At 31.0% G+C, this 69442-nt stretch overlaps 11 protein-coding genes and 1 non-coding gene across 21 annotated transcripts; 9 read left to right on the forward strand and 3 right to left on the reverse strand.

Annotated features, from left to right (window-relative positions):
• The first annotated feature begins 3683 nt into the window (after positions 1-3683).
• Positions 3684-3754, forward strand: TRNAG-CCC (transfer RNA glycine (anticodon CCC)). Its single transcript has one exon. It is a non-coding gene; the product is annotated as a tRNA-Gly (tRNA).
• A 2360-nt stretch (positions 3755-6114) lies between these two features.
• On the reverse strand, positions 6115-7409 carry LOC108321079 (protein SRC2). The gene has a single exon (XM_017552724.2). The coding sequence runs from the start codon at positions 7220-7222 to the stop codon at positions 6299-6301; it is 924 nt and encodes a 307-aa protein (XP_017408213.1). The 5' UTR covers positions 7223-7409; the 3' UTR covers positions 6115-6298.
• A 3599-nt stretch (positions 7410-11008) lies between these two features.
• LOC108321146 (mitochondrial thiamine diphosphate carrier 2) lies at positions 11009-15659 on the forward strand. Of its 3 annotated transcripts, XM_017552808.2 has the most exons (8): positions 11009-11282; positions 11397-11547; positions 12858-12974; positions 13205-13316; positions 13553-13680; positions 14413-14565; positions 15020-15157; positions 15236-15659. In XM_017552808.2, the coding sequence occupies exons 2-8, from the start codon at positions 11428-11430 to the stop codon at positions 15452-15454; spliced, it is 987 nt and encodes a 328-aa protein (XP_017408297.1). In that variant the 5' UTR covers positions 11009-11282; positions 11397-11427; the 3' UTR covers positions 15455-15659. The 3 variants fall into 3 exon arrangements, with proteins under 3 accessions (XP_017408297.1, XP_052732721.1, XP_017408298.1); XM_052876761.1 differs by lacking the exon at positions 11009-11282 and having other exon boundaries at positions 11409-11547; positions 12819-12974; positions 13515-13680; XM_017552809.2 differs by lacking the exon at positions 11009-11282 and having other exon boundaries at positions 11409-11547; positions 13515-13680.
• A 282-nt stretch (positions 15660-15941) lies between these two features.
• Positions 15942-18649, reverse strand: LOC108321147 (uncharacterized). Of its 2 annotated transcripts, XM_017552812.2 has the most exons (4): positions 18367-18649; positions 17248-17372; positions 16469-16610; positions 15942-16394 (listed from the first exon to the last, which is right to left on the reverse strand). In XM_017552812.2, exons 1-4 carry the CDS (start codon positions 18536-18538, stop codon positions 16351-16353), a joined length of 483 nt encoding a protein of 160 aa, XP_017408301.1. In that variant the 5' UTR covers positions 18539-18649; the 3' UTR covers positions 15942-16350. The 2 variants fall into 2 exon arrangements, with proteins under 2 accessions (XP_017408301.1, XP_017408300.1); XM_017552811.2 differs by having other exon boundaries at positions 15942-16610.
• A 1044-nt stretch (positions 18650-19693) lies between these two features.
• On the forward strand, positions 19694-20824 carry LOC108321090 (uncharacterized). Its single transcript, XM_017552734.2, has one exon. The coding sequence runs from the start codon at positions 19694-19696 to the stop codon at positions 20822-20824; it is 1131 nt and encodes a 376-aa protein (XP_017408223.1).
• A 2064-nt stretch (positions 20825-22888) lies between these two features.
• LOC108321078 (uncharacterized) lies at positions 22889-25165 on the forward strand. Of its 3 annotated transcripts, none has more exons than XM_052876762.1 (2): positions 22889-24352; positions 24636-25165. In XM_052876762.1, the coding sequence occupies exon 1, from the start codon at positions 23127-23129 to the stop codon at positions 24303-24305; it is 1179 nt and encodes a 392-aa protein (XP_052732722.1). In that variant the 5' UTR covers positions 22889-23126; the 3' UTR covers positions 24306-24352; positions 24636-25165. The 3 variants fall into 3 exon arrangements, with proteins under 3 accessions (XP_052732722.1, XP_052732723.1, XP_052732724.1); XM_052876763.1 differs by having other exon boundaries at positions 24781-25164; XM_052876764.1 differs by lacking the exon at positions 24636-25165 and having other exon boundaries at positions 22898-23036; positions 23170-24559.
• A 2326-nt stretch (positions 25166-27491) lies between these two features.
• LOC108321049 (uncharacterized) lies at positions 27492-30262 on the forward strand. Of its 3 annotated transcripts, XM_052876766.1 has the most exons (3): positions 27492-27671; positions 27803-28896; positions 29849-30262. In XM_052876766.1, the coding sequence occupies exons 2-3, from the start codon at positions 28045-28047 to the stop codon at positions 29903-29905; spliced, it is 909 nt and encodes a 302-aa protein (XP_052732726.1). In that variant the 5' UTR covers positions 27492-27671; positions 27803-28044; the 3' UTR covers positions 29906-30262. The 3 variants fall into 3 exon arrangements, with proteins under 3 accessions (XP_052732726.1, XP_017408182.1, XP_052732725.1); XM_017552693.2 differs by having other exon boundaries at positions 27492-28982; positions 29857-30262; XM_052876765.1 differs by having other exon boundaries at positions 27492-28896.
• A 3945-nt stretch (positions 30263-34207) lies between these two features.
• Positions 34208-36100, forward strand: LOC108321063 (transcription termination factor MTERF5, chloroplastic). 2 transcript variants are annotated; one of them, XM_052876767.1, is made up of 2 exons: positions 34219-34324; positions 34456-36100. In XM_052876767.1, exon 2 carries the CDS (start codon positions 34698-34700, stop codon positions 35592-35594), a length of 897 nt encoding a protein of 298 aa, XP_052732727.1. In that variant the 5' UTR covers positions 34219-34324; positions 34456-34697; the 3' UTR covers positions 35595-36100. The 2 variants fall into 2 exon arrangements, with proteins under 2 accessions (XP_017408196.2, XP_052732727.1); XM_017552707.2 differs by having other exon boundaries at positions 34208-36100.
• Positions 36101-38226: 2126 nt separating this feature from the next.
• Positions 38227-41655, forward strand: LOC108321092 (uncharacterized). The gene is made up of 2 exons (XM_017552736.2): positions 38227-39786; positions 41328-41655. The coding sequence occupies exon 1, from the start codon at positions 38395-38397 to the stop codon at positions 39535-39537; it is 1143 nt and encodes a 380-aa protein (XP_017408225.1). The 5' UTR covers positions 38227-38394; the 3' UTR covers positions 39538-39786; positions 41328-41655.
• A 2190-nt stretch (positions 41656-43845) lies between these two features.
• Positions 43846-44513, forward strand: LOC108321118 (nuclear transcription factor Y subunit B-5). Its single transcript, XM_017552766.2, has one exon. It carries the CDS (start codon positions 43921-43923, stop codon positions 44287-44289), a length of 369 nt encoding a protein of 122 aa, XP_017408255.1. The 5' UTR covers positions 43846-43920; the 3' UTR covers positions 44290-44513.
• Positions 44514-50556: 6043 nt separating this feature from the next.
• On the forward strand, positions 50557-60339 carry LOC108321135 (cullin-1). Of its 2 annotated transcripts, XM_017552791.2 has the most exons (20): positions 50558-50751; positions 51114-51289; positions 51545-51644; positions 54555-54740; positions 54953-55000; positions 55083-55286; positions 55389-55466; positions 55625-55714; positions 55808-55888; positions 56016-56078; positions 57290-57325; positions 57407-57493; positions 57567-57716; positions 57804-57859; positions 58458-58578; positions 58674-58835; positions 58944-59087; positions 59211-59429; positions 59535-59702; positions 59804-60339. In XM_017552791.2, exons 2-20 carry the CDS (start codon positions 51150-51152, stop codon positions 59903-59905), a joined length of 2235 nt encoding a protein of 744 aa, XP_017408280.1. In that variant the 5' UTR covers positions 50558-50751; positions 51114-51149; the 3' UTR covers positions 59906-60339. The 2 variants fall into 2 exon arrangements, with proteins under 2 accessions (XP_052732729.1, XP_017408280.1); XM_052876769.1 differs by lacking the exon at positions 59211-59429 and having other exon boundaries at positions 50557-50751.
• A 5219-nt stretch (positions 60340-65558) lies between these two features.
• Positions 65559-67340, reverse strand: LOC108321088 (protein SRG1). Its single transcript, XM_017552731.2, has 4 exons — positions 67039-67340; positions 66654-66901; positions 66238-66565; positions 65559-66054 (listed from the first exon to the last, which is right to left on the reverse strand). Exons 1-4 carry the CDS (start codon positions 67288-67290, stop codon positions 65794-65796), a joined length of 1089 nt encoding a protein of 362 aa, XP_017408220.1. The 5' UTR covers positions 67291-67340; the 3' UTR covers positions 65559-65793.
• Positions 67341-69442: the final 2102 nt, after the last annotated feature.

Genomic DNA, 69442 nt, shown 5'->3' on the forward strand with positions numbered 1-69442 from the left:
CCTATGAAGAAACATACATTTTAATGATATACCCTGTTAACGGTCCTCAAGTTTGGAATATTACTTCTAACCCTAATGTTTTGCCTCCAACTAAAAGGGTCTTGCTTGGAAGGCCAAAAAAGAAAAGAAGACTAGAGTCATGAGCTTTAAAGAAGGATGAAACTCAACTAAAACACACATAAGATGTGAAAAGTGCATAGAACTGGGACATAAAAAAAATAATTTCCCATAAACCCTTCAAACAGATGAACCAACAAGCCCACCAAGTACACTAGCCAACAAGCACACCTCCTACAAATCTAGATGGAACACCATTTCCACAAGCAACTTCAATAGACCCAACAATATCATATTAAGGAAGTCAAATTGTTGCCAAAACACAGTCATCACATGCTATAACACTTTGTGCTACCACATCACGACCTCCACCACTTACAACTGCAAGACCCATCAATGTACATAATCTATCATATAGGAGGGGCCCAATTTGGAAGTGATAAAACTTAATTTATGTACATTTTGCAGCTGTCACATGTATTTGGAATTTCATTATATATTTCGGCCCATTTTGAAAGTCCTACAATTTGATTATATATTTCAATATATATTTTGCAACTTATTTTGTATTGTAGCTTATTTTGCTTAGTAGCTTATTTTGCTTAGCAGCTTTAACCAGACCTTTCTTATGTGGTTTTAAACAACAATGTTCTGATAATAAATGTATTTGGAATTAATATCATATGTTATTGCAGTAGATTTTAACTTACTTTTCTATTAACTTACTTTTCTATATATAACTCAAAATTCTCATTTATATAAGATTAAATCTCAAAACACTACAACCAAATGCATCACACTTAGTACAACCCATAAAGTACATAGTTTGCTAATGACAATAAATCTAAGTTTTACAACATTTCATGGAATTTTGAACAACATTATCACAAGGATTATGTTAATTAAGCATAGAAAACAAATCATCCCCATTAACAACTTAACTCGTTTATCATAAATCATAAGAGGCTTTTCCATATTATAGATCTTTCTCCTTTATCTTTTAATAATAACATCTCTAAATCTCCATGATTTTCATTGCACAATTTAAAATAATTACCTTCTTTACAATCTTCACTTCCACTCCGTTATTCAAAAAATCCAACAAAACATTAGGTTTTGTCTTTCCAGTAAAAAAAATATACGTCCAACGAAAATTAAAATCATAGATCAAACCTCATAGTTAGGACAACTTCAAAATTATTTTCTACCATTATTAACCGTTAAAGTCATTCTCAACACGGCAACTTCCCCACAATAATAAATTAGTGTTTCATTCAACCCCTTAGACCAACCACAAGAAGAAAGGATGTTGTGGCTTTATATCCATAGCAAGATAAAGACACCTAATTGAAACACAAAAGAATTTTGAGACGAAACTAATACAAAATTCAAAACAAGAACCAAGTTGAAACTTTCATACACCAAGTGAGAACTTATTTAATTAAAATTAATTAAATACCTCATTCTAATAATAAGATAATTAAATAAGGTATATATAAGGTTATAAATTAAATTAAATTTATCAAGACAGGAGTTGTCTATGCGGTATAATATAACTATATATAAAGTAGATATCATTCTACAGGATGTGTTTTTAATTTATTTTAGAAGTTTTGTTAAAAGAAAAGTTCACAGTACTTCTTGATTTTATTTTTTTAAATAATTCTTTTAAGTATATTTATAACATTATATAGAGGGAATTTACATTTTTTAAATCATATTTTTATTACAAAATTTTATATTTTAATAAAAGGGGATACATTTTTTGTATCTACTTTTATTGTAACTTTTTTAAAATAATTTATTTTTTTAATAAAAATATTTTTTATTTAATACAAATTTTCTTTATGTAGTATATTTAATTTCAAAGAGAATTTCTTAGAGAAACCAACCGCAAATATACAACTTTTAAATTTTTTATATATTTTTAATTACTACTAACCACTGGTTTTTTTTCTTTTATATTTATTTTCTCCTAAAACAATTAATATATGACAATACATAATAGGAAAAAACATTATAAAGCATATCAAAATAAATGTGATAAAAATGTAGTTATATAAACGCAATAATACATGATTCTGCTAGTTACTACAATAATAATAATAATATCATCATCATCATTATTAAACAAATTACTCTTACTAATAAAAAAAAGCTAATTATACATTAAATAACAGTTGGGATTATATCTGAAGTACATAATATAGACTAAAATTCATATTATTCTTATCTCTTGAAATAAAAACGTTTTATTGATTATCATTATACAAATATATATAAATTAATTTTTTAAACTTGGAATAAGAAAAAGAATGGGTGAGAGTTTGTGCGATTGAAAAGAGAAAAGAATTATTGGATGGAGAATATTTGGTTCTATAAATTATATCTTATGATGAACTTTGAATAAACAAAGATGGAATGAGGCCACGAGGGAGTTTTAATGCTATTCAGAATAAAGTCCCTAACCTAAAAAAATCACAGATTCCTTAGTATTATAGCTTTTTCTAGGAGATTTTTTTTCCGTAAAAAATAAATAAAAATGTACATATTAATACCTTTATTTAAAATAATAAAATACCAAACAAAGGCTAAAATAAAATTAGTTTTACAAACATCACATTATTAATATTTATTAGATCTATGATACTATCCGTTATCGATTCATTATCATATGATTTATGTGTGAGTTAAAAATATTACATTAATTAAAAATAAATAAATTTATAATACATAAAATAATATAATATTTATCTTATAAATTGATTTTATAAAATTAAATTAAGTTTAATTTATTTCTAATAAATTTTTTGTTCTCTTTTTTTCTTAAAATTTTCTTAATATGACTAATTTAAAGGTTGATCATTCATCTTTAACCACATCCAAATATGTTAATTGCTCTTTCATATACTTAAAAAGATAAAATATAATTTATTTACTGTGTTGTAGCTTTTTGTAAAAGGTTGGTGTTTGCATTAAAGTTCGACATATAATAAGATATATACTATTATACATTATGTATATATGTATGTATTATGCGTATGTATTATATGATATATCATTAATAAATTGTTCAAAAAAAATTTTTTCATTATGACAATTTTAAATATGATATAAATTTATCTCTTAACAATTTTATATGGTTCACTTTTGTATAGCTCAAACTATTCAGTAATTAAGAAAGACAAAATGGCAGAAGGTATTATAATATTTCTATGTTTTTTTTTAATGACAAATTTTCAAAATTATTTTTCTTTTACCTAATTATCATTTACAAATTTAAAAAAATAATTGAGTATTATTTTATTAATTATATCTTTATTATTTTTCCAAACATTTTATTGATTTATCTCTCTCTATATTGTAATATAGAAATAAAAAAAAGGAGAAAATAAAAAATATTAGAAGTATTTTGTTGAAACAAAAACAAATTGATTTTTATCTATAAATAAAATTTGAATACATCATAAAAAAATTAATATATTAATACCAATAAAAAAAATTTTTATATTTTCTTAAATTACTTCTATTAGATTTAAAGCATTATTTTAATTAACCTAGAATATAATTTATTCCAATATGTATAAAGTTATTATTAAGATATGAATCATCAAATTAAACAAAAAGCGCATCTGGTGTAGTGGTATCATAGTACCCTCCCACGGTACTGACCGGGGTTCGATTCCCCGGATGCGCAATATTTGTAGCAATTCTTTTGTTTTTCGTATAAAAGGTATCAATCAATTTTAGTAATTTTAGAAAAACTTACAATTTTATATATTTTTTATTTTTGCTTAATTCTATCTTATATAATTTTATTAATTCATTTTTAGTTTGTTTACATTAATAATGTTTTACATGGCTAATTTTACGATGATTGGAAATAAATAATTAACACAACATTCACCTATTAGTTTATAATCAATGTTTCTCTTAAGACAGGTAAAACATATTTTTGTTACATTGGAGTTGCTTGCTGGACATAGCAGAAATATTCTCAGTGATAATTTCATATAATTTTTTTTATTTGCAAATATGTGGTTTTTAACTCAATTAATTTCTCATGGCTTACATTTATCTTCTTCATCGAAGTTTTTTTTTTTTGTGACAAATATATCAATAATGTTAGAAGCTATGTATTTGTTTTCTTTTTCTACTCTTTATTGTTTTTTATCCTATTGGGTGAAACACTGGCCAACTTCAATTAAAACTATTAAGTGATAAAAATAGAATAAAAATTAAAATAGTTTTTCTATAAACTACAATTAATTTATGTAAAAACTAATTTTTACGAACAAAAACAAATATCATACACATGCACATCAATAGTTGTTCACATTTATAATTAACTTTATCTTTCTGCAACTGTATGACTTCAAGTTCACATTTACACCCACATCCTTATATAATAGACACAGTTGAACTTTGAGAATGTATTAAAATCATTTAAAAATTATTTTAATAAAATTTGTTATTTGTGAGACTTATTATATTTAGTATTATTATTACGTTATAATTAATCTCCAATCCTATATTTGAAATATATACACTTTAATATGATAAGATAGATTTAAATCTCATCTCAATTAAAAATAAGAAGAATTGCAATTAAAATTAACTTTTTAAGACGTTTATCAACCATACTAATAAAATTTATTCCGACTAACTGAATCACCTACATGAATCACATACGACGAGATTCCATAACATTAAAACCAAAATTTCAATAGGGATAAAAATGATATAATCTACTCTTTTAGCTGAAACTTTTTATGGACTTATACGTGTGTGTGACATTTATGTTAATATTTTACATCATTCTTGTATTATTGATTCTATCTAGTTGGAGAAAAAATCTACCCCAAGGCAATTGGAAAGTGATGAAGTTCTTCCTGTATGTGGAGCAGACAAGTCTTTTCAGACAATCTCGTATGCTATGTTCTCACATGGACAGAACAAAACAAGAGGTGGAAATTGGAACACCATGACCATGAACCTTGAATATTGATCACCATTATTATCGGATCATGCAATTCTCCAGGAGACCAAGAACAGATAGACTTCATGCAGAATTTTGAATGTGTTTGCTTCAATTCCAAGGTATGCAATTTTGTTGTTTATCCCCTCTAGAGGTAAATAAAATTTGACTCAGATTTTATGTTTTTGCCCAGAGATATGAAAAGAAAATAAAAAACTGTCAATGTTCTGATACAAATAATTGAATATCCATGATCATCAATTTGTAACAGTAACATGCCCCATCTATTGTTTTTCCACTTTGTATTCTTCTTTATGAAGCATAGTATATAGCTTTGATTTGAATATAAGGTATTGTGCTGCTGGTTATTGTTTAACTAACTTGGGGTCAGCATAACACTAGAGTGGGATAATCATTCCCTCACTCTAACTTTTTATTCAAGATGATAAGGAATCGATTCTCTGCACCATTATTCTAGTTTATATATTCCACCTGCATACCATGAAATATATATATATATATATATATATATATATATATATATATATATATATATATATATATATATATATATATATATCTTGCATATTGGCTTTATAAGATTTTGTTCCTTGCTAACAATAAGAAATTCAGAACCCAGCTAATGTTATGCTAATTCAATGTCATTGGTTGCAAATGTTATGCTTGCAGAACTATGAAACAGGTGAGAGACATCGTTTTTCAGTATGGTTTTTCTCAATATTACTCTCTAGTAGTAGTTTTTTTTAACCAGATGTTCTAGAAGAACACAAGATAATAAGATTAAGGAAGTTTCGTTTGTCTTGAAGAAAGCCAGCAAGAAGCAACAAATTAAAGATGAAATTTTGATGTTTTGCACCAGTCTAAAATTATCACCCAGATTGAATTTTATCAAATCTGCAACTTCTCTTTCTTAGAAATCACATCTTCAACTTGGACAGAATGGTACAATTCAACAAAACCATCAATTTCTCTTTTATCATCATATCATAATACCATATCTATCATATCCCAAACTATAGGTATAAAATCTTCGTTATCATTTGTGAATAGAATAGAAATGAAGAGGAAATCACAAGCTGTACGTATGTTATGTCATACCAGATAAATACAAAGTCAGATAACGAGGTATATGAAACAAAATACTGATAAACAGCATCATGAAACATCGTTACTCAACCTTAAAAAAAACATAACAGTGAAATCCGGAATCCATAAAAACACACGTCTAACTAAAAAACAGGTTTAAAAATCAAATCCACCAGCATCATCAAATCCAGCATCGTATCCAGCATCATAATCCGCAGCATCAGATACCATATCTCCGATCAACATACCACCCAAAGCACCACCAAGCAATCCCGCTCCCAACCCCATTCCGAAATTGTTCTTCTTTGGTTTCTGGGCTGGTGGGTATCCATATCCACCTTGTTGAGGGTACCCTTGATACCCATAACCATAACCATTTTGCGGTGGGTATCCACCATATCCGTTTTGTTGTGGGGGGTATCCACCGTAGCTCTGTTGAGGTGGATACCCATTTCCAGATTGAACCGGTGGGTATCCGGTGTAAGACGGTTGTTGGGGTGGGTATCCATATTGTGCAGCCGGGTTGGGCGGCGGAGGATGTGATGTTCCGTAAGGAATTGCACTTGTTCCGGCGGAGGTCTGAGGAGGGTAAGCCATCACTGGCTCCGTTTCTGCTTTTGATGCCGTGGCGGACAGCCTTCCGGCGGCGACGGAATTAGAGACCTTTTCAGCGAATTTGTAAGAGAAATTGAATGATCCCTTGGATTTTCCTGAAGATTTGACGACCTTGTAACTGACGTGTCGAAAGCCGTTGTCTTCGCCGGGGTTGTCGACGAGCTCCCTGAGAGGAACATGGACGGTGCCGATGACGGTGTCGCCGAGGGTGCGGTCGGAGATGAGCTTGGCCTCGAGGGTCAAACGGTTCTCCTTTGCCAGCGCTTCGTTGACGGAGAATTTCACCGGATAGTTCCACTTGGGGTTGCATCCGCCATCTTTGTCCACATGGGTGGTTGCACTTTGAAGATGAAAAGGGTCACCGGTGAGCGAAATGACGACGTAAACGTCCATCTTCGAGAAAAGATTAACATTCTTTATGTCTTTTGCTGATATGATGTTGAGTTCTAAGGTTCTGTATTCCATGGATTTCAGAAGAAGTAGCAGAAGAAGAAGATGAACAAAATGAACAAGAAGAAGAAGAAGAGTTTCTGATTTGTTTGGTGCAAAATCTTGAATGCTATGTACAACTGAAACTACGAAAATATATATATACAAGTTTCAACAATGATATTTAGGAACCTTCCAGGTAGATACAACTTTAAATTATAATTTTATGATTTAAATTATTTATCATCACGCGTTTTTCTATTTTCGGTTTGGGTTAATATTTATATTTTTATTATTATTCCAAGGCGGTTCAGTGTTTTTGTGTAGTTTTTAATTCTTGCTTAATGTTTAAGATATTTTTCTAAATAATAGAGATTTAAAATTAGAAAAAACGACAACTATGGCCTTTTATGTCGCATTTCGTCGCGTTGTTGTTTTTATTTAGTAATATTTTTTGGTAATGATTTGATGCATACACCGTAATGTCTCTATTCAAAATAGTTTGGCCAGCGTGAAAAATAATTAATGTATAAATTAATTTTTCCTGAAAAAAGGAATATGAAATTATATGTTTCATCAATGAGTGAGATACGGTGATAAACGATAAATATTTTTAGAAATATTTGGAGAAGCTTTTGAAATTAAAATATAGCATGACATCTTTATCTAGAATTTCATTCTTTTCTATTACTCAAATTAAATAATTTGATGTAACATTTTATGAAATGAAAAGGTTAATCTAATATTTTGTAAATAACTTTTTTGCCCTTTCCTTAACTCTGGAATGTGCATGAATAGTTAACGTGTCATGCGCATGTAGAGTCGTCATGTCATCACGCGCGCATGTCCATACACGCGGGTTGGGCTACGGCTTGGACGCGGAATTCCTCGTTAGGCTCAAAAACCGTTTTAAAACCGAGTTTTCAACCTAAAATAAAAAATGTTTAACATAAACTTTTTATATTTGATAATAAAGGATTTTTATGTAATTAGTTAAAAAATTAAATATTTATTATGTAACAATTAATCAATCAATTTATTCATATGAAAAGATGGCAATTTTAATGTTTACTCTTTTTAAAAATTTATTTTCTAAATATTATATTTCATTTTATTTTCTTTTGATGTGTATGAATAGTAGTGGGCATGTTTTGAGTTATTGGGATCCTTGTCAGGCTTCCATTTGCTTTCACTTGACAAGAACTTGCACTCAGAGAAGCATATTTTATGAATATGCAATTTGCCTTTTTCACTTTGTTTTCATTTTCATTTTATTTTATTTTTTAATAAAAAAAAATTATATTTTATTTATTATTATCTTATCAAGAAATTGTTCGCTATATATCTGTTACAAATTCGGGTCAAAACCCATACATTTTCATTTCTTTTTATTATTTTTACTCATTATTTTCTTTTTACTCAATTAAGTCCAAATTAGATACTTCTAGGTTTCATGCAGATTTTATTGAAAAAAGTGGAAGAAAAAACCATACCAAACTCATAATCACATATAAGAAGAAAAAGAAATATGAAGAAAAAACAAACTAAATAAATACCTAGTAATACACCAATATAACACTAAACAACTCATAAATAAAATTCATTAGAATATCACAAGATTTATCATTTCTTAATTCACTCACATTAAAAAAAAACTTCAAAATTCTTTGTTTTTTAATGTACTTGTTTTAATAAATTTAGTATTAACTTTCTTTTATTTATTTTTATCAGATTTTTTTATAGTTTGATTATCATTTAGTATTAAAATCATTTCTCTCATTCAGTATATTAGTTCATTTAAAAATTAATTTCAATTTTTTCCTATAATCAACTTTCTTAGAAATCAAAAAATTAGAAACTTACAGAACTGTTATGAGATAAATCAAGGCGTTTAAAAATTGATTTTTACTTCTTTTTTTCTCATATCTTCGTCTCTAAGTACATAATTTAATTAGACATTTATTTCTCTATTTACTATTTGTTTTTAATAATATCATTCTTTTATTTAGTTCTACTAGAATTATTTTTCATGTATTATATACATTTGGTAGCATGCATGCTTCATGAAATATCTTTCACAAGCTACTCAAAGTAGTAGTATAGTAATAAGATAAAAAAATACCTCTTTCTTCATATTCAGATTTTCTTCCTAAGAAAAATCTTAAACAAATGGTTTCCAAAAAGTGAGAACTTCCATCAAGGCACTAACATAAATTTAAAAAATAAAAAAAATAAACATTACACTATGAACAAATAAATCTTAATTTATTATGGATGAAGCTTTAATGATCTCTCTAAAGTAGAAATTGTCTTTTTGCTATCGATCTTCATAGTTGATAACATTTAACACACAAACCTTCAACAACTTGTAACATAACGAAACTTTGACTTCCACCCATGTCTGAAATAATATATATTGTAATAAAATAAAAAATAATGTTAGAAGCAAAATAGTATTAGACAAATATTAAAAAATACAGTTTAAAGATATATTATAATTAAAATGTTTTAGAAAATTGAATTCCTTAAAATATATTTTAATTGATTTTCTCTATTTATTTTATATATGAGATAGAGAAAGTTAAGCATTATAGGTATAAAATGTTACAAAAGTAGCAATTAAATATAAGAGGGTTATTGCAATAAAGTTTACCGTTATGTATTTATAAATGAAGAAAGTAGTTATATATAGAAATAAATTTTAAAAATGTGTACATCAAATAAAGAAATCTATTTTAGACATTGTTATATTGTTATAAAACATAAATAAAATAAATAAAAAAGTTAATTTTCAAGGATGATATATTTTATTCATATACGTACTGTGACAGAAATTGAGGTAGAAATTGTTAATATTTTGATAGTTTATATTATCAATACGTATTGTGATATATTGTGACATAATATAAACAACATTTTCGTGGATGACAACAGTTTTTTAAGAGGATAGACACACTAACTTTCAATCTAAACTTATAATTGAGAATTCCTTAACATTTAATATCATTTAAAAACTTGAAGCAAACAATTCAATCTGAATTAATTATTAGTTTTCATCGGATTTTATTATATCCTGAAAATAATAGTGAATTCATTGATTACAAGTCACATGTCTTTAATACTAAGCAATTTCATAAATGTTTTTACTAAACAATTTTATAAATTGAGAAGTTTTCTAAGCTCGACAAAGTAATTCATAAAACTATATAATAATTTATTATGTATGTATACAGTATTTAGAAAAGAATAATTTGACTGGTGTTTTGCCTTGTCATATTTCAAATAATCTTAGTACTGGCTTTGTTTAAATTTTAAAGTCTCCATTGTTTGAATAGCTTTTGAGTTATCTATTTTCTCACATTTGTTATTTTTCCAAACTTTAAGCTTTGAATTTAAACATTTTAATGATATTTTAATTTAAACAAAACAACATAAAATATTAAAAATACTAAATTTAAAGTTAAATACATAAAAAAAGTATTAAAATGAAAAAAAAACATACAAGAACTCGTGGAACACGTGGCCAGATAGTCCAAGATGCAGATACTGAGTGGTAAAAGTTAATCAAAATTTTGGATTTAAATATTCTGCATAAAAATTATAATAGAAAAAAAATAAACTTAATAAATTACCGATATTAGTAAATGTCAATAGATATGTTTTAATTATAACAAGTATACATCTTAAACCTATTTTAGAAAAAAAAAATCTTGTAACTGTTCAACTAATAGCTGTTGAAGCTAGAAATGGAAAAAAAAATCTGTACTAAGCCCGACACAAAGAAAGCTAAATTAATATTATTATCATCCCTGAAATAACTGTGTTCGATCCAATCACTGCATGCAAAAAAATCTCCACGGTCTTCTCTTCTTTTCTCTTTTTCTTTTCCTTTTCTTATATTACATTAATATTACTCGTCGTGTTTGTGTCTGAGACTCTGCAAGATTCCTGCAACGCCTCAGACAGAGGCGGAGAAGTCGCCGCCATAGAAAATCTTCCACTCAAATAAGGCGGCAACCAACGAATTTCCCTTCCCTTTCCTGTCTCCAATGCCCGCTCCCGTCTCCATTGCCTCCTTTCTCTTCCTCTCTCGCCGGTGCCTTCTCTCTCTCTTTCCAAATTCAAGGGAAATTCTAACGTTTTCCCTAACGATCGTCATTAATTACTATATGGTTTATTCGTGTGTGGATTTTGCTTTGTGATGATGCAGGTTGTAGTTGGGATTGGAGGGTGTTCTTGCAATGGAGGGGGAACCGAGCCAGCTGAAACGGGCTGCGATTGATGCCACCGCCGGAGCTCTTTCCGGCGCTGTATCCAGGACCGTCACGTCGCCTCTTGATGTTATTAAGATTAGGTTTCAGGTTTGACTTTCTGACATTTCTTTTTGTTCAAAGATTGTATCTTTATTATAATGTAAGCAAATTTTAATTATTTTCACTGAAAGGCTCTAACTTTAATGCATTTCATATCTTTAATTGCTCGTTTTACGAGATGGGTGACAAGAATGTTTTAAAAAAGTTGGAAGGTTAGTAAGTTTTGATATAATTATCTCCTTAATTGAACTCGGTTATTTTTTTAAAGGGAGGTAGTATGTGGTTATTGTTGGCATTTATGGCTTCATTGACTTGTGTTTCTTTCACCCAATTGTGTATTTGCTGTGTGATTTTCATTTGCCAGATAGTTGTCCTGCTTTGGAAATGGTTTTAAGTCGAACTCTTTTTGGTTTTAAAATGGGCAAATGGTAATCAGTGAACTTAGCCGTTAAGGGATTCCTTTTTAAGTGTCCTTTAAGGTTTTTTTACAATCATTTTTCTCGATTTTCATAAAATATTCATATTTATAAGATTTTTTATGTTACCATTGTCATTTCTACAGCACAATAAATCCATGCATACATAAACTGATTACAGGTTAAGTAAAATGTAAGAGTGTAACAAAAGAGTAACTATTGTTGTCTTAAACTTTAAAAATAACAATTAAACAGGAACACAAATCTTTAAAAAGATGATACACAGAAGGGAGTTTGAAATAGAAAATTTTCTTTAAAAAAATTACATTGATGCATATCTACTGGGATTTTCAATATTGTGAATTTCAATCGAAATATCCTGTGCTTCTTAACTAATTCCTTTAGGACACTTGAAAATAAGACACTTTAAAGTAATTTTTGGTGTTTAATTAATGAACAGCATGGTGGAGTTCCCCCACATCCAGGGACAAAATCGTGTATATAAGAGGGGACAACCTGTATCTCACAAGATGGATTTTGGGATTGAGTTAGACTAAAGATCCTATTAAAACATATTCTAACAATGGTTGTGATATCTGGTTGGAATTTTGAAAACAATTTTACTTTTTCTTCTTTCTTTTCTATAAAAGAAAGGTCTATTTTCTATAAAAAAAAATTGCATTCTCTCATGGTGATTGAAAGCCGAAAGGTTTTCAGTTTACTTGGTTGATATATCTGGTATTACTCAGTTGTTGGCATCATTTTATTTAAAATTTATGTGGCCTCGGGGATGGTTGCATTAACGTGGGATTGAACAATAAGATTTGTTTGCACTTGTTAATGTTTTAATTTTTGAGCTAGACTTAGGGAACTTGGGTTCATCATCATGGTTGTTCATTGCAGCCTGAGCTGAATTAAGTTGTTATGCGCATTCATTGTTAGGTTCAACTAGAACCCACATCTTCATGGGCTTTACTACGCAAGGATTTGTCTACTCCTTCAAAATATACCAGCATGGTTCAAGCAAGCAAAGATATTTTCAGAGAAGAAGGCATACGGGTAGGACAACCCAGCTTCTATTACTTTTGTTTAATCTTCCTCCTACTTCACTTCTCTCTGTAGTAATCCGCATCTGATTCCTATTTACCTTAAGAGGGCACCAAAAAGCTGTTGGTGAGATCAATGTATCTGATAATGCTTGAATTCTTTATGTCTTTTGGAAGTTTCCTGTCAACTTTTTTATGGGAAAAGTTTCTGTGTTACTCTTTCTCAATTCTGTCATGTTACAGGGTTTTTGGCGGGGAAATGTGCCAGCTTTGCTCATGGTTATGCCATATACAAGTATACAATTTACTGTTGTACACAAGTTGAAGACTTTTGCCTCTGGTTCTTCCAAAACAGGTATGCCTACTCGGTGTCTGTCTCTACACATGAATTTGCAATTTACTCCTAGGTGTATGTCTGCACAGATTTTTTTTGTTGATGTTGTTAAAACTTTGAATATACAGTTCAAGGTCTATTCATTGTTTTTATGGCAGTTCAAAGCCGTGTCAATCTGCAATCTAGAGTTATTAATTACTTGGGCATTTCCTGTTGTAGGTCTATTATGTTCATTGCTTTGCTTTCTGTTGCTGCAGAGAATCACATGAATCTGAGCCCTTATCTATCCTATATGAGTGGGGCAATAGCTGGGAGTGCTGCTACTGTAGGTTCATATCCCTTTGATCTTCTCCGAACCATATTAGCTTCCCAGGGTGAACCCAAGGTATAAGCATTTTAAAAGGTCCATGTTACAAGATGGTTTTGAAGTAAATTACTGTCATGCATACTAGTTGTAAACTGTGAAGATCCATGATGAAAATTGCTGGCATGCTTTTTAAAGACCCTTCACTTCCATTTACTTCTGCTTCTTTCTGGATCCATTCTACTTGAAACATCTACATTTATGTGTGTTTTTTGTTAATTCCTGCTAGAAATGTAAGATATAATACCATTCCTTGTGTATTCACTTGATAATATAGGGTTTTGGTATAGTTGGTCAATGACATCGTATTAAAATCTCTATGATCAAATGGTCTAGAATTTATTCTTGCTATCCCCATTCTTTGAATAAAAAGGTTGAATTTCAACACTAGATATGTGTGGGCTTGGCATGTCCTTGCTTTAAACTTTAGAAGACTCTTGCTTAAGGGGGAATTATGCGAGATGTAATATAATTCATTTATGTGTCTTTACCTAACAGCTGAAGCTTTTAGAGTAGTTGCTTCGTGATCATTCATTTTTCCAATTGTGGTGACGGAGTGTCCACCTTTGCTTCTTAACCAATTAATGTTATTTCGTATCAGAAGCTTAAGCATGGAAAAAGAAACACTTCCACTTGTGGCCTTTGATTATATAACTTTAGCTTTGAGTGCATAGCTTGAGACTGTTGAGATCCTTGATGTCTCATGAAATCAATTTTGGGACAATGACTTGCTAATATTTTCCCATTTTTCAGGTTTATCCAAACATGAGAACGGCATTTGTTGATATTGTGCAGACTCGTGGCTTCCAAGGCTTGTATGCTGGATTGTCACCAACCCTAGTTGAGATTATACCATATGCAGCTCTACAATTTGGCACCTATGATACATTTAAACGTTGGACCATGGTAAAATTTCAGTTCTTCTATTTACCATTCCACTTATTTGTATTTGACGTAATTATGGCATGCACGTATTGAATGTTTGTTTGGTTATTATTTTCCCACTGGCTATTTGTAATGACAAGGAAGCTATGCAGCAGTTAATGTTAATTTTGAATTTTGGTCCGAGCAAAATGTTGTTTATGCCTCATACCCAGTCTCAGCTCTCCATATCTATAACTGCTAGTGGCCAGTGACAGAAGGAGAGTTTTTCTCTTTTCAATAAATATCATCATAACTCACTGTGTCAAATGTCAGTATACTAATACTTGAACTTATTTTAATGCAAATATGGTCTACTGAGGTAACATCATATTAAGATTCCTTCACAGAACTGATATATGCTTTACTCATACTTTGTAGTGAGCAATTCTTTGATACCTGTTTTTTAATATGTATGTATTATGCGGGAAAAATGTAGGCGTGGAATCAACGTCAATATTCGAATTCTACTGCAGAAAACATCTCTAGCTTTCAGCTTTTCCTCTGTGGAGTGAGTGCAGGAACATGTGCCAAGCTCGCCACTCATCCACTTGATGTGGTCAAGAAAAGATTTCAGGTGGATGATAGAATTTTGAACCCCTCATTCCTCCATAAAAAATAAGCAAATTATGAATCTTCATTGTTTTTGCTGCAGATTGAAGGTCTACAAAGGCATCCAAGATATGGAGCTCGGGTTGAACACCGTGCATACAGCAATATGCTTGATGCCATAAAGCGAATATTACAAATGGAGGGTTGGGCTGGTCTATATAAGGGGATAGTCCCATCAACTGTTAAAGCTGCACCAGCTAATGCTGTAACATTTGTGGCGTATGAATTGACATCAGACTGGCTGGAATCTCTTTTGACTTGATTTTTTTACTAAGGGGGAAAAGGGGATTTTTTTTTTAATCTTCATTATCTCATTCTTTTTAATCCATTTAGTCATCGCCTGGATAGGAAGAGGTGTATGCCAATTTTGAGATAGTGGATACGATTCTAGTTCACTTTTAAGATGAATATTCAGCAAAGTAAAAGCTAAGATTTAGCAGAGTGACATCAATTGTCCTTTTTCTAAATGGTGCGCTTCATTTGAACCATTTAGGATAAATTTGGAAGTAAAAATCACCTTAACAAGAATAATCCCACCAACAGCTAAATCCGTCTTCATTCGGACTTCATCTTCCACAATTTGAGGGTTTTATATGCACTGGTTTTGCAACCAATCCAAATTAACTATGCTCAGGGACTAGGATCGAGGTGATTAAATTCGAGGCTAATGACGCAGGGACACGAATCTCTCTGCATGGAATAAGTCTAACAGTGCAAGTACATCTAAATATCAGAGTTTACAAATATATGCATCTTGCAAGAACAAAACTGAAATTGCTCAGTTTTATTAACTGTCGTGAAGTAATGCAAAAACAACAAACAATATCTCAGCTGTAGGGTTTCAAAACACTTATTGCAACTCACCCTCTCCAGGGTTAATTCTCGTCAGAAGTACAAATGCAATTGTTGATATCACGATGTCATTCGAGTCTATGAATAGGGGCTGCACAAGCACCTGATAATATAGTCTATTACAAGTTAAATGAAGACCTCATGTTATGGCCTTTTGGCATTGTCCTTTCTTTCGGACATGTTTTAATGCCCAAGACTTTTGTCCGCACTTGAAATCCATTTAGAACAGCCATTTTAACACAAGAAAGAACCAGTGAGTAATGTCAGTTAAGCTATTATCTTGGTGCTTCGTTCTTGTCTTTACTGCTACCTTCTGGAGGTTGTGATAAGAATTGCAAGATCCTCTGAATCTGAACAAGATCCACTTGAAATTTTTCAGCAATCTGTTGAGCATTCATACGTCCATTGTAATCATCAGCCTTACCTTCGTGTAAAAGTATGATATGGCGCAACTGAGCAATATTCAAAGTGCCAGCAGGAACCTGCCTTTCCTCGTAGCGCCCAGAATCTGGTTTTGTGTTTCGCAATTTGGGCATTGGCCTGTTGTACTTCTCAACCACAAAGGCCTATAACAATATTGTCTAGACGTAAGGTGAGTTTGTCTCGGTAAATAAGCACTAAAAAGTCAAAAGTAAAGCTCTGACCATTGAAACTGCATTTGTAACATTCTTTTTGAGAAATAATTCTTTTGAATGTCTCGTAAGAAGATATTAAAAAAGGTTATTAATTCTCTAAAATAAGTTCATCCAAACACATTCCAAAAGTTAACCAAATTTGTCAAGTTCAACTTGGCACTCTGCTCATACCATGAGTAACAAATGACAGAAACCATACTCGGCATTGATTGGTAATGGAAAAGGTATGCATGACAGTATTTTATGCAAATATTGGCATACAAAATACAGTCAAAGGTAGGATCATAATGGGAGATTTCCTTTTATTTGATCGCAGATAAACACGCCAATATAGAAAAACAGGGTTTACTTGATGTTCAATGCCAATAGTACCATTTTTGTACTTTGGATACAGTGATAAACTTTAATAATACTCAACATCCGACATTAAAAGAATTTCATAGGAAAAGAGTGAAGAATAAAACAATTTGAAATGTTGGAGTTATCCATTAATACACACACCGTAATGACACTTCTGCATCAACTTCAATTCTACCGAAAGAGTAAAAACAATTTGATATAAACTTACCTCACCCATCTCAGGTTTCCCCCCAGGCTTTGATTTAATTCTACCAACCATTTGACCAAGCATAGCATCAAATTTGGGATCTCTTTCTTCCAGGACGTTGTCCATATTAACTCTAGAACGATCATCTTAAGCCAAGACCAAATAACAGTGAAATCAACCACAATGAAATAGCACGGTAGCATTATAGAACTTCACAAAGAACACCTAAATTATAAGCAATGTCTATGTATGCAACATTTCAAAATGACACAAATTAACATGAAGCAAATTCTTTTTATTTTTTTATGGATAAATAAGTGCTACAAGAAGTAAAACCACAAAAAATCTAATGGTATCAGCAGCGGCAAGGACAAAAATACAGAATGGAAATGGAGTGGAATGGAAAACCTGGGTCGTTTGGTTTGAGAAAATGTATTTTAATTTCATTTTCTGCCATCACTTTTAATCACAATAATGTAACATTGTTTTGATTTCGTAACCAGTTTGAAAAGAAATCAACTTGCACTAATGTTTTGAATTCATTTTCCATTTCCACAATTTGTTACTAAATTTTTAAATACTAGAACCCAACTAAAAATAAAATCACAATTTGTAATTAAAAGTGAAAACAGAACATTTTCTGAAACAAAGTGACCCCTTGGATGTTTCACTAGTTATTGGTAGATAGAGGGATAGAAATGGGTGAACAATAAAAAATCTACATCCAGTTAAACTTCTTTCCTAAATCTTACCGTCAACCATTTATTCTGTCAAGCTATGCCTAAACTCCCCCCATCACACACAAACACAATTTTTCATTACACCATTTCCATCTGGACTAAACTTGCACACCGATGACCCAACCCATGTGGATGCAAAAAAACTACAAAGGAATACTTTAAACTGAAAAGTAACATCCACAAACCCCCACAGTCTTAGCCTTGTTCTAGAACATTACAACACAGTAGAATACTGTCTCGGGATAACCCACATTAGCTACCTTAATTTCCAAGGCACCTTCTAACCATTTTTATTTTCCCAGAGCGAAATCATGTTAAAGGAACAATTTTTTCGTAATCCTTTAGCTCTAATTTCCCAATCAAAAGCTTTGGACCTACGAGAAGAGAGAGACATAATTACCGGCCTGAAGTACGTCTTGTTCGGCGGCTTTCGAGATCTGCGCCGCCTTGTCGGTGGCAACCGTGGGCGGCGGTCGGCGATCAACGGCGTTCTTTGGCTTGGAGAAAGATGAGGTGTCAGCCTCGGATGCTGCCCGGATTCTTCCAGATGCTCGACGAAATGCCTGACCCATCGTTGTGTTTTGACGCCAAACGCGGCCTTGTGATGTCTCTTGTAGTGTAAGCCTAATATTGAAGATGTTTTCGTGGCTTGTTTTGGTGCATATCTTTTAGAGAGACTCAACTAACAATCTTTATAACCTTTTTATATTATTATGTAAAGTTTATTACAATATAAAGTTTTTCAACTATGAAACATAACATTTTGTCCATAACTCAGTGTGATTTATAAAATTGTACATTTCCTTAATAAGTTAATTTCAATAATACTAAGGATTATACATTGAACTATGGTGAATCACCTTTTCCTTGATGAATGTGAAGTGTTAAAATTTATCTTATAATAATGTGATTTGAAAACTAAAAGTTTTTTATTATTTGATCTCCCTACATATTACTACTTAAAATAAATGATGAATTTTGAATTTGATATATTTAGTGTTATCGATCTAGCTTTTTAAAGTATGATCATTTTAAAAAATATATATACATACACTTTCATTTTATATCTCTTTCGACAAATTTAAAAATATTATGTTGGTCCCATCCAAATCCAAAAGTTATTTGCATTAAACTTGTACTTGATTAAGGAAAGTTTAAAAATGATTTAAAAAGAACAAAAAATAGTTCTATATTTAAAAATTTTAAAATATAGATCTTTTATACAATAAAAACAAAAATAAATAAATTGAAGAAGTAAAAGAAAATTTTACATATTACGATTTCTAACACCTACAAATAGCTTACAAGAATTTCCTATTTAGGGTCCATTATGTGGAGAAAACAATGCGTTTATATTTTTTTAAATCTCATAACACGTTCAGTCATAATTACATTTGAATTATTTTTTAAGAATACAATTATATTTTTCATTAAATATATTTGTTTACTTTAAAATCTCAATTTCTTTTCCTCATATTTTCTTCCATCTCTTTATAACAAACAATTTATACTTTTACCCTTCTTTTTATTTATTTATTTTATTCTGCCAAATAGAAATTGACGTTTATTTATTTATTTATTTATTTAAATATGGCTAAAGATAGACAAACCCTAAAACACATGGTGATTTGGGATTATGAAGATTACAAATGACATCAAACAAAACTGCGACACTGAATGAAGTCTCCCTTCGAATCACAGTTCTTCGGTAATCCATACACGCGGATATGTTTCATTCCCAACGCTTCAAACCCTTTTTTCTCTATCTGAAGTCACTCTCAAGAACCCCTCTTCAAACCCCACAACCCAACAATCTTTTCCCCTCGATACTCTCTCTGAAACACTCCTCAAATGCTTCACAGCAACATTCTTTCACGGTTTCCTACCTCGTAAACGACCGCGGGTTCTCCCCAGAAACCGCTCTGAAGGCTTCCAAATTCATTCAATTCGAAACCTCGGAAAAGCCCGACTCAGTCATCGCCTTCTTCAGAGACAACGGATTCAGCAACACCCAGATAAACAGCATCGTCAGAACAGCACCCAATGTTCTCACTTGCGACCCCCACAAAAGGGTTTTTCCAAAGTTCGAGTTTTTACTCTCCAAAGGGGCCTCACGCTCTGACATTGTGGAACTGGTGAGTAGGAGCCCCAGAATCCTTTACTGCAGCCTCGAGAATAACATTGTCCCTTCGTATGAACTGATGAGGAAGTTTTTTCAAACTGATAAGGAAACGATGGATTGCATACGCTCTTGTAGTCATTTCTTTGGTACTGATCGTGTGGTGAAGAATGTGAAACTTTTGGTTGATGATGGAGTCACTGATCGTGTACTAGCCTTTTTGTTACGCAGGAGAATTTCTATAATCTTGTGTTCTTCCTTGAAGAGGACTTTGGATGAGGTTAAGGAAATGGGGTTTGATCCTTCCAAGTTGAGCTTTGCCATCGCGCTGCTGGCGAAAACGACCATTCCGAAATCGCGATGGGAGAGGAAAGTTGATGCCTTTAAGAGATGGGGTTGGTCTGAAGAATTGGTTCTTAGAGTGTTTAGGAGGCAACCCCTCGTAATGTTGGTGTCCCAAGATAAGATTGATAGGATTATGAGATTTTGGGTTAAGCAATTAGGTTGGGACTATTTGGCTCTTACCAAGAAGCCAGAGATTTTTGGATTTAGTTTGGAGAGAAGAATCATTCCAAGGGCACATGTTGTCCAGTATTTACTCAAGAAAGGTTTGAGGAGTAAGAGTGCCAGCTTGATTACGCCATTTTCTGTTTCTGATAAGGTATTTATTGAAAACTATGTGATGCGTTTTAAGGAGGAGACAAGTGAACTATCAAAGCTGTACCAATTCAAAGACTAAAAGAGGATGATCAAATGGTTAACTAACGAGAAGTAATTTCTCTGATTCCAGAAGTTTGTATTTCTTCATCCCTTATAACTTGGATTTAGTCATGTTTAAATTCAACTGATTAAATGAATTGTTTCATTCTGATGGGTTGGAATGCTTTCTGCAATTGCCACCACATTTGTGATTTATATCAGTTGCTTGACACTATATAAATGTGACTATAGCATGAAAAGTTTACACACATTTGTTTTTTGTCGTTGCCTTTGGAATAAAAGTCTCTATGTCATCCTTGCATTGAAGTATGCACTGGCAAGGATCTTTTAGTTATTAGTTTGTATACATGTCAAAAAAAAAAATTTGGTTTGGTTTCTGGATTGAAATATTTCAACTATTTTGGTAATTGATCTTATATAGGATAGGCAAGATATCATAACAATTATCAAAACTCCTTTAACTTTTGTGTAACTTAATGATTTGTTCCTTGTTAGTGGGAAAATAATGTCAACTTATTGCACAGACGTTTAGCTGGGTATACATCAAATGACAACCTTCTACACCATTGTAGTTTGTATGGTCACTTGTGATGGTTAAATGTATCAAAAGGAAAACTGTGTTATTGCAAAATATGAACACTTTGATGTTTTAATCTAGAGTTACAATAAAACTCAAAACTTAAAAATGAAGAAGACGTGTCAAGAGATGTTAATCAGATCTCAGTATTTGTGATTCATCTTATAGACAATAGAACACTATGTCAAGTTTCATTATGTCTAACTAGTAAATATTGATCAATTCAATGATAAGAACAATCTAAAACTTTAAATTGTCACGAACTCAATATTTTTAAAGCTCAAGTAAATAATACAAGGAAAGTCTTAAAACAAATTTGATGAAGCTTAAACTTCACTCAAACATTTATTGGGAGTAAAGTTAAAATTGAAATGTCCTCTATCTTTGTTCGACAAAAACATATATATTTTATGACATAGCTATCTACTAGGATGTGCATTGTCATTACTTTTGAAAGTAAAAAAAAATGTCTACAATTTATAAAGACAAGTATTACGAGCTACCGAAGAAGTTTTGTAAAGGAGAAAAGAACAATTAATGTTGCAATAAGCACACTCAATACAAGTAAGTTCAAAGCTACTTAACAGATAAAAAAGAATTTGCAATTGTAACTTCTTCTTAACCTATATAAAAACTACTTTAAAAAAAATAATAACTATCATTTTTGTGAATGTCAAAAAAACACGGAATTTTCTCTTTGTCCTATAAACTTTGTAAGAATAAAGTGTTTGTTTCATCCCAATAAATTAATTGGAAGAGTTCAATCATTATATATGTTAAAAAACATTCCAATCCCTGGTGATAAAATAAACTATAATTTTATTATTATTTCGACATTATATTTGTCCCAAGTTAGGAATAGTCTGTCAAAGTTAAGCAAAAAATTGTCTGTATAAAAAAAAGTACTTAAAACTTAAATTAGGTACATCAATAGTGACTCGGAGTTAAAAAGTTATTCTAATGTTCAAAAAATAATAGAATAAATTATACTAAGTTATTGAAATAAAACTTAGTTAAACTAACAATATTTCGCTGCACCCAGCATTAATCTCTTTAATAAAACTTAAATAGTTTGTCAAAAATTGAACAAAATATATAAAATCAATCGAACTATTAAAAAAATATTAAAAATATTTAATTTTCATAATATTTTATATTGTATGTTATAATTATTTATCTAATTATAAAAATTTAAAACCAAACTCACACACACATATCTCTCTCTATATAATACACCATTTATTAGTACACATATTAAGACATTATAATTAAAAAAATTTAAAAACATAATTCAAGTCTACCTTTTTTTTCTGTATTATTATTATTTTTCACAAATTAAATAAGATGTAATCAACCCTTCTAATCCGTGAAAATTTAATCATAGTTATTTTTATTTAGAATTGGGTTAATACATCACTTGCATCCTTAAGTTATGTTATAGAACAATGTTCTAATTCATTTGTGCGGTTATTTTGTCTTTTTTATTTATTTCTTTTGGAATTGGGTTCTAGGTCTTTAATTCTACACAGTTGATATTTTGTTTCTCTCTTTGAGAACGGATATTGAATGGAACCCTAACAGAAAAATAGGAGTGAGGTTTGAAACAGGAGCTTGTATCTGTCTCAAAATCTGAGTTACTCAGTAAGAAGCTCAGGTAACATCATTGTCCTTCAATCCTTTGCCTTTTCAATTTTTAGGATTTTTCTTCAATTTGAAAAGCTTAGGTGTTTTTCACCTCATCACCATGTTGAATAAACTTCTGTACTTGAAATGTGTCACTTCCACAGCAACATCACCTTACCCTTTTATCCACCACTACCCATTCCTCTTTTCTCTCTGTTTCTGCACTGCCACTTCAAATTCACGCTCATTTGCGGTATCCTACCTCATTGACAACTTTGGATTCTCTCCTGAATCTGCTTCCAAAACATCTAAGTCCTACAATATTTGTTTCCAGACCTCAGAAAAGCCCGAGACAGTGATCAGGTTCTTCAGAAATAACGGTTTCTCTAATATCCAAATAAACTATATGGTTAGAAGGTTACCATGGTTGCTTTCCTGTGACCCATGCAAAAGGGTAATGCCAAAGCTTGAATTTTTTCTCTCAAAGGGTGTTTCTAGCTCTGAAATTGTTGACCTAGTGAATAAGTACCCTACAGTACTGGGTTCAAGCCTGAAGAATCAGATAGTTCCAAACTATGAATTGATATATAAGTTCTTGCAATCTGATGTGAAGACTATTGGTTGTATGCTTAATAATTCATTTTTCTGTCGGGGCGATCTACTAGCACACAACATCAGATTGTTGCTGGAGAATGGAGTGAGAGAATCGAACATTGCAAGATTGCTTGGGAACCGTAGTAAGGGGGTCTTTGGCTCAAATGATATCATTAAGTTGGTGAAGGAATTAAATGATTTGGGATTTGATCCTTCAAAAGCAACTTTTGCTATAGCGTTGAAGGCCAAGAAAGAAACGAGTCCTTCCCTGTGGAAGCAGAAAGTTGATACCTTCAAGAAATGGGGTTGGTCTGATGAAGCGGTGTCTGAAGCATTTAGGAGGCACCCTCACGTTATGTTGACATCTATTAAAAAAATAAATGCTGTGATGAACCTTTGGGTCAATCAGTTGGGAAGGGATGCTTTGGAACTTGTCCATTGTCCAAAGATTTTCGGTTTGAGTATGGAGAAGACAATCATTCCAAGGGCCCGTGTTGTCCAGCATTTACTTGCTAAAGGCTTGAGGAAAAGTGCCAACTTTGTTTATCCGATTTCTGTTTCTGAAAAGCTATTTCTTGCAAGGTTTGTGACATGTTTTAAGGAGGAATCATGTCAACTATTAAAGCTGTATCAGGAAAAAGTTAGTGTTCAAGGAAAAGAGGAGGTTGGTGCAGCATGGGGCAGTTCTCAAATTGTTAACACATGAGGACAAATTTGTCTGGTTCAAGCTTGCTGTCTAAGTTAAACTACTTGGTGCGTTATAAATGATTGGAGCATGAAAAGCTTAGCACAAATTCTTAAAAATAATTACCTTCAATTTTTTTTGTATAACCTAGCATAAATATCATGTTTTGATGTTGCGTTTTTTATAGAGATGTATTTGCATCCGTGTACTTTTGAGTTTGGACTGGCATGGATCTTATAGGATAGGGAAGATATCATTACAATTAACAAAATTCCTTTAACTTTTGCGTAACATAATATTTTGTTCCTTTTTGGTTGAAAAATAATGTCAAATTATTGCTCTGATGTTTAGATGGGTAATGCATCAAATGACAACATCCGGATACACCATTGTAGTTTGTATGGTCACTTGTGATGGTTAAGTGTGTCTGAGTGAGATCATACTAACTACGATCAGTAGCTTACTTCCTGCTTTAGTTATGAATTTCAATCATCAGGTTTGATCTGGAGAAAACTTATCTTCTGGAAATGGTGCTTTCAAAGCTTTTGACCCTTGGGGGACAGGCTTCAATATCATTCAATTTATGTGAAAAAAAGCCATGTCCTTATTTGCTCCATAGTTGTCAATTGGTCATGTCAATCTGATAGGGCACATGTCAGACAAATTCTTTGCTTGGAGAAAGATGAAGAAAATATAAGCGTGTTAAATGACAGAATCATCTAGCTGCAAGAACTTGTTACTGTTTTACTTTATGTCATTGAATTTTTTTTCTTTTTCTTCATGGACTGTATTACCATAGTATGAGCTTTTATTGTAGGTATAAATAGTTTGTCTTCATGTTGAACAAGTATTGCTAATTCGAGTTTAATTGTTACTTAATTTTCAAACTTCTATGGTTTTTCTTTTAATATTTGATTCTGGTAATGCTTTCTTTTGTTTAGTTTAGAAGTGAAGGCTTAGGGCAAGCCTTGGAGAAATGATAAAGTTCTGCATCATGACTTAGTAGTGTTCAGTTGTTGAAGTTGTAGAAACAGTTCCTTTGCTCATAGGGATAGGGGTTCATATCCGAACTCCCTCAATGTTGAGAGCCTTAATCATGAGTGAGTAGGGACTAGGAATTGCTACTGTGAAATTGAAGCCCCTATGCATTATACTCTTGTCTTTGAGATTAAGAGATGAGTGAGGGAGTGATAGGATTGTGATTCTAGTGTGGATGCATCAAAGGGCGTAGAAAGTGAAGGGATCACATTATGGACCAACAACAAAGGTATGAAAGGTTTATTCTTAGAAAGAATAAAAGTGGACTTGGATTTAAGACAAATGTTCAGCTTGAAGCAAGGGGTTGTGTTGAGAATCTTGTTTGTTTTCCTTGAAAAGGTGGATTGGGAGAGGACTCTGGTTTTAGGCTGTTATGCAGGGAGAAAAATACTTTTTCTGTTAAAAAATACTTTTATAAATGAAAAATGTACAAAATCATTTTTTTTGGGAGAAATTATCTAAGAAAATTATAAGTTAAGATATAGATGCCTTGTTTTTAATTTATTGGGATTTTTTTTGTCTGGAACTGTTTATGAAGAAGTTTAACTGAAATATTTCCTATGTTTATTTGTAAATTGGGTATAATGTAATATTTCCTATGTTTATGAAGAAGTCACTAAAATCAGTATCTTTAACGTATTTTGTGTTTAATATTTAGAACACTGATATGTGATAAAGAAATGATTCTAAACAGAAGCGCAGATTAAACTCTTCTCCAATTAAAAAAAAAAACAGACGTTCATGTTTAGTAATACAAATAAATTTTAATTAGTTCGATGCAATTTTTTACTTTTCAACATATCTAATACATATAATTAAAGGTAAAAATAAAAAAAATAAGTGATAGAAGATTATTTTTGGGTTTTTTTTTAAGTTTCTTAGGTTATTTAAACATTTATATTTATACATAGAGACACCAAATATATTTAAACACATTTTTTAGTCATATTATAGGTATTTGTATTCTTTAAAATATGATTATCTTAGATTAGAATTTTTATTTTTGTTAAATATTAATATTTTTGTGATAAATTTTTATTTGACTTATCAATATATTAGACTCTGACGTCTTTGATCTTATCTTATATCGTGTTCTTTTTTTATTTATTTTTGTTGTCTTTTGAGGATCCAAATTTAAAAGTGATCATATTACCTTTTGGATAGGATCGTATCATCTGACACTAAAACTAGAACATATCATCTAGTGTTTGGATTGTATTAAAGAGAAAATTATGTTAATGTAAAATTTGAACAGTTTCATGTTTTAATCTATAACTGCAATAAAACTCAAAACTTAAAATGAAGAAGACATGTCTAATAGATGTTGATCAGATGAGTCTTTGTGATTCACCTTATATACAATAAAACACTATGTCAAGGTCCACTATGCCTAATTAGTAAATGTTGATCAATTAAATGATAAGAACAATCTAAAACTTTAAATTGTCATTAACTCACAATATTTCCAAAGCTCGAGTAAATAATGTAAGGAAAGTCTTTAAGCGAATTTGATGAAACTTAAACTTTACTAAAACATTTATTGAGATTAAAATTAAAATTGAAATATTCTCTAATTTGTTCGATAAAAACATATATATTTCATAACATAACTATCTACAGTATGATGCACATTGTTATCACTTTTAAAATACTTAATAATTAAATTAGGTTCAACAATAGTGACCAAGAGTTAAAAAAAAAATACTCCAATTAAGCTAAAAATGACTTGTTCAAAAAATAATAGATTAAAAGGTATGCTAACTTATTAAAATAAAACTTAGTTAAACTAACAATGTCTTATCCAAGATATGTTTATTTGTACTGTAGCATTAATCTCTTTAATAAAACTTAAATAGTTTGTCAAAAATTAAACAAAATATATAAAATCTATCGAACTATTAAAAAAATATTAAAAATATTTTTATTGTATGTTATAGTTATTTATCTAATAATAACAATTTAAAACCACACACACACATAATACAAACATAATTCAAGTCTACCTTCTTTTTTTTGTATTATTTGTTATTTTTCACAAATTAAATAAGATGTAATAAACTCTTCTAATCCGTGTAAATTTAATTATAGTTATTTTTTTATTTAGAATTGGATTAATACATTACTTGGATCCTTAAATTATGTTACAGAACAATTTTCTAATTCATTTGTGCGATTATTTTGTCTTTTTTTATTTATTTCTTTTAGAAATTCGGCTCCAGGTCGGTTGATCTTTTGTTTCTCTCTGTGAGAACAGATATGGAATGGAACCCTAACAGAAAAATAGGAGTGAGGTTTGAAACAGGAGCTTGTATCTGTCGCAAAATCTGAGTTACTCAGTACCAAGCTCAGGTAACATCATTGTCCTTCAATCCTTTGCCTTTTCAATTTTCAGGAATTTTCTTCAATTCGAAAAGCTTGTGTTTTTCACCCCATCACCATGTTGAATAAACTTCTGTACTTGAAATGTGTCACTTCCACAGCAACATCACCTTACCCTTTTATCCACCACTACCCATTCCTCCTTTCTCTCTGTTTCTGCACAACCACTTCAAATTCACGCTCATTTGCGGTATCCTACCTCATTGACAACTTTGGATTCTCTCCTGAATCTGCTTCCAAAACATCTAAGTCCTACAATATTTGTTTCCAGACCTTAGAAAAGCCCGAGACAGTGATCAGGTTCTTCAGAAATCACGGTTTCTCTAATATTCAAATAAACTATATGGTTACAAAGGCACCGTGGTTGCTTTCTTGTGACCCCTGCAAAAGGTTATTGCCAAAGTTTGAGTTTTTTCTCTCAAAGGATGTTTCTAGCTCTGAAATTGTTGACCTAATAAGTAAGTACCCTAGAGTACTGCGTCCAAGCCTGGAGAATCATATAGTCCCAACCTATGAATTGATATATAAGTTCTTGCAATCTCATGTGAGGACTACTCGTTGTATGTTTGGTAATACATTTTACTCTTGCGGGGATCGTCTGGCGCACAACATCATATTGCTGCTAGAGAATGAAGTAAAAGAATCAAACATTGCAAGATTGCTTGGGAACCATAGTAAGGTGATCTTTGCCTCAAATGATATAATTAAGTTGGTGAAGGAAGTAAAGGATTTGGGGTTTGATCCTTCAAAAGCAACTTTTGTTATAGCGTTGATGGCCATAAAAAAAACAAGTCCTTCCCTGTGGAAGGAGAAAGTTGATACCTTCAAGAAATGGGGTTGGTCTGATGAAGCTGTGTCTGAAGCATTTAGGAGGCACCCTCACGTTATGTTGACATCTATTAAAAAAATAAATGCTGTGATGAACCTTTGGGTCAATCAGTTGGGAAGGGATGCTTTGGAACTTGTCCATTGTCCAAAGATTTTCGGTTTGAGTATAGAAAAGACAATCATGCCAAGGGCCCGTGTTCTCCAGCATTTACTTGCTAAAGGCTTGAGGAAAAGTGCCAGCTTTGTTTCTCCGATTAGTGTTTCTGAAAAGTTATTTCTTGCAAGGTTTGTGACATGTTTTAAGGAGGAATCATGTCAACTATTAAAGCTGTATCAGGAAAAAGTTAGTGTTCAAGGAAAAGAGGAGGTTGGTGCAGCATTGGGCAGTTCTCAAATTGTTAAATCATGAGAAATTTCTCTGGTTCAAGCTTGCTGTCTATGTTAAACTACTTGGTGCGTTATAAATGATTGAATCATGAAAAGCTTAGCACAAATTCTTTAAAATAATAATCTTCAATGTTTTTGTATAACCTAGCATAAATATCATGTTTAGATGTTGCGTTTTTTATAAAGATGTATTTTCATCCGTGTACTTTTGAATTTGGACTGGCATGGATCTTATAGGATAGGGAAGATATCATAACAAATAACAAAACTCCTTTAACTTTTTCGTAACATAATATTTTGTTCCTCGTTAGTGGAAAAATAATGTCAAATTATTGCTCTGACGTTTTGATGGGTAATACATCAAATGACAACATCTGGATACACCATTGTGGTTTGTATGGTATCTTGTGATGGTTAAGTGTGTCTTAATGAGATCATACTAACTAAGGATCAGTAGCTTACTTCCTGCTTTATGTATGAATTTCAATCATCAGGTTTGATCTGGAAAAACAAAACTTATCTTCTGAAAATGGTGCTTTCAAAGCTTTTGACCCTTTTTCAATTTATGTTAAAAAAAAAGTCATGTCCTTATTTGCAGTATAGTTGTCAATTGGTCACGTCAACTTGATCGGGCATATGTGAGACAAGTTCTTTGCTTGGACAAAGATGGGGAAAATGTATGGATGTTAAATGATAGAATCATATAGCTGGAAAAACTTGTTACTGTTTAACTTTATGGGATTGGATTTTTTTCTTCTTTTTCTTCATGGACTGTATTACCATAGTATGAGCTTTTATCTGTAGGTAAATGTAAACAGTTTGTCTTCATGTTGAACAAGTATTGCTAATTCAAGTTTAATTGTTGCTTGATTTTCTTACTCCTATGGGTTTTCTTTTAATATTTGACTTTGTAATGCTTTCTTGTGTTGTAGGAGTGCAGGCTTGGGACAAGCCTTGGAGAAATGATAAAGTTCTACATCATGACTTAGTGTTCAATTGTTGAAGTAGTAGAAATTTCACCTTTGCTCATACGGATAGGGTTTCCTACACACATATTTGTTTCTTTTATTTAATTTATTGTTTAGTATTTCTAGTTTTCTAAAAAAAACAAATTATTTCATTTTTAGTTGATTGAGACTGATTTACAATGTTTGGAAGTGGGACTGTATCAAATTCTTGTGATCCCAATATTAGTGCATCTTCACTTCCTAGACCTAGAAGTAAAAATGCATGAGGAAACAAGACCAACATTGGATGGAAACACGGAATAGATGTTTGGCAATGGAAAAAAAAGTTAAATGTAATCATTGCTCAAAAATATTCAATGGAGGAATTTTTACATTCAAGTGTCATATTGCCGATAGTAGATAGGATTTTGAACCCTGTGCTTTAGTTCCAGAAGAAGTGAAAGTTGTAATGATGAAAGTTATGGCAGAGGCTAAGGATGTTTTAGAAAAGAGAGGACGGAATACAATTGAAGAGTTTGATGATAAGCATTTGAAGAGGTGGATACCAAAGTATGATCTTCAAAAATAAAGGAAAGGGCAAATTTGGTCAAGGTGTTCAATCTACTTTACATCAAGTGTATAAGAAAGGGGATAAATAAAAAGTTGATGCTAAAATGGCAGAATTTTTTTACATGAATGCCATTCCATTCAATGTTATTAGATATCTTTCACTTGCAAAAATGTGAGATGATTGGAAGATATGGAGTTGGCTACAAACATCCATAATACATTGATATTAGATAAAAACTTTAGAAACAAATAGTGCAAAAAATTGCTGTAATCCTTGTAAGATACAAGGAGGAGTGGAAGCTTCAACTTTGATGAGTGAAAATAAAGCAAATTTGGAACTTCAGAAAAATTGAGCATGTGGTATTTAATAGTTGGTTCTGGAAGAATGTAATCACTTATCTCAAAGTTGTTATCTCTTTTGATGGTGATCTATCAACAAGTGGATTCAGACGTAAAACCCACAATGTAAAACTCACAATGAGTTTCATTTATGAAGAAATAGATTATGTTAAAGAGGAGATCAAAATTAACTTTAATAATATTAAGAAAAAGTAAAATTTATAAACCTTTTTTTTTAATTTTCATTCTTTATTTTGTGTAATTATTTCTAACATCGCACTTGTAGTTATGAACTTGTTTGGAACATGATTGATTGATGAGGTGAAATAATTAGCTTCATAGACCTTTGCACGCTGTTGCATATTAATTTTAGAAATGATGATGCTGAGGTAAAAGAAGGGTTGTGTGAATTCATGAAAAGATTGGTCAATGATATTGTGCAAAAGGAAAAAATTTAGTTTGCAACTTAGAGTTTCATTATGCAAAATGACTTTTTTCAATGGAAAATGTAAAAGATTGTAGGAAAGTTATGCTTCTTGGAGAATGATGGAAGATGTTTGGAGATGAAATTCTGGTATTTGAGTTTTGAACTTAACTTGTAGTTCTTTTAGGTATGAGCATAATTTGAGCTCATTTAAAATGGTAAGTCAAATTTGTTAAGTTATTTTTGGATTTTAAGCATTCATATTTATATTTATAGGTTCACACAAAAAGAAGAAACCATTTGCATTAAGAAAAGGTGAATGACTTGGTTTAGTTCTTATATAATATAGAGCTTTCGATTAATGAAGTCAACTAGTTTGACCTTCCTAGCTCAGTTAAATGAGTTGATTATTATGTGCTCAGGAGATCCGGTTGGTGAGACCAGACTATGGTGTTTTATATGATTAGCCAGCATAAAGACAACATAACAAAGATAAACCTGAGTCAACTAAATAATACGATTAAGACATGTTTGACTTGTAATTAGGTTAGTGATAAGTAAAAGTTCATTATGAGTAGTAGTATAAGTAAGTGACTAGGTAAAGTAATTGACATTTGGAATTGTTTCATTCAATATAAGTTTTATTCATACAAATGTTAACTTAAACATTAAAGTACATTCTACAAGTGATTTAGACTATTAACTATCTTGAACACATGAAAAGTTAAAAACTACTCAAAGGTTGAAGGATATAGAAAGTTGAGGTGGCAAAAATGTCTAATCAATAATGTAGAAACAATTATCATTAGAGACCAATTTCAATTGATTACAGTTTTTATTGAAAATTTAGTGTGTGTATTATCATAACCATGCTTTTAATAGTACATACATCGGTAATATTTAGTTACTATTGCTCCTTCTGGTTTGGAACTATTTTTACAAATCACATTTGGGTTCTTAATTGTGTTGTTCATAAACATCTTCAAATATCATGAAAGATCGTGTGAGGTTGCAACTTGGATGTAAAATCTCTATAATCAATTGATGCTTGAACAAGTTTAGTGGAGATGACATTTAGTGAGATTATTACCAAGCTCAAGAATCTGAATGCTTGCAATACCATGAGGGAAATTAGACAGAACTTCCATCAATTTTTTTTTTATGGCACTACTAATTATTATGTACTTGCATCAATTTCACTATTAAAAGAAGATATTACTCTAAGATGGTTGTTATATAAATACTTTTAACGTAACCAATTGTGACTAATTGAATAAAACGATTTTGATTCAAGAGAAATTTTAGTTGATGAAGTTTTAGATTATATCTTCGATATGAAAAAGAAAAGTATTCAAATTTGTTTAGTTTGGATGTGCATAGTTAATTCACGTTTGAGAGAAATTATATATATAAAAAAATGTTAAGTTAATATATAGATGTCTTAATTTAATTTATTGTGAATTTTTTTTTCTCTAAAACTATTTATGAGAAGTTTAATCAAAATGTTTTCTATCATGCTTCTACATTAGGAACAATGAGAGTTTAGTCACAATTTGGGTGTTTTAAAATTTAGAACATTAATTTATCACACATAATAATTCTAAACACGAAGACAAACTAAACTCTTTTACTCTTATTATCATCAATAAAAATATGATATTTTTATTGTTTTAACTGAGTGCATGTGATTAATCTTACAAACAATAACATGCCAAGTTTTACTATATTTACTATATTTTATAATAGATGTTATTATGAAAATAATCTAAGATTTTAAATTATCATGAACTCAAAATATTTTCAGTCATGTAGAGAATGTCTTTAATAAATCCGTACAAAATTTAAGCTTCATTTAAATATTTCTTAGGATTCAAGTTAAAATTGAAATGTCTGCTAACTTTATCTAATATGGTGTTCATTATTATAAGTAAAAAAAAAAATTCAAAGCTTCTTTTAAAAATATTGTTAACTATCAAAGAGGTTGTGTAAGGAAAAAATTAACAACACATTCAATGTTTTTTTTTTACTTCAAAGCTTCACAAACAAGAGGAATAAGAAAACATCCATGTGAGTTCAAACTAATTGAACATAAAATTATTTGCAATAGTTACACTTTTTTTTACCTATATTAAAAACCTTCTTGAAAAAAAAAGAACAAGTATCATTTTGCAAGTCTCAAGAACATGCTAAAATTTCTTCCTATCCTAAGATTTTTTTTAAAATATATTACTTGTCTTCATACCAATAAATTAGTAAGGAGATTTCAACCGTTGTACAAGATATCATCATTTCTAGAAATAAAAAAAGTTATTATCTTTTTATCACTAGATATTGTATTTGTTTTGAGTCATAAATGATTTACTAAAAAAATATCTATTTAAGTTAAAAATTACTTGTAAAAAAAAAAAAACTTAAATTGAGTTAGTTAGAAATAACATAGAGCTAGAAGAATTCTCAAATTAAGCTAAAAAGACGGGTTAAAATATTTCGTTAAAGTCACAATAACTTATTGAAATAATTAAATTAACCATTGTTTAAATAATACTTTATTTGTAATTAGCCTTCTTAATGAAACTTGGATGATTTGTAAAAAATTAAACATAACCTTTGTAATAAAACAAATTAGGATAAAAATACTAAAGAATTTTTTTTATATTTTATCTTGTATATTATAATTATTTATCTACCTAAAAGAAAGAGAAAAATTAATCCAAATATATTTGATACATTATCTCATATTTATCTGCACATTATCTCACCGTACATATATTGAAACAAAATAAAAAAAAAATTGACTTTTTTTTTGTGTTATTCTGATTATTTACAAATAAAAGAAAATGCAGTTAACCCTTCTAATCCGTGTAAATTTATTTATAGTTATTTTTGTTTAAAATTGAGTTGATCATAATATATTACTTAGTTATATTACAGAAAAAAAAATTATTCTAATTGATTTGTGCGATTATTATTATTATATATTTTTTAAATTTTGGCTCCATGTCTTTAATTCTACACAGTTGATAATTTGTTTCTATATCGAATGGAACCCTAGCAGAAAAATAGGAGCCAGGTTTGAAGCAGGAGCTTGTATCTATCTCAAAATCTGAGTTACTCAGTACCAAGCTCAGGTAACATCATTGTCTTTCAATCCTTTGCCTTTTCAATTTTCAGGAATTTTCTTCAATTCGAAAAGCTTGTGTTTTTCACCCCATCACCATGTTGAATAAACTTCTGTACTTGAAATGTGTCACTTCCACAGCAACATCACCTTACCCTTTTATCCACCACTACCCATTCCTCCTTTCTCTCTGTTTCTGCACAGCCACTTCAAATTCACCCTCATTTGCGGTATCCTACCTCGTTGACAACTTTGGATTCTCTCCTGAATCTGCTTCCAAAACATCTAAGTCCTACAATATTTGTTTCCAGACCTCAGAAAAGCCCGAGACAGTGGTCAGATTCTTCAGAAATCACGGTTTCTCTAATGTCCAAATAAACCATATGGTTAGAAGGTCACCATGGTTGCTTTCTTGTGACCCATGCAAAAGGTTATTGCCAAAGTTTGAATTTTTACTCTCAAAGGGTGTTTCTAGCTCTGAAATTGTTGACCTAGTGAATAAGTACCCTACAGTACTGGGTTCAAGCCTGAAGAATCAGATAGTTCCAAACTATGAATTGATATATAAGTTCTTGCAATCTGATGTGAAGACTATTGGTTGTATGCTTGGTAATTCATTTTTCTGTCGGGGCGATCTTCTAGCACACAACATCAGATTGCTGCTGGAGAATGGAGTGAGAGAATCGAACATTGCAAGATTGCTTGGGAACCGTTGTAAGGGGGTCTTTGGCTCAAATGATATGGTTAAGTTGGTGAAGGAAGTAAAGGATTTGGGATTTGATCCTTCAAAAGCAGCTTTTGCTATAGCGTTGATGGCCAAAAAAGAAACGACTCCTTCCATGTGGAAGCAGAAAGTTGATACCTTCAAGAAATGGGGTTGGTCTGATGAAGCCTTGTCTGAAGCATTTAGGAGGCACCCTCACGTTATGTTGGCATCCATCAAAAAAATAAATATTGTGCTGAACTTTTGGGTCAATCAGTTGGGTAGGGATGCTTTGGAACTTGTCCAATTTCCAAAGATTTTCGGGTTGAGTATGGAAAAGACAATCATTCCAAGGTATCGTGTTTTCCAGCATTTACTTGCTGAAGGCTTGAGGAAAAGCAGTGCCAGCTTTATTACGCCGATTGCTGTTTCTGAAAAGGTCTTTATTAAAACCTTTGTGACATGTTTTAAGGAGGAATCATGTCAACTATTAAAGTTGTACCAGGAAAAAGTTAGTGTTCAAGGAAAAGAGGAGGTTGGTGCAGCATGGGGCAGTTCTCAAATTGTTAACTCATGAGTATAAATTTGTCTGGTTCAAGCTTGCTGTCTAAATTCAACTACTTGGTGCGTTATAAATGATTGGAGCATTAGAAGCTTAGCACAAATTCTTTAAAATAATAACATCCAATGTTTTTACGTAACCTAGCATACAATAGCATGTTTTGTTGTTCCCTTTGTTATAAAGATGCATTTGTCATCCTTGTATCTTGAGTATGGACTGGCATGGATCTTTTAGCTACTGGTTTTTATTGATCTCTTTTTTAGGTTTGGCTTGTTGCCAGAAAATTTCTAACGTTTTTGTTAAGGGGGCTCATTGATATCTGGGTCCATGTTTCATTTTTCCTTGTTAGGGCAATTTAACAATGTATCTCAGACAGTTAGCAGGGAAATATATTGAATGACAGCTTCTGGATAGCATTAGAGGCTATTTAATTTCTTAGTTTTCTAGTCTGTATGGTTACTATGGATGGATAAGTGTTTCTGAGAGGATACAATGGATCAGTAGCTTACCTCGTTCTTCAATTTTGCAGTTTTTTCACCAGGTTTGATGAAGAAAAAACTTAGCTAGTTTAGTATGTTTCTGTCTTTGATAATTTAGTGGTGCTTTGCAAGAAGTTTCAATGTGATTTAGTTTACGTGGAAAAAAGTTATGTTCTTTTTTTCTGCATAGTGATCAACTGGTTATGCCAGTAAGATAAAACAGGTGTGAGATAAGTTCTTTTGTTGGAAAAAAGATTGAGAAAATGCATTACATTATGATAGAATCGTGAAGCTGTAAGAACTTGTTAATTTTTTACTTTATGTAATCCAGCTTTTCTTTTTCTTTTTCATGCATTTGTATTAGTTTACTTTGATTATAATATAAGTTTAAAGATGCTGGTAACTGCACAAGCCTTGACACAACAACAAGGTTTTGCGTGTTCAAATGTTCATGACATAGGATAAGGATTCATACATTTGACATTACCAAACTCCCTCAAAATGGTGAGAACCTTGTGCAGTGAGCATTTACAATAGAAGTGCAAACATCTGATAAGGGACATTACCAAACTCCCTCAAAATGGTGAGAGCCTTGTGCAGTGAGCCATTTACAATAGAAGTGCAAACATCTGAAAAGGGACTATAGTAAGTTACAGGCTTTGTTGGTGATTTGGTGCTTCAATTGCCATAGCTATGGTATTATTTGTACACTTCTAGGGGTGAGACATGCTTGTTATATTGGTGTGATGATTTATTATGGAAATTGATTTAGTATTACAAAATAATTTTAACATTATTTTAATAGTATACAACTACTAAAAAGATCCCACACATCATTGGTTAAGACATTATATTACTCAAAAAAATATGTATATAAGGTTATTACTTTATTTCAAAATAATTATAACATCAATATACACATATAAAAGGATCCTATTGTACTAAGTATTATTACGAAGTAAGTCAAAATCATAACACTGTTTTGTAAAACTAAATAAGAAAGGAAAATTTTATTGTCTAACTCCAAATTTCAACATTACTCATGTCTTGCATTGGATCAATGAGAGCATTTTCAATTGTTAACAAAGACAAACAAGAAGAAAAAAAAACAATCAGAAAGGAAAGAGTAACCTAATGTACTAAAAACAATCCTATAACATTTTTATTGAAATAAGAATATCACACTAAAAACAATCCTATAATATTTTTATAGAAATAAAAATATCACACTGATAAATCAACCAATAGTAAGATTTACAATAGTTCATTCTAGATTTTACAATAAAAAAGCAAAACAAAAGTGAAATTTAGTATCATATTAAAGATATGAAAAATATTGATATGCTCTTTGAAAATGTGCATTTTTTCTATATCCTTTAGTTAAATCGTTAAAAAATATTTTACATGGCACATTTCAAATAAGTTTTTTACTAAATTAAATACATATTGTTATTTTAATTTAGTATCTTAATTATTATCTTATTCTCTTAACTAGATCACTTGTTACATATCTTTTATTTATACGAGACTGTAGAAAAGAGATGAAAATAAAATAGACAGTAAAATTATTTAAAATAATGAAAAATGAAATTATTTTATTTATTATTTGAATTTTTTTTAAATAATTATTATTATTATTATTATTGAAAAATAAAGAAAAAAGAGGAATGCGTATCCTATAATCTCAACATTATGACAATTGATTATCTAAACAATATAATGTACACTTAATCCATAAACGATAGTTTGTTTGAATTAGAGGTAGACTGCAAAAGGAAATAAAAAAGAAAAAATATAGTAGAAAATTAGGTTATTTTTCCCGAGTGAAACATTTGTTTATAGATACAATTTTTGTAATATAATCATTTTTTATATATTAATACATTTAGGAAATAATCAGTAAAATAAAATTTCAAAATATAAATTAGAGATAAAATACAAATTAAATAAAAAAATATATAAAAATTTAATAAATAAAAAAAGTATTTTTAAAACAATAATATATTAAAATAAATTACTTTAAAATGATTAAAGTTGAAATCATTACTTTTTCTAATTTGAATACTTTTTATTTTAATTATTAATCTAAAAAATCTAATAATGAATACAATTATTATTCTACTCAGAAGCTTCCCTTAACCTTAAACCTTCTTTCTTTGAAAAAAGTTCTTACACTTCACCCTTGATCCTTCTCTATTTCTCAGAAAGTACTTTATCTAAACCACCACAGTTATCTCTAATCACTGTGTTAATCAGCTCCTACAATGCTATGTGTTTTCACAATTTGAAGACCATAAATTCCTCCTTCAACACCATCAACACCACCATTCATTCAGATGATTCGCTTCCAAAGCATCAAACCCCTTTTTCTCCACTCCAAGGGACTCACAACCCCTTTTACCTCAACACTCTCTCTGAAACACTTCTCCCTCACTTCGCAACAACACTCATTCACCGTTTCCTACCTCATAGACACCTTTGGCTTCTTACCACAAACCGCTCTCAAGGTTTCCAAGCACGTTAGCTTCGGTACCCCTCAAAAGCCCGACTCAGTCATCGCTTTCTTCAACAGAAATGGATTCACCCACGCTCACATCAACAACATCGTCAAAAGCATACCCAACATACTCATATGCAACGCTGACGAGAGGCTTTCGCCAAAGTTCCAATTTTTACTCTCAAAAGGTGCTTCTGCTTCTGATATCGTTCGCCTCGTTAATAGGTGCCCCAGAATCCTCGTATCCAGCCTCAAGAACAACGTGATCCCCTCCTTCGAATTGGTGAGAAGGTTCCTCCAATCTGACCAGAAAACCATTGATTGTGTTTTCTGTAGTAGACCTTTCCTTCGATATAACGTTGGATCGCAGAATGTGGATATGTTGCTTGATGTTGGAGTCAAGGACTCCGGCATCGGCTATTTGTTCAGAGGGAGGCCCTCTATATTCTTGTCTACTAACTTGAGGGAGGTTATTGATGAAGTTAAGGAAATGGGGTTCGACCCCTCCAAGATAACTTTCGTCATTGCCTTGCACGCCAAATGGGTTCTGTCGAAATCGCGGTGGGACGCGAAAGTTGATGCCTTTAAGATGTGGGGTTGGTCTGAGGAAATGGTTTTTGATTCGTTCAGGAAGCATCCCCTCTTAATGTTGGTATCCAAAGATAAAATTAATGAGATCATGAGATTTTGGGTTGTTGAATTAGGTTGGGACCCTTTGGCACTAGCCAAAATGCCCAATATTTTTGGATTCAGTTTGGAGAGAAGGATTGTTCCCAGGGGTTTGGTTGTCCGGTATTTGATTGCCAAAGGTTTGAGAGAGAAGAGTGCCAACTTGTATACCCCGTTTGGTGTTTCTGAAGAGTTGTTTCTTAAAAGTTTTGTGATGCGTTTTAAGGAGGAATCGTCTCAACTGTTAAAGCTTTATCAGAGCAAAAAATGTTTCCAAGAAAACAGGGAGGACGGTGTAGAATCTGCCAGTTAGCAAGTGGATTACTTAAGAGAACAAATTTAACGATGTTGATCCAAGTACTTTTGTTAATCTTGTCGAAGTAGCAATTGATTTAACTGAGATGTTCCATTTTACCGGGTTTAAACTGTTGTTTATTTATCATATATTCTTCAACTTACATTACAGTAGTGATGTAGTCAATTGCTATCCTTTATAAATGACTGAAGAAACAAGGACAGATTCTTTATGGAATGCTCATTGCATAATGCTGTTGTTCCCTTGGTAAGAAATATATATTTTTGTATTTTGATGGTGAATAAGTCTTGTTATATATAACTTAGTTAACATGGGCATCCTATTGTTGTTCTTTTCACAAGAATATGAATTCACCACCCTCTTGTTCTAATTTTGTATTCGGGAGGGTCCTTTAGTTATCATTTCTAGTCCATTGCAATTTTTAGGGTTGCTTGTTAGATGAAATATTGTGTTTTTGTCTAGGTCGTAGATGTAAATGCGAGATAGACAAAGATATAAATCAGAGGTCCTTCATATTTGAAAAATATGAAGGTCCATGTTTCATTTATTCATTCTGCTGGAGTGTCAATTGAAGACAAAGTTTGAGTGATTGAAAAGATGTTTCTCTAATATTTTAGCTGGGAATATATTGATTTCTTCTGGTTACTGCATTGTAGGTTAGGTGAACTTTACTTTTATAGTTTGATGAAGAAGATGAACCAATATTGAAGCGTTGGATTACGATAGGTGCATCAAATTATATGAATATACTTTCTAACTTTGCATGGTTGAGATGTTGAATTGAGTTATAACTTAAGTTCTCATAGCCTGTTGCTTCAGTTTTGGATTTAATTTCATGTATCCAGTTTTGGTAAAGAAACAAACCCTATGATCATAGGGACAGAATTTCATATATTGACTCTCTCCAAGCCTCCCAAAACAGTGTGAGCTTGGTGCAGTGGCCCATCATTTAAAATAAGACAAACATATGAGTAAGGACTAATGATTTCAATTTTCAAGTGGAAAATCAAACCTCTTGTGCTCAGCATTGTCTCAGATTTAGAAGAATGTCACTTAAGCTGCAAACCTATTGTCAATTTTGTGCACTGTATTAGAATAACTCTGCTATTTACTTTTACATGTACTAGTTAGTTTGCTGCTTTAATAAACCTCTTATGTGTGTATGATTTTCAGACTGAATAAACACCTATTTTTGTCTTTGAAAGATATAGGAGATGACAAGTAGGTTCTTGAAAAAAAAAACTTGTGACATCTTAGTCCCTATAACTTTTTATGGTTGAGGATGTTTGTCTCACTCTTAGGACCAGAATAACTCTTCTAGTTGTTGTGTAGGGTCAATATACACATATCCATAGATCTTCCCATTGGTAAGATATTGTCCGTTTTAGACTAAGCCCTCACAGATTTGCTTTTGGTACAACTCCAAAAGGCCTCTTACTAAGGGATGTATTTCGTATTTTATCCGATGTGGGACTTTGGTTGTACCCAACACTAGTTACATGAGGAGTTGTTAAGTGTAAATATGTCATCTGACTTTTTCCTTGCTGGCGTTTTTCTGGTTAGATAGGCTTGAATGCTTAGTTTGGAAAGTTTGTGTATTTGATGACCACTTTTTTCTCTAAATGTATTTGATGACCACTTTTTTCTCTGCATTTTAGAGACTGCCACTTTTATTTGTCTTCGGTACATTGTTGTAGATCCTCCTACTTCCTCTTATTTTCTCTACCAAGTAGTTATTCATCTATCACATCACTTAGATCCTTGGTATTTGTCTTCTTTGTTTTCAGGAGAACTCTATTTTATTAGCTGTATTTGTCCAGTATTTTCAGATCACGGAATGAGTGAAAAGACGAAGAATTGATGCATCAACAACTCTGTTACACTGATGCTGTTACTAGAACACATTTCAGAATGGATTTCTCTCCAACACAACCTCTTAAAATATCTCCCTTTTACATTTTTTATATTTTCCCTTAAATTATCCCTTTTATGAAATTCATTCTAAATTGTGTTACACGAACTTTCGAAAACTCATTTCATAAAGTAAATTTTGGTGCTTCTCATACTCCTCTTTGAACTGTTTAAAACTATCAAATTTAATTAGATGCATAGCAGAAATTTCATCTAGGAAGTTTCTGACAAATGGAGAAAACGGATGTCCACTGCATTTCAAACAAATATCAGCTTAATGTAAACTGTTTTTACATTCCTGAATGTGTGCCTTTGTTAAAAAAGAAATTCCAATAGAGTGTTTTTTTTTTGTGTTTTTCTATAAGTTTGTTAATTCAACTCATGTAAACATTAGGATTGTCTGCATTTGGTTTTGTTCAGATCTCAAATTGTTGTTTTTCTGTGTGCATTTGATTATATTCAGTTTTGCAATTTGTTGTTTTTCTTATCACGATAAATTCTCCCAATAAATTTATCTTGCATCCTCTAAAACTAGCATCTGATTTATTTTTTCTTTTATGCCTAAACAAACTAAAAGAGAGTCTAATGTAATTTATTCCAAGGATTAAATGAAACAATTTATTTTTTGTTTACGGTTAAAAGAATCTCTTCACTTGAAAATTCTTTTACCACCTCTGTTGATATTTTAGGTTTGAACTTTTTTGGAGCAAAAACAAGATATTGTCTCCAAAATATTCAACTGACGAAATAGGCAATACTTCATGCATAAATCTGTGTAGTTATATTATTATTTAATAATTTTGTTTAAGATGTGTTTCAAACAATAGTTATATGGTTATCACTATGATTGAATTTAATTGACAAGTGGTAAACATACATGTTTTTAAGTTGTTTTTTTATTTATTTTACTTTGATTATGTTTTTTTGTTTTGTATCATGACTTTGGTATTGTTTTTGTCAAAAAAAAATATGAGGTTTTGATATTCGATAATTTAAGTCTTAATGATATAGTAAATGTTAAATTATTTATCTCTTTATCTTATATTTATATTTATAAATTTTGATATTATTTATAAATTTTGATATAAGTAATTGATTAAAAATATATGATCGTTTAATCTGATCTCATGATCGATCGATCACATGTAACTAAATTGGTTACAATTGACTCTCTAGTCTATTTATGATCAAACACATTACAAATTATATTATTATTATTTTTTAACTAAAATAAATGTGGTTGTGTGATACCGTGAGTTTGGATGGGCACATTATAGTGAAGTAGAAGCAAAACTGGCAACAACCTCGGACCTCGTCGATTACATATACAACTCCCAAATTCCAGGTTCAACCCACCAACGTGCGACGGACACTTATTTAAATTCTAAATCTCTTACGCATGGAATGACGTAAACTCCATCAAAACATATAAACAAAATATAGTAATAACCTGTGTACCTTATTCCATCGAAATAAATATTTTTCAATTTTTTCTTTTCAGAATAGAGTTAGATTGAATCAACTTTTTAGACAAAGCAATAATATAACCCTCACACTAAAAACTCCTAATCATTTATTAAACCACATTAGTATGAGGTGATTGGTGATTCAGTTGGGTGGAATTGTTCCTTTATAATTGTTTATCTTTGATGCCAACACTACTCATCAAATTGTCTTGTATCTTGGCGCTTGCAAAAGGGCTTGTGAGCATCCATCACTAACAGTACTTGCAAGCCAATCAAATCAAAGATTCTTTCACTTGGACTTTGTGTACATTTAGTTTGCAATTAATGAAAAAAAAAATGGCTCAATTAGTTCATATTAGCACCATCTCACCCCATTAACTTAGTCATAGGATTACCATTGGCTAATATTAAACTTCACTTATATATATATATATATATATATATATATATATATATATATATATATATATATATATATATATATATATATATATATATATATATTTATTTATTTGTAAAACGAGGTTTACACTTACTTATATATTAAAAATTTGTTTTACGGGTGGAACAATATATTCAACAAATATCGTTATGATAGGTTCTAAATCATATCCAATTCAATCTCACAAAACCAGCTTATAAAATAAAATTTGTATCCACTTCTATATTATAAATTGGCTTTATTTCTAGTCGAGACATCTAACATATTTTATTCATAATTAAACATAAAAACATTCCTCATATACATGAAGTGAATTTTATCTAACAGTTGAACAGGAACATCTCCCTTTCATTCCTAAAAGCATCACATTTTCACATGATACATGTCACAAAATACAAATAACAAGACACTTAGGAACAAGTCACAACTTTAACTTTCATGTGTGTCTGCCTAACACATGTATGCGTATTCGTCTATATATCCAACGGGATTCGATCTGGTCCTTGATTCTGAGTGGTGTGTTATAGTCAAAAGAGTTTCTGGGGCATCGAGAAATAAAAGATGGAAGATAGCTTTGGAGGCAGTTCCTCGAAGGACAAGTGCAGCATCAAGGAACAAGACCAGTTGCTGCCAATAGCCAATGTTGGTCGGCTCATGAAGCAGATTCTGCCGCAGAATGCAAAGATCTCGAAGGAAGCAAAAGAGACAATGCAAGAATGTGTGTCGGAGTTCATAAGCTTTGTGACAAGTGAAGCTTCGGAGAAGTGCAGAAAGGAGAGGAGAAAGACAGTGAATGCTGATGACATTTGCTGGGCATTGGCTACGCTAGGATTTGATGACTATGCTGCACCAATGAGAAGGTACTTGCACATATATAGAGAGCTTGAGCTAGACCGTAATAATAGTAAGCTCAATCATCATGAAAGATAAGGATGAACTGTGCAAACTGCGATAGAGATTCTCACCAATTCCTATGCTTACAGAGTGAACCAGCAACATATCTAGACCAGTTTGAGGTTTTCCTCATATGAAATATGCAATAACTTTGTTGTCTTCCTATAACATAGACCTTTTTTCTTGTCTTTCATATATATACATACTTCAGGTCTTTGTGGTTTCTTGCAAGTTGAGAAATTTCAGTTTATGAAGTTAACTTCTCCCTGCAAATCAGATACCAAATTCAACATTCTCCCTTGATTCAAGAATAGGAATATTCATCTTTCAAGAAATAAGCACCAATTTGATCTGAGTTCGTCTTGGAAACTGGCTAACTTTTTCACTTTTGGCTGATTAATTTCCCTGAATTTTCAAACATTTGTAAGTTATGTTTTTGTTTGATTTTAACTTTGTGATTGATTATTTTGTGCTAATCTCAGTACAAGTCAGCATTGTCGTCGCCAAACACGCTAGTTCAAAGTTACTTTTTAGGTTTCCTCACATAGCGAATATATTAATTAGTACATTCATGCGTGATTTAGACTAAGGTTTTAGGTTTCATTAACTCATAATTTTTAAAGCTGGGTCTACCCACTTAATTATTATTATATTTATTAAAAGTATGTGGTAGGTTAAATAACTGAAAACCACCTCCTATAAACAAAAAAGAAAGAATAATAATATGAAGTTTATTCTGTTTAATTATATATATTTATAATATAATACGTTGTTGTTCTTTCTATTCAAATGTTGCATTGAGCGTACATGTGACAGGAAATCAAGGACGAAAATCAAGGAACCATGAACCAACCAAAATGATTTTGTAGGTTGAAACTTTTATAATGAAGAGCATATAATATATAAATATTATTATTTTGGATAAAGGATAAAGAGGTATCCAATTAAAAGGAGCAAACATGAATTAACACTGTACTTACTCTTCCCTATATATGGCAACCAAGGTACACTTTGCCATGGCCAATCACAACTCACCAAGTGTCTACCACACAATTGGCTGCTTTAGAAAGTATGTAACATATTTAGCATCTTTCTATTTGGACTTAGGTGTGTCAATGTGACTAGGTTAATTAGGTTAAGTGTGCCAATGTAACTAGGTTAAAAGATAAAAATTAATAATAGTTAATTAATGTGAGCTTTCAAGAGAAGAAACCCTTGTATATTTGGTATTAGTGACTCTAAACAAACTTATATAATAGATTAGTAACACTTGAATTTTCTCGAAAATATAGTATCAGAGATAGAAGATAGGTGGTATTCTATTCTCTATGACCCATCGAAGTTTTATAGGTTTCGACATTTCAAAGAACAAAACGTTATTTCAGCTAAGAGAAAGTCTGGAAGTGTTCCAAAAATTGTTAGATGGTTCAAAACACTAAAAATGTTTTTGGTATGCAGCTCCTTGTACTAATGTAAGGTTGGGATGAATTTAAGTTCATCAAAAAGCCAGAGTTTTAATTGGGTGTACTGCATTGATGTCACATGCCATGAAAACAAAGTGGATGATGAGATTTCAAGGAAAAAATAAGATGCTATAGTTAAGTCAACTGACAAATGGAATAACTGACATTTAAGAAGATGTTATACATAATATTATGTTGTAATACATGATTTATTATGTATACATTGTCTTCGTATATATGCGAAGAAAGTTTCTTCATTTTCATCTTGATATATTTGAATATGTTGTTTTGTTTTTCACTTTTTTATTTCAAGATTCTGTTTTTTTATATCCAAATACACTTTTTGATGTATCATGCTATAAAAGAAAATTACTCAAAGAATTTCTTTAAATAGATGAGTTTTATATCCAAATTTAGCATTTGTTTGATTTTTTTTATTGGGTGATTAAACAAAATAAGTGTTAAACATAATTTTAACTATAATTGAATAGATATAACCCAACAAACACATATTGTGTGACTAGACAGATGCAAGCATTGTTTAAAATGTGGTTCATCGGACTAATGTAAGTATCATATATAAAAATCCTCTGATAAGTTGTTGCTTGAATAGATTCTGAGAACATCTTACTCAAATTAGTTTTTGTTTGAAAATACAATAAGTATATTTTATTTGACGAGTCTATTAACACACATTAAATAAATATTTTAATTTACTAATTAGATTAATCTTGCAATATATATTAGACGAATTTGTTCATACATTGATCAAATGAATATAACGAGAAACATTAGATGAGCCTAACAATATACATTAGATGAGTTTGTCCATATATTGATTATATGACTATAACAAAAGAATTAGATAAATAATTTCATACATTGATTATATGAGTATAAGAAGAACATTAGACGAGTATGTTTATACACTGATCAAATGAGTCTTACCACACATATTAAACAAGTTTGTCCATTTGAGTTTAGAAATATACATTAGACGAGTTTGTTCATTCACATATTAGATAAATTTATTAATACACATTAGAATACTTTATTCATTTTTTTATTAAATGAGTCTTGCATTATACATTACACGATATATTGATTAGACAAGTAATACATATTAGATAAGTATGTCTATATTCTAACTACACGAGTTTAAAACACATATTAAACGAGTTTGACAATACACTAATTAAATGAGTCTAACAATACATATTAGATCAATCTTTTTATACACTGATTTGTACTTTTAGTGAGTCTACTTTACATACTTTTATAGAGTATACTGATTTTTGCACATATTTTATCCTTTATATTTTTACAATGTCTACTATTTATATATTTATGAACATATTAACTTTCTAAACCTATAAATCATTTTTCAAGATAATTCTATTCAAAATTTGATTACAAATTTTAAATTTTTATTATTTCCTTTCTCAGCCTCTAAATCTCTTTTAATAAACACATAAGCAAACATTATGTGCGGTAGGCACACATTTAAAAACTAGTTTTATTAAAAACATAAGAAAAATCAAGGTTATACTATACGTATCCGAAATTATCTCAACCTAATACATATAATTAGTACATCTCAACCTATGGTGGTATAGTACATCTCGATATATAATGGTCTTATACATCTCAGTTTATGTTGGCCTAATATATCTCAACCTATTGTGGCCTGATATATCTCATCATATGTTGGTCTGATACATATTGACTTATGTTGATCTAATACATCTCTACCTATGGTGGTTCGATACATCTCAACCTATGTTGGCATGATACACCTCGACTTATGTTAGTTTGATACATCTTAGTCTATGGTGACTTGATACATATGTCAACCTATGTTAGCTTGGTACATCTCAACCTATGTTGGCCTGGTATATATTAGCTTATGTTGGCCTGATACATCTCAGTCTATGATTGTCTAATACACCTCAGCCTATGTTGGCCTGGTACATCTCAGTCTATGTTGGTCAGTACATCTCAACTTATGTTGGCATGATACATCTCAACCTATGGTGGCTTAATATATCTCAACCTATGTTGGCCTGATATATCTCAACCTATGTTGGCCTGATACATCTCAATCTATTGTGATCTGGTACATTTTAGCTTATGATGACATGATACATCTCAGCCTATGATGACCTGAAACATTTTAGCCTATAATGGCTTAAGATGGCTTGGAACATCCCGACCTATGATGGCCGAATACATCTTGACCTTTAACAACCTAAAATATCTCAACCTATAATGGCCTTGATGTTCTCAGCCTAAGTTGAGTTAGATCATTTTGGTTAACTGAAAATATGACTTAGGTAAAGAAGGATTAAATAGGTCGTTAATCAAAGTTAATTAAGATAATTATTTCCAAGTCCTACCCGGTAAAGGCTCATATAAATAACATTATTCATGAGGTAATATTAGGAATATACTCATTATTACAACATTTATTACTATTTGACGCACTTAGCTAACTTAAGCGTCTTCTGTAGGAACACTCCCTTTCCGTCTTGAAGGTACATAGACCTAGAATATCTCGGTTTGAAGGCGTGAAGTTGAAAACACACCCATATCGATTTAAAACTACATTCGAATCCTAAAACATCTAGGTTTGAAGAGCAAATAGTCTTTGCTAAAAAGTTAAACAATTTTCATAGGATGATTTTGCTATTGTAATAAGAAGGGTGTATTTTAAAATTAAAGAAGATGTAATTTTTATTTTATCTAAAACGTAAAAAAAATATTAAAATATTATTATTTTAAAAACAAAAAAGATATAAGTACCATTTATTATAATCTCAAACTCCTTTATTCAATGAAATTCTACAAGATAGTTTACAACATAACAAGAGGTATTTATCATATAATTATAAAAATATAAACTTCGTTGAAATTATAAAACTATTTATCAAATGAATAATGGAACTAATTAATAAGTCAATAAATGTTTCAGGTGGCACAAATTAAAAAGAGTGACACCTACTCAATGTCCCAAACAAACTCACCCAGATCACACAAAAGAAACTAATTTTCTTTTTTTAATTACAAAATCATAAAATTGGTAAGTGGTCATGCACTAGTTATCTTGAATGGCCTAATTTTATTTAGAAGTATTATAAAAACAATGCATATAACTTTTTATTCAATTAGTATTTTTTTATATGGTCAGTTTTTTATTCACTGAATTCAAGACTAACCCAATTTTTATTACAGTAAGTAGATATTAGTATAAGAAAAACTATTTTAAAAGTGTTATCTCCATTCAATTTCTTCTTATAGTAATTAGTGTACGTTTATTTGGGCTAATTTGATATTTTGTTGATCACTTAACAAGCTGGGCTTGCAGTCTTGGTCCAATAACAAAATCTGTTTCAATTTTATCTATTAAATAAATACATTTAATCACTAATTAATCATGTTTTTTTTATAAAAATATTTAAATTTCTTCATTTTTGTGTTCAAATCCCTGTGTAATGATTTTATATAAAATATCTCATTTAAATTATAAAAATTTAAGAATACAGTTTTTTTAATTTTGAACTAATAAAAGTTGAAGTTAAAAGTTACTCATAAGTCAATTTTATTTTTAATTTATTTCAAAATATTAAAAAAAAATTAATACAGCATATATTTACCCAAATATAAATTATATATACTTTTCTATGACTTTTAGATGTTTAATAAAAAAAGCTTGAATCCAAGGGTGAGAATTGGATAAAAGACGCATGAGCTTGATGACCCAACTGAGTTAACAGTTAAAAGAATTAATTCAGTTTATATATTAAAACTCCTTTTAAAATTTTTATAAGAATTGAAAGAGAAAATGTAATATATTGTTTAAGGTAATACCGTTAATTAATATTTTTTTAAAATACAATAATTAATATATAGAGAATTTTGCATCAACTACACCCAGAAAAAAAAATTGCCAATTCACAATGATAAGTATTTTAATTGTAAACAATCCTACATGGTGATTTTTTGACGAGGATAATAGAGAAAACTAATTAATTAAATTTATAGTGAAATAATAAATTATTATTTTTAAGTTAATACTTGTTTAAATTTATTACTTTTTATAACACGAACTATCAATTAGCTTTATTAATTCAAAATAAATTTGTTGTGATCTGAAATATTATTTGATTAGAGTAGAATCAAATCGTCAAGTTAATATCTATTTATATACACTTTTTCTTATCTTATTCTGTTAATATGCTTTCCAATTATAAAATTATGATGGAGTCCTGATTTTAAAAACCAGTAATATTTTGAATATATTTATTTATCCTAAATTATTCTGAATATGATCATTTATCCTAATGAAGTTATTTTAATATTGTTTAGATGTACTTGGTAATAAAATAAAAGATTTATGATTAAAATCATCACTACATAAAGATAGAAATATTGAATATGTATAGAAATGTGAAATTATTCATTATTAAATATTAATAAAATAAAATATTAAATCATCAATTATATAGATTGTTATTCAGTATAATAAGTGTGACAGAAACATCTGATGTTTTATAATTTTTAAGTAAATAAAATATATAATGATAGTTAGATAAAAAAAATAAAATTAATGGTATTATGCAATATATTGTATGGTTGAAAAATGTAGATAGTTTGGAATATGTTGTACCTTTCAAAGTGTCTAAGTTAGTTATTTTAGTAAGATTACTAAAATATTTTGTTAACTTAAAAATATTAGTAAAATTAAAATAGAAAGAATCTATTATATTTTGTTATATAGTTATATAACAACGGATTAATCTGATTAAAATAATATAAAAGGTGTGAAAAGAGTAACAGAAAAGAATTGGACTGGACTTATAATCAAAGGTTTGGTTCATCATTTTTTGTTTCTGTTTCTTTTACCCTTTCTCTTTACAATCACAACACAATCAGCTTGCAAATCCTCTTCCTGCTCCTTCTGGAATTCATCATCTTTTTCTTTCATCGACGGTTTCTAGGGTTTCGCTTCACTTTCACGGTTTATCGTCTTTCTACGGTAACGCGTATTTTCTTCTCTCAACCTCACTTCCTTGATTTCCTCCTTCTCCTTTTCCCCGGCGCTGCCACGTCGGTTATTCGCTTCATTATCTGTGGATTTCAGAATTTGGATGTTCAACATGGATTGTGGTGTTGTCTGAAACAGGATTGGGGAAATCTGTGGATGATTTTGAAATTTACCTGTTTCGGAACAGTTTAGGTTTAAGTTGGGGGAGGAATTGCGTCTTGTTGTTTGCTGTAATTTTCTTCTATGATAGTTGAAATTTTTTGTTTGGAATTTGGAATGGTTATTTATTGTTTTTAGCTGAGGTTTGGGGATTGTTTTTCTCACGAGGGTTTATGAACATTTTTTGGTTGTAGATTTTTGCGTTGAAGCTTGGAATTTAGTTTGCCGGCATGTCCATGAGTGAGCGCAAGACCATTGACCTAGACCAAGGATGGGATTTTATGCAGAAGGGCATTATGAAGCTGAAGAACATTCTAGAAGGGCTGCCTGAGCCCCAGTTCAGCTCGGAGGACTATATGATGCTATACACGTATATATTTTTTTCCGATGTTTTTTTGTTTTCATGTTTAGTCCTATGTGCGAGTTGGGTGACGGTCTTTGGAAAAGAATAATTGCTTTTGTTTTTTTAAATCTGTGTTAGGATTCTTCTTTACATTAGGAATTTTTTACTTTAAAGATAATTCAAAAACTGCACTGTGTGTTTTATGTGTCCAAGTAAATTCATCTTGCTTGAGTTGATTGGAAATTTCCTTTATGAATTAATTTTATTCATATTGTATTGCAGGACCATATACAATATGTGCACTCAGAAGCCACCTCATGACTATTCCCAACAACTGTATGACAAGTATAGGGAGTCGTTTGAAGAGTACATCGTATCAACGGTGAGTAATGCAAATTATTCGAATATGATATGGTTATCTGTATGTATTGTTGTATTTGAATTTCTTTTTGGTTCATTATTTAGTGATTGCTGGTTTGCTAATTCTAGGGCATAGTTGGTTAAACAACCAGTATTATGCCTAATGTTATTGACCTTTCCTTAAAGCCCAACAACAAACGCATCCTAGTTGGGAAAGAAGCCCCTTTAGTTTCTTTTAAAGAAGGCTATTACAAATAGATATGGGTTCATCTGAGGCATGGAGGTCTCAAGGAAAGCATTAGCAGAGTGCTAGGTAGTGCTTAGATTTAATGGGCACAATGTAATTTGTTTTGATTGTGGTTTATGCAAAACTCCAGGACTACTAATACTGGTGTCATGTCTTCTTTTCCTTTTAGGAAAATGTGTCCTCAATGTGATGGTAGTCTTAATTTCAAGATATCCTAAACCAGTAAAAAGTAGGCAACATAATCTGCGTTATCTAAAATAATGTTTTGGAACATTCAATCCCGAATGTGTCCAAATAACATAGCAATAGCTTTTACTTTTGACTGAGTACAAATGAAGAGTGGATGTTTTGGAAGTGAAGGATGCTTTGTTCTGCAAGCACAAAACCAAGTACATAACGTGACAATCAAAGGATAAGAGTTATCTTCTAATGAAGAATTAGTTTTTTATTTTTATTTTTATTTTTTTATAAGCCTAAAGAAGAATTAGTGGTTGGTAGCTGCAGTTTTTTTTTTTTTTCAATCAGCTGCAGTGGTGCACAGGCTCAAGTCAGACCCACTACCAAATAATGATATTAGATTTAGACCGAGGAGATGAGAAAGAGCGTCATGATTCTAGAATTTGAAGAAGATAGTACATAAATCTGGAAGACAAAAGAAAATTTTCCTCTTATTTCTTAATAAGGTTACTTGGTTAAGAAAACTTCCTTATATTATGTTAATTCTGGATGTTTGAGAGAATGGGATAAAATGTAATGGAAAGGGATATTCATCTGTGTTAAGATCATAAAAAATATAAGACGAAAACCAAATGTAAGGGATTATAACTTCAGAATTTCAACATCCATTTGTAAGCATCTCAGTTATTGGGGAGCCAGTAGATGACGAGTTCTTAAAATAGCAAAGCTATTTTTATTCATTACTTCCAATTTGGAGTAGAATTAAAGGTATAAATTTGGAAATGGTTCCTTTACAGTCCCTTTCCAAGCATAACTTTTTAAACTTCCAAGCAAGGAAAAAAAGTAGTAAGTGTTTAGTCCCCCACATTCTGACACCAGCAATAGACTAACCTTGGTTTATTGTTTATACATATTTGATACAAGTTCATAGAGGTTGGTTTCATATCTTAATTTCTTCAATCAGAGCCATAGACTTTAATTTTACTAGAAATAGATTGGACCTAATTCACTGCTAAAGCTAATTTGAGGGAGGATTGCTGATGTTGAATGAGGAGTGTTTTTCCCATATTCTTGGTCAATACGAGACATCTGACCCCTTCAGCCTCAAAACTGGATAAAACATGAAGTTTGCATGGCTGGACTATTTGGGTGGCTCAACATTAACACTGTTTATATTCTGATATTATATTAGAAACAGACTGGGCCCAACTAACCCTTGAAAGCTAGTTCAAGGGAGGAGGAGTGCCCAATTCCTACGAGGAATATTCTGGTTGTATTTCTTGCTAATTTTGAACATATTAACAATTTTTCATGATGTATTTGAGTATTTTGATGTATTGTTTCTATCTCAATTGTCATAATTCGTGAGGATGAGGCAATTATGTGTTCATCATTATTTCATAGAATGTCTATCCTATCAAGTTGTTTGTTGTTTTTCTTGATGTAATAAATAAGTATTTACCTTCATAAACCCTTGAGAAAGTGTAAAGCTATCCACTAAATGTAGAAAATTTATGTTACTTAATTTTCATTTTACTATCTGCTCATGGCAATATTCAAATGGACAATAAGTAGCAAACTGCTAGAACAATTTGTTGTAATTATGCCTTAGTTTGGAATTCTCAAAGTTTGGGATTTGACTTCTCTAAAGTGAGGGATTCATTGTAGGAGTAAAGGTAAGGAGTTATACCTTTCTATGAAATAAATCAAGGGATTATATCTAAAAAGATTCACTTTTGTAATTTGTTTTGTTGTTCATGTGTTTGCATTACATACAATTTCAACCATTGATTTTTTTCAACTAGTGGTCATGATTCACACTTTAAAAAGCCAACTTACAAACAGTTTGATTGATCCGATGGCTTACAAAGATACCCATTTTTTTGAAAACCCTAAAACTAATCTATAGTTGGCACTTTCAAAATCACCAAGTCTGATAGCTGACATGTTTCATGAAGAAAATGGAGCTTCTTCTTTTTATGAATGGGGGGAGTAGTCGTGTGACATTTAATTCCATGTGCATTTTAGCTGTAAAACTTTTGGAAGTTTGTTTCAATTATTTTTACAGTATGAAATAAATCAAGGGATTATATCTAAAAAGATTCACTTTTGTAGTTTGTTTTGTTGTTCATGTGTTTGCATTACATACAATTTCAACCATTGATTTTTTTCAACTAGTGGTCATGATTCACACTTTAAAAAGCCAACTTACAAACAGTTTGATTGATCCGATGGCTTACAAAGATACCCATTTTTTTGAAAACCCTAAAACTAATCTATAGTTGGCACTTTCAAAATCACCAAGTCTGATAGCTGACATGTTTCATGAAGAAAATGGAGCTTCTTTTTTTTATGAATGGGGGGAGTAGTCGTGTGACATTTAATTCCATGTGCATTTTAGCTGTAAAACTTTTGGAAGTTTGTTTTCAATTATTTTTACAGTTTTATTTGTTACCGTTACTAATTTTGTTCCCAACTTTTCATAAATTCTATCACTTTTTTGTCCAGGTATTACCTTCTTTGAGAGAAAAGCATGATGAATTCATGTTAAGAGAACTTGTAAAAAGGTGGGCAAACCATAAAATTATGGTTAGGTGGCTTTCTCGTTTCTTTCACTACTTGGACCGCTACTTTATTGCTCGGAGGTCACTTCCACCGCTTCATGAAGTGGGGTTGACATGCTTCCGTGATTTGGTAATTTTACAATATACCTTGAATGTTGTAGAATGTATAGTTGAACCATGGATGATCTTATGTCAATTTTTCCTATCAGCTAATCATATTATTGTCAGAAGTCATAGATATATTCGATTTGTAGTGCTATTACACACTAGCTTTAATATTTTCTCGTCTCATTTTAATGCTGTTTATTAGAAGAGAAATTTATGGTTTTTTATTTTTTCCAGGTTTACAAGGAACTAAACGGAAAAGTCAGAGATGCCGTGATTTCACTTGTATGCTTTCGCTTTTACTTTTTTTACACAAAATTTCACTTCTAAAAATGTAGAGTAATTAACCTAACTTATTTGTCCATAGATTGATCAAGAACGTGAAGGAGAGCAGATTGACCGAGCTCTGTTGAAAAATGTATTAGATATATTTGTTGAAATAGGTATGGGACAAATGGATCATTATGAGATTGATTTTGAAGCTGCCATGCTCAAAGACACTTCCGCTTATTATTCTCGGAAGGCTTCAAACTGGATCCTTGAAGATTCTTGTCCTGATTATATGCTAAAGGTATTATTTCCTTGTGGTGATTGCATTAACTGATTTATTAATTTAGACATTTGCAATATTGTATTTTTTGGCTTCTGCTTGATATTTTATCTTTCATTACAGGCCGAGGAATGCTTAAAACGTGAGAAAGATAGGGTTGCCCATTATTTGCATTCTAGCAGTGAACCAAAGTTATTAGAGGTATGGTTTACTATCGTTTCTGCTACTTGGTTTTCTACTGTGTTGAATGGAGTAATGTCCGGCAACTTGAAGAAAACAAAGTTCAATTAATTGTTGTGATGATTTTATGTGCTTCCAATTTTTAGTTTCTGAACTTTTATGTCCTTTTTCTATTTTAGAAAGTTCAACATGAACTGTTATCTGTATATGCCAACCAACTCCTTGAAAAAGAGCATTCTGGATGTCATGCGTTACTTCGAGATGACAAGGTTAATTTAAACTTAACATACTCATGGTGCTCAATATATTTTTTTTAATTATTGTAAATTTATCATAATCTCATGCTTCTTATTAATGGTTAGGTTGAGGATTTGTCAAGGATGTTCAGGCTCTTTTCTAAGATTCCCCGAGGCTTAGATCCTGTTTCCAGTATATTTAAGCAGGTTGTGGCATCAAACCTGTATATACTATTTTCTTCCTTTCTGCATGCCAGTTACAATAGGGTTGTTCTTTTTTTCCTTTTTTCTTGATGGTTTGTTTGTTCTATGTTTCTCTCCTTTGACAACACAGCATGTTACGGCTGAAGGCATGGCCTTAGTGAAGTTGGCTGAAGATGCAGTGAGTACCAAAAAGGTATTTTTCATTATTTGTTTGGTACTTTTTTTTTTTAGTTTCTGGGTCATTCTCTCCTGCAATAATTTAGGAAAGAGTAATGTGCTTAGTCTCAGCGTATGTTTTAATAATTCTTACTCAACAGTGGATTGTGTAAATACTTAAGATGAAGTGATAATTTTTAACTTTGGTGTAGATTATCTTTCTATTCAGGTATGATGTCATGAAATTGGCTTTCTTCTAATATTTATGAAACATTGTTACAGACGGAGAATGTAAAGGAATTTATGTCGGTTATTGTGAATATTTCATTTACATCTAAAGAAATGAAAATACATGTTTAGGAATATTTTTTACATAAACAGTTGGAGAAGAGCAATGATATGTATTAGTTTGATTGCTGGAGGATGTGTCATGTGTAACATATCCATAAGTACAGATAATGTTCAAACCCTGGAGATATGTTTGAAAATATTTTCCATGTGGACAGCTGGAGCCACACGAATATGATTTATTGATTTATCTTAGGTCTTAACACGGTGTATGTGAGTTTGTTTTATTGGAGTTGCCATTTTTCTTGGAGAATCATCTGGATTTTTTGTTTTACAAAGATATCAATGGAGCTCGAAAAGTTGTTGAGAGAGCCCCTTAACTTCTATTTACCAAGAGAAGTCATAATAAAAATCATAACAGTAATACATTAATGATTAAATGAAATATTAAATTGTATTTTGTTTTTGTTTTTATTTAAAGACCATTTCATCAGTCTTCTGCAATCATTGAATGAGACAGTTGTTCAAGTTTACAATTTTAGTGAATTGTGACAATTGATTGGGAAAAATAGAAGGAAAGGCACAAAATTGGTGTTCCTGAAAACCTGATACGTCATCTCATTGAATTCCTGAAGTTACCCGACATATATGTGTTTTATCTATTCATCATTGATTGTTACTAACTCTTTCTGTAGTAGTAGTAGTTAATAATACTCTCGGCCTGGCCCTTCTTTTGTGTTTTTGTAAATGTGCTATGAAGTTGATATTTCTATTGTTCATTTTATGTTTATGGTAGGTTGTACATTATTTGATGTTGCTTTTCAGATAAAGTGTTGTTTCAATGTCCTCATTTTATGAGCAAAATTCTTACTTATCATGCTGTCAATAGTAGTATGCTTTTGGGACTATTTAAGTTTGCTGCTGACCATTATGTTACCTTTTAAATTAAATTGTCTACAGGCGGAGAAAAAGGATATTGTTGGCGTACAAGAGCAGGTAATCTCCTAGTTTTCTAATTATATAGTTTTACTGTAATTTACTCACATTTTGGAAGCTGAAATTGATCTCTTTCTTCAGGTTTTTGTTCGGAAGGTGATTGAGCTGCATGACAAGTACTTGGCATATGTGAATGATTGTTTCCAAAATCATACGCTTTTCCACAAGGTTATGATCATTTAATGACTGTGAATTTGTTATATTAAATCTATATGTTATCTAAGAAGTTTTCATCCTATAGGCTCTTAAGGAGGCTTTTGAGATCTTTTGCAACAAGGGTGTTGCTGGAAGCTCAAGTGCGGAACTGCTTGCAACTTTTTGTGACAATATTCTTAAGAAAGGAGGAAGTGAAAAATTGAGTGATGAAGCAATTGAAGAAACTCTTGAAAAGGTCTGCAATACATTAGTCTAGGTGTTCCAAATACTTTTATAAACATGATGCCTTGTTTCTGAAATTATATATTTTTTTTATTTGCAGGTTGTCAAGTTGCTTGCCTATATTAGTGACAAAGATTTGTTTGCTGAATTTTATAGGTAAAACAACTTAGAAAAAGAAAATTGTCGTTATGTTGGAAATGTTTCTGAAGTTGTTTGCTATTGCTTTTGAATTGATTTTAAGAACCAAATTTGATGTTCACCACAAGCTTTACTATTTCTTTTCTTGCATGTAGCAGAAAAGCGGAGGGCTATTTATGCAGAAAACTTAAAAGGCCAAATAAAATATGTTAAAATGAAAACCAATAGAGAGTATTCGGGTATAAGGAAAATGAATGGAAAGTGGATTGCAACTATTTGAAAATTTAATTTTTCATTCTATATACCCTTTAAGCCCGATACCTCTATATTAGCTTTTCTTTCAAATATTTCAACACGACAAGGACTATTTTGTTGTTTTTGTGACAAGTGATTATAGAATACTTATTGATTCTATGAACTAATGATATGGATGCCAGACAGTATCCTTTTTGGTTTTGGCCTTTTGGGTGCTTTAACTCTTTTCACTCTGTACAGTTCGTTTGTATTTTATGATACATCACACTTTGGTGCATCTTCGTGACATGATTTACGATACAGTGGTGGTTCATCATTGAAGTGCTGTTTTCTGTGGCTAACATTAGTGTCTACATTGTAGGAAGAAACTAGCTCGAAGGCTCCTGTTTGACAAGAGTGCCAATGATGACCATGAGAGAAGCATTTTAACAAAGCTGAAGCAACAATGTGGTGGTCAATTTACCTCGAAGATGGAAGGAATGGTTAGTCTTTTCAAGTATTTGTAGATGGAGCTAGCATGCTATATTCAACTAAGTAGAATGGTAAAGAAAACTTATTTTCTTGTGGCTTCTACCAGGTTACAGATTTGACACTTGCAAAGGAGAACCAAACAAGCTTTGAGGAGTATTTAAGCAATAATCCTAATGCAGACCCTGGAATAGACTTGACAGTTACAGTTCTGACTACTGGCTTCTGGCCTAGTTACAAATCTTTTGACCTCAATCTTCCAGCAGAAATGGTATTTGGTTTTGTTCATAGGAACTAGTCAGAATTTATTGTCCAATTATTTGATTCAAGCTAACTAGATGAGTTCATTTTTGTTTAAAACACCTCTTGTATATTTTAGGTCAGATGCGTTGAAGTTTTCAAGGAATTTTATCAAACAAAAACCAAGCACAGAAAACTTACATGGATTTTTTCCTTGGGAACCTGCAACATAAATGGGAAGTTTGATCCAAAAATTGTGGAGCTGATTGTAACAACTTACCAGGTTATAATTGTTGGCACCCTTATGTGTTCTAGTGTATCTGTCATTGCTTCTTTTTTGTATGTCTACAGATATTTGTACGGATTTCTTTGTTCTTACCAAGTTTTGTTTTGTGATTTTCATTAGGCTTCGGCATTGCTTCTATTTAATTCCTCAGACAGACTGAGTTATTCAGAGATAATGACTCAGTTAAATTTATCTGATGATGATGTTATTAGACTGCTCCACTCCTTGTCATGTGCCAAATACAAAATTCTTAACAAGGAACCAAACACAAAAACAATATCTTCTACTGATTATTTTGAATTTAATTCAAAATTTACAGACAAAATGAGGAGGATCAAGGTACAGTTATCTTAAAAATCTTGTCTGTGTTTAGTGATCTTGATTTGTCTAAATTTTTTTACTGAATTGAGTGAGACTGACATTGACTCGTAATTCATCATGCAGATTCCTCTTCCTCCCGTTGATGAGAAGAAAAAAGTAATTGAGGATGTTGACAAAGACAGAAGATATGCTATCGATGCCTCTATTGTGCGTATCATGAAGAGTCGGAAAGTTTTAAATTACCAACAGTTAGTTATGGAGTGTGTTGAGCAGTTAGGTCGCATGTTTAAGGTTCGTATTTCACCCCTTTCCTAACACAATTCGCGCTGCTTATACTTGTTTCTCGAAATCATGAATAGTTAATATGCAATAATTAATTTGCATTTGCACAGCCTGATGTCAAGGCAATTAAGAAGCGGATTGAAGATTTGATTTCTCGAGACTACTTGGAAAGAGACAAAGATAACGCAAATCTGTTCAGGTATTTGGCATGATTTGGTCTTGACGAATTTGCAAACGAAGATGTGGTTACTGCAGTTGCTACAAACAGCAAAGCAAGAGGATCATATTTGAACATGCAAATCATCGGTTCCTCCATAATTTCCTTGGAAAGAGGAGCTGCGAGTGCTTGTACATTTTGCCTCCATATCCAGGTATGGATTACTACTGTAGATGTGTGCCCATGTTGGAGAAGTTGTAATGAATTCCATAAGTAGGTCCAGCTCACTTTCACTGGCACCTTCATCCTTTTTCTTTCGATTGCTGCAGTTCCATATTATATGACTTAGTTGATCCTGTGTTAATTATTTCTCCCAACCCACATAAAAGGAAATAGAAATCGTGTAACTCTAGTTTCAGTTAAATTGTAGTTTGATTGTCATCTTCCAAACCATCAAGTGAATGGGTATCTCAAGTATTTCAAGGTCAATGTGATATTACTCTCCTCCCATGTTTTGTTCTTGCATACCTCAAACTACTGTCCCCTTTTCTTATGTGGCAATGGATAGTTTTCTTGAGTGAAAATTGCAAAGGTTTTGAAGTTGAAAGCTTCATCAAATTAGTACGTAAAATATCAGAACATTCATTTTAACTACTGGAAGTATACTGATCATTGTTTGTTACCTAAAAAACATAAGTAATTGGTATGAAATAACAGCAATAATATTTTTTTTCATAATTTTGCATTATCCTTTTTTCAACAATTAAAACAATTAAACCGGACCAATTTTTTATTTGCGAATCCACAATTTAATAATACTTTTTATGGTTTTAAAGTATAAGAATATAAAAACTAAAGTGATAATCTCAATCAAATATTTTAAAAAATAACAATTTTGACAATTGATTAATCCAATGGGTCGAAGTTTCGATTAATTGTCGAATAAATGGATAAAAATTGAATCATGTAAACTAATGTTATTAATAAAAGAATATAGATAGTGTTTGTCATATATTTGCACTTTATAGTACTATGATAAATTATATTATATCACATGATTTATCCAAGTATAGGTTTGCAGAGGTTGGGGTCTAACTTTTCGCTTGAAACTACTGGGCCAAGTAAGCTTTTAAACCACCACTTTAAAGTCTAAGTTTATCGTTTTAAGATGAGAATTAATTGATATTAATGATATAAAAGTAGATAAGTGTATTTGTACTATTTGCAGATTCGAAGTTTTAAAATAAGAAAGGCCATATGATTTTTCTTCATAACATGATACTAGGGTGTATACTTAATTATATGTACATATATTTAACATGGTACTAGGGGTATAACTTTATAAAATTAAAAAATTTCTAGACTGAAATTCTAAATCGTAATTCTCAAGGAATACAATCCTATTTTGGGAAGGCGTAACATCATAGAAATACTATAAGTAAAGTTAAAATAATATAATTTTTCATTTTGATTGATTGTAGAACTTGAAAAGTTATAGACAACTCGTAGAATTTTAAGTTGAAATGAATTAATATAGAAGTTGTGTTTGAATTTTTGCATCTTTTTCATCTTTAGTTGGTTTAGTAATTTATTTGAATTTATAATGAAGAGTATTTTTAACATAAAAATATTATCATTTGTATGAGTTGTTAAATTTTGGCAAATAATTTGTTATGCTGAATTCTTTCTATCATTTAAAAATCTTAGATAACAGAACATTCGTTTTCAAAGAGTTCTTAAAAAAAATTAAAAAAACAACCGACCTCCTTTTTTTTTCGTATTTTCTTTTGTTTTACATTAAACAAATAATAAAAAACAGAAAGAGGTGGGTAAGAGAAGAAGCACTTGATTTTTTTGTGGCAGAGAATATGCCTAGAAAGTGGTTGAAATTGTATTCATATTTTTGTATGATTAAATAAAGTGATATTTTGATGAGGAGGCAAGTTGTCAAATGATATTTGGTGCGAAATTGTAGTGAATGAAGCAAAATAAACGGTTGCATTTGCTTGGCTATGAAAAGAGAAAAAGAAAGTAGTAATTTTAGAGTATGAACGTGAATGTTATGCACCTTTTCAACGTCTTAAATTGGCAATTGGGTGTATGTGACGTACAAAATTCCTCAAATTCCACTTCTAATTGAATAGGTCATCTTCCTCTCTTTGCCAAAACTAGTGTTGGAAATGAAAGAACAAGCACGTTGTAAATATAACAATAAAAAACCACTCAATTATTTTGTAGTGCCTAATAATATCTACTAACTTATATAGGCCTTCCTATTGTTTTCTCCTTCCTCGTACTTGGTCATAATAACTTAGTCAAATTTCAATCATTTCTAAATTTAATTTTACGATCAAAATCTAATATGTTTTCTTAATATTGTGAGTTTAAATTTTATGCTAGATAAAAATAAAATAAAGTTGAGCACATTTTAAGAAAGAAAATTTATAAACTTATTGTTTTGATCTTTTGAATTGAAATTAATATAAATTATTTGATGTGTTCGAGACAGGTTTCATTGTTATTGAATATTTCTACTTAATCTTCTTTAAAAGATTTATTAATAATATTATAGCTAAATAATTAATATAATAGATAAATATAGGGTGAAACATTTTTTAGTCTTTTAACGAAATTAAAAAAAATTCATGTTTTAAACTTCTTTTATATGATTTAGTTTTCCAACTCTAAAAATAATAAATATAATTCTTTTAATTTAATTACATTAAAAAATTTAAGTATTAAACATTTTTTTCCAACTGAAATTAAAGCAAAAAGTACTACCGTGTGAATAACTCAAATACTAGCATTAAATGTGTTTGAATCATCAAATAAATTGAACGTGATTAGATTAAAAAGACTATTTTTATTATTTTTTAAGTTTAAATACCAAAATATATCAAAGTTATAAAGATAATGAATTCTAATTTCACATCAAAATTTAAAATTAAAAACATTTAACCCATAAATATATTATTAATCATATTCACTTATGATTGTGTTTCCAAATTCAATTACCATCCATTTCTCCAAGTACTAGCTCAAATATAATAAAATATTAGTTTTAAAACCCATGTTCTTTTGATTGAAACGAATGCTAATGATAAATATGAAATGATGATGAGTGACATAAGTGCCGTAATGCAAGCATATTAGTATTTAATCAACGGGTTTGAATAAAATGCAATATTCCTTCTTCTTTTGTTTAAAAATGTTATTCAAAGAGTTAAAAGAGGTTACTAATACTTTTTTTTCTTCTCAAACTCTTTATTATTTGTTAAAATTTATTGAAAACTACCAAATTGTGAATAGGAATCACTAAGCAAGAAAAAAAATCAGAAATGCTTGTAATTTTAATAGTTTTCTATCAATAACAAAAAAAAATATACATTTTAAAACATAAGATACAAGTGTTTGCCAGTTTCAAAATATTCAAAGGATTTGTGTGATTAAAAAATTTAAATAAAAAATAATATATATACATAGATGTCATGAAGTATATTTTAAGAATAAAATCACGATGAAAATATTGAATTATATAAGCGCGTTGTGCAACAGATTATCTGAACTTGGTAGAAACACGCACAATCAGACAAATCATGAACAGTGTCGACCAAACCTAACTTTTTTTTTTCTGAGACAAGATATACATATATTTATTTATTATAAATTAACTTTATCTTATTTATTGTAAATTGATTTTATTTATGGAATGATTTCAATATTTGCTTATTTTCTTTACTTACGTATAATTGAGAATTCCCTTCAAACTTTTACGAATTTTAATATAAGGAAGTGTTTTGCAGATTTTGGTATGAATTTAGTAAGGTAAAATAAGTTGTGTGTTTGAAGATGGTAATGAGTAAAAGAAATAATAATATTATATACACAATTTTTTTTTCATTTACTTAACATTATTTTTATTACTTTTTCCTTTTCTTTTACAAATACACGAATTTATTTTTATAATTAATTTATTATAATAATATGTTTCAAATAAATGTGAATATATATCACTATATTCGAGTAAAAATGTCACGGTTAAATAGAAATTGATGGTTTTAGTTGCGCTTAGTTAGGCAGCATATTCATGTTTCACCTTTGTTAGACAGCATTTTATGCCTCAAACTTTTGCTCTACAAGTTAAATAATTAATATATTGTTAGTTATATAAACAAATTATGTAATTAAAAGAAAATGTTTTAATTCTGAAATGTCAATTCATGATAATGTCCATCATAAATTTTATAAAAGTACATGTACATAATTCATTATAATACATTACCCTTTTCTAAAAAAATCATCACAATTTTAGCTAATTATCATATGTTAAATGGTTAAATTTAATTTTTTAAAAATATATAAAATAAATCAGTTAAAAATTGAACAGAGTTAATTAAGTTCGTGAATTCATTCTCTTTTTATTGTGAAGTTTATTTAGGTAAATTTTACAAATTTTTCACATTTATACTCTTTCAAATATTCTTAGCTTTCACTATCTTTCTTTCTTTAAACTGGTACAGTTAATAAATAACGGTGTGTATTATTGACACTAAATGACATTACATAGAAGGAATTTGAGGTGGAATGAATAACTAATGCATGAATAGCATTAAGATTTTTGACATTAAGATTGAATGAGAAAAGGAGCATTGAGAATAACTTTATGAACAAAACTGTTTGATTAATGGTGAAGTTAAAGCACCAAAATGTCATTTCAGCTGAGAATCACTATCATCAACCATCACAACTTCTTGTGGGCAACCTTTCCTCTGCACACAAAGAAAAAACATTTACACACCCAATCATTTTGTCCCCTTCTCTTTGATTCTTTCCCACAACATTTCTCTCCAAATAAGAAAAATATTTTCACAAATATAATTTTTCTACATTAATTTGATACTACTTTTTCTTATCTTTTTTTTTTTAAAATACAAAAATTTATAATTTTATGACATTTTAATGTGATTATGTGTGTGAAATGAATATAAAAATATGTTATGTTAGCGTTACTTTTCAAATGTTTCACATCATCATTGTTATTGGTACAATACGATAAAATATTTTTATATTCATTTAACATGACACGGTAAAATATTTTTATATTTATTTGAGACACTATATAAAAGTAAAATAATCTTAAAAATTAAACTTTTATACTTTTTAAAAAATATATATAAAATAAAAAAGATATTATTAAATAAACATAAAAAAATTTTGTTTTTTACAGTATCATTTTCATTATTGTATTTATTAATTTTCCTTGATATATCTATTTATAATTTTATGACCATTTTACTGTAATTATGTGTGTCAAATGAATATAAAAATATGTCATGTTATTGTTACTCTCCAAATGTTTCACATCATTATTGGTATTGATACAATAAAATAAAATATTCTTATATTCATTTGACATGACACGATAAAATAATTTTACATTTATTTGAGACACGGTATAAAAGTAAAATAATTTTAAAAAAATAAACTTTTATACTTTTTTAAAAAAAATATATAAAATAAAAAAGATAGTATAAATAAACATAAAAAATTTATGTTTTTTAAGTACCATTTTTATTATTGTATTTATTATTTTTCCTTGATATATCTATTAAAAAGTCCATATAAGAAATGTTAGAGAGAGCAAAAGTGATGTCTTTATTCCTGCTGTTTTTTTATGTTTTGGAAGAATAATGTCCACATACCAAACATAAAATAAGAAGTCACTAGTTTTTCCATTGAAAGCATAGCATATGCAGATTAAGAATAAGAAACACTGAGTGTTGTGTATGTGACCCACATTCACACTCCCCTACATCACCCAACTAATTTCTTTCCCTATTTTTCAACAAAAATAGAAATGAGAGATTTGACCATGATGTCCAACATAATTATATACACACACAGTCTAATTATAGTACTACTCCTACCTAGTTGGGGAGCATCCTAGTTTGTGTTTTTTGTTTGGATCTTTGCAAAGTCCAGTGTCTTTTTCCCTTGCAACTTGTTTGTTACATAGTGTTTACTGTACTCCCCATGATTGTATCTTCTATACATGCATGGGTGCTTTTCATCCACAAATTCTGGCATTGGACCAAGCTCTACCTCATAGCTGGGAGCAAAAAATGTCACAATTGAGAGTCTATCTTTCTCCTCATGAGCCACTGCTCTATGCTCCACACTCCTGTATTTTCCATTTGTAAGAACCTGCATCATGCAAAAAAGATCAAATCTAGCATACAAAACAGCTAAGAAAGGAATGACAAATGAGTGAAAGAAGAAAAATGATACTTTGAAACTACTGCTACTACTACCAACTGTGTAACTGAGAAGGTCCTGTAGAGAAAACATAAAAGGAAAAGAGAAAAAAAAGTGAAGTAGTGGTCTTACTTCTATTGTGTCTCCAATGTTGATGACAAGAGCATTTGGAATTGGCTGAATAGGAAGCCATGTATTGTTCTTGAATATCTGAAGTCCCACTGGGCCTCCCTTTGCTTGCTGCAGCACAGTGAGAGCACTTCCATCTGAATGGGGACTCAGACCCAAAACCAGGTCAGGCCTAGAACATGGAGGGTAGTAGTTCATCCTTATGGCTTGCACTGATACACCAAACATCTTCTCAAACACATCCCCTTTCAAATCCAGGCCTAAAGCTATGTCTTTCAACAGATTATAGCAAAGTTTCCTTATTTCTCTTGAGTACTCTTCCACCGTTTCACTGTCATATTACGAGATTTATATAAAAATCTGAGATTTTGATTCAAGAACTGTGATTTTGTCTCATATGGAACTGTTATGTACATTACCTGAATCTTTCTGGTCTTGTTGGCCATAGATTTGGGTTCCTTACATATTGAGGTTCGAGTCCAAGAGCAAACATGTTGCACCAGTCTAACTTCTGGTCCTCTGAGAACACAAAAGCTTGTCCATATCCTTGAACAGTACCAGGAGCCATAGGGTATTTCTGTTTCTCTTCCAAAGGTAGCATGAAAAACTCCCTGCTCAGGTTCTCTATTCTCTCTAGCAGATTGAGGTCAATCTCGTGATTGATCACCTAATGATAATGATGAGCACTACCAACATTAGCTTCCACGAAGGAATATGTCACAAAAACATGTGCAAGTTTGGTGAGTTAATGAAAGTAGTGTTATAAAACAATAGTAGTGTTGCCAAGAACCAAATGGTATTCACCTGAAAAAATCCCCACTCTTCGCAAGCCGTTGCAAGATTGAAAATTTCGTCTTTGTTTCCTTTGGTAAGCTTAGAAAAATCAATGATGGGCATGTGAGTATCTGGTGGAGGAAGAGGTGTAGTGGGAAGTGTTGGTCTTTCTGTCACGTCTCTTACAAATCTTTGTGGAACTGTTCTTGGCTTTGTTTTTCTAAGCTCTTGGACATCATCAATGTGCCCAACTTTCACAGGAGAGTTAGGTACAGGAGCCATGGAAACAGAATCTGGACACTACACAATTCTTATTACTCTATATCTCAACCCTCTCAACCATCTTCTATTTATAGTGGAATTTAGACCTTTATGACGTTGCATATTAAAAATTACCAACTCATAATACTTATGCATAATTGGCACATGAATCATGTTGTTGAGTGAATTTTGTTTTCTTACAATGGTTTCGGGCGTGAATAAGGAATCATAATTGTTTGGGGTGTCAGATCGAGTATTTTCACAGTACACACTTTTACACTTTACTTCAGACTTGCTCAAAGTCTTTTTTAGGATGAGTCTAGGAAACCCTGACTACGGCTAATTACATGTAAATTATCACTTGCTCTTAATCTTGATTTCTTTGAACCTAGCGGCCCTTGTCTTGTTTTAGAATAACTCCATAACTCTTTTCTGTAGGAAGGTTCAACACACACACATAGATATCTCTTCACTGAGGAAATATTGTCCGCTTTGAGCCAAACCCCGATTTGCTTTTGGTACCACTTCAAAAGGCCTCTTACCAATAAAGGTATCTTATGTGTATATAAACTCATGTTCATCTCTTATTTTATCTAATGTAGGACTTTGTTTGTACCTAACATCCTCCCCTCAAACAAAGGACTATGGTTCTCCACCTCCACCTCCCCTACAGCGGAAATCTTTTCTTATCCTCGAGTACACCATGATCATCACTTCTCTTTCACAATCCATGGTCAAACACTGAGCATCTCTTGCTCTCCACCTCTCATGATTCACTTCCAGGTTATCTGCCACTGGCCACCTGTCAGGGTTTCACCTGATCATGGAGGGACGTACTCGTCTGAGCCTGGTCACCAGACCTGAACCATGGGCTCTAATACCATTTGTAGGGAGGTTTCAACACACATATACACAGATCTCCACACTAGTAAGATATTGTCCGCTTTGGGTCAAGCCCTCACGGATTTGCTTTTGGTACCACTCCAAAAGGCCTCTTAAATTGTTGGGAATCCAAGTGTGAGCCAAAGTCCCACGTTAGATAGAAATGAGAAAGTAGAGCAGTATATAAAGATGAAAGACCCATTAACCCATTGCCTTAAGGTTTTGGATAGAGAGTGGTGTTGATCCCTTATATAGTTGGCTCAGATATTATTGGTGTTTGTGCAAACTTAATTATGGATTATACTTAAAAGATTCTTTAAGGTCAATGATTGACCGATCGTAGTAATGTGTAATGCTGGCCGTAGAGACGTATGGCACAATAACCTTTTAAAAACATGTTGGATGAAGCCGTGTGAGAATTAGCTATGTGCAGTGCTGAGTGTGATGCAGCCTAAATAGTATTAGTTTGACCAAAATGGAAAGAGTTGCTCACAAAATTTGGAAGAGTTTTAAAGGGAAAAAGTTGCATCAACCGTGTAAAATTATCATTTAATCACAAAATACCATAAACAAAATTTTTAACTTTTAAAAAAAATATAAACCAGATTAAGCTAAGCTAACTCAGTGGTGAATCAATCGGTATACTTGGATTTGACTTCCTTTCACACCCTAGTCCCAAGTAGTTAATATCTACTCTTGCATCAGTTGAAGTCTTTCATTAAATTCTCTGATATCACTCATTCCTAGTGATCAATGAATACTAATGCTGGTGACATACTTAGGCTCCATTTGCAGCAGTTTGGTGGGAAAGAAAAGAAGAAAGTTGAGAGTGATTTGCAAGTTGAAGAAGTGAGATTTGAAGTGCTACCAAAAATATACCTTACCATACCATACCATGCTTGCATTGCCATTATAAATGACTGATTGGGTTTGGAATCATTATCATGGACATTTGGTGCATTTTTGTGACTCCATCATCAGTTGTGACACCAATAATTTATTGGCCAATCAATGGAGTTTAGAAGGCACAGAGCTCTTTCTTAATGCCTTTTTCTCCGTCAAAAAGAGGAAGAAATATCTATGCAAGTGCACATGCCACATGCTAAGTGCTGTAACATACACCACGTCCTTTTCTCTATGCTAGTGCTACAATTTAACAATTTTAAAACTTCTATTCTCTTGTTTCCATGCTATTGGTTTCTAAAATCATTAATCACTCATTAATAATTAAGCAATCAAATGAATGACATCAAACTTTACTTCCCTAGTAATATATATAGCCACAAAATTA

Source organism: Vigna angularis, chromosome 4, assembly GCF_016808095.1.
Source record: "Vigna angularis cultivar LongXiaoDou No.4 chromosome 4, ASM1680809v1, whole genome shotgun sequence".
In the NCBI taxonomy this organism is placed as follows: Eukaryota; Viridiplantae; Streptophyta; class Magnoliopsida; order Fabales; family Fabaceae; genus Vigna; species Vigna angularis.

What these genes read in the sequence shown, in the direction of transcription:
- LOC108321079 (XM_017552724.2), bottom strand. Translation starts at nt 7,222, where the DNA reads ATGGAATACAGAACCTTAGAACTCAACATCATATCAGCAAAAGACATA.
- LOC108321146 (XM_017552808.2), top strand. Translation starts at nt 11,428, where the DNA reads ATGGAGGGGGAACCGAGCCAGCTGAAACGGGCTGCGATTGATGCCACC. An exon ending in TTATTAAGATTAGGTTTCAG is followed by an intron (nt 11,548 to 12,857) that starts GTTTGACTTTCT and finishes ATTCATTGTTAG; the next exon opens with GTTCAACTAGAACCCACATC. An exon ending in TGGTCAAGAAAAGATTTCAG is followed by an intron (nt 15,158 to 15,235) that starts GTGGATGATAGA and finishes TTTTTGCTGCAG; the next exon opens with ATTGAAGGTCTACAAAGGCA.
- LOC108321147 (XM_017552811.2), bottom strand. Translation starts at nt 18,538, where the DNA reads ATGGGTCAGGCATTTCGTCGAGCATCTGGAAGAATCCGGGCAGCATCC. An exon ending in ACAAGACGTACTTCAGGCCG is followed by an intron (nt 17,373 to 18,366) that starts GTAATTATGTCT and finishes TCTTGGCTTAAG; the next exon opens with ATGATCGTTCTAGAGTTAAT. An exon ending in GGAAACCTGAGATGGGTGAG is followed by an intron (nt 16,611 to 17,247) that starts GTAAGTTTATAT and finishes ATATTGTTATAG; the next exon opens with GCCTTTGTGGTTGAGAAGTA.
- LOC108321090 (XM_017552734.2), top strand. Translation starts at nt 19,694, where the DNA reads ATGTTTCATTCCCAACGCTTCAAACCCTTTTTTCTCTATCTGAAGTCA.
- LOC108321078 (XM_052876762.1), top strand. Translation starts at nt 23,127, where the DNA reads ATGTTGAATAAACTTCTGTACTTGAAATGTGTCACTTCCACAGCAACA.
- LOC108321049 (XM_052876765.1), top strand. Translation starts at nt 27,760, where the DNA reads ATGTTGAATAAACTTCTGTACTTGAAATGTGTCACTTCCACAGCAACA. An exon ending in GTGTTCAAGGAAAAGAGGAG is followed by an intron (nt 28,897 to 29,848) that starts GTTGGTGCAGCA and finishes CTTGTGTTGTAG; the next exon opens with GAGTGCAGGCTTGGGACAAG.
- LOC108321063 (XM_017552707.2), top strand. Translation starts at nt 34,413, where the DNA reads ATGTTGAATAAACTTCTGTACTTGAAATGTGTCACTTCCACAGCAACA.
- LOC108321092 (XM_017552736.2), top strand. Translation starts at nt 38,395, where the DNA reads ATGATTCGCTTCCAAAGCATCAAACCCCTTTTTCTCCACTCCAAGGGA.
- LOC108321118 (XM_017552766.2), top strand. Translation starts at nt 43,921, where the DNA reads ATGGAAGATAGCTTTGGAGGCAGTTCCTCGAAGGACAAGTGCAGCATC.
- LOC108321135 (XM_017552791.2), top strand. Translation starts at nt 51,150, where the DNA reads ATGTCCATGAGTGAGCGCAAGACCATTGACCTAGACCAAGGATGGGAT. An exon ending in GAGATGCCGTGATTTCACTT is followed by an intron (nt 55,001 to 55,082) that starts GTATGCTTTCGC and finishes ATTTGTCCATAG; the next exon opens with ATTGATCAAGAACGTGAAGG. An exon ending in ATGCAGTGAGTACCAAAAAG is followed by an intron (nt 56,079 to 57,289) that starts GTATTTTTCATT and finishes AATTGTCTACAG; the next exon opens with GCGGAGAAAAAGGATATTGT.
- LOC108321088 (XM_017552731.2), bottom strand. Translation starts at nt 67,290, where the DNA reads ATGGCTCCTGTACCTAACTCTCCTGTGAAAGTTGGGCACATTGATGAT. An exon ending in AAGAGTGGGGATTTTTTCAG is followed by an intron (nt 66,902 to 67,038) that starts GTGAATACCATT and finishes CATTATCATTAG; the next exon opens with GTGATCAATCACGAGATTGA. An exon ending in ACATTGGAGACACAATAGAA is followed by an intron (nt 66,055 to 66,237) that starts GTAAGACCACTA and finishes TGCATGATGCAG; the next exon opens with GTTCTTACAAATGGAAAATA.